At 40.9% G+C, this 69,295-nt stretch overlaps 4 protein-coding genes across 10 annotated transcripts; 1 reads left to right on the forward strand and 3 right to left on the reverse strand.

The window, feature by feature from the left end:
- Positions 1-7,026: 7,026 nt before the first annotated feature.
- On the reverse strand, positions 7,027-14,867 carry stau1 (staufen double-stranded RNA binding protein 1). 5 transcript variants are annotated; one of them, XM_056438144.1, is made up of 15 exons: positions 14,694-14,866; positions 12,654-12,974; positions 12,238-12,359; positions 11,994-12,138; positions 11,698-11,851; positions 11,407-11,578; positions 11,213-11,308; positions 10,854-11,066; positions 10,627-10,770; positions 10,356-10,502; positions 10,177-10,252; positions 9,773-10,092; positions 9,180-9,302; positions 8,349-8,428; positions 7,027-7,825 (listed from the first exon to the last, which is right to left on the reverse strand). In XM_056438144.1, exons 2-15 carry the CDS (start codon positions 12,850-12,852, stop codon positions 7,738-7,740), a joined length of 2,079 nt encoding a protein of 692 aa, XP_056294119.1. In that variant the 5' UTR covers positions 12,853-12,974; positions 14,694-14,866; the 3' UTR covers positions 7,027-7,737. The 5 variants fall into 5 exon arrangements, with proteins under 5 accessions (XP_056294119.1, XP_056294118.1, XP_056294117.1 ...); XM_056438143.1 differs by having other exon boundaries at positions 11,698-11,854; XM_056438142.1 differs by having other exon boundaries at positions 11,982-12,138.
- Positions 14,868-15,029: 162 nt separating this feature from the next.
- On the reverse strand, positions 15,030-29,771 carry pbrm1l (polybromo 1, like). Of its 3 annotated transcripts, none has more exons than XM_056436945.1 (30): positions 29,680-29,771; positions 29,248-29,422; positions 29,035-29,132; positions 28,687-28,834; positions 28,446-28,595; positions 28,136-28,252; positions 27,980-28,048; positions 27,777-27,875; positions 27,611-27,696; positions 27,424-27,515; positions 27,122-27,338; positions 26,818-26,959; positions 26,572-26,657; positions 26,104-26,383; positions 25,876-25,981; positions 24,011-24,650; positions 22,480-22,703; positions 22,180-22,371; positions 21,785-21,942; positions 21,457-21,693; positions 20,824-20,969; positions 20,582-20,739; positions 18,588-18,771; positions 18,288-18,489; positions 17,954-18,152; positions 17,713-17,868; positions 16,711-16,872; positions 16,342-16,406; positions 15,905-16,109; positions 15,030-15,458 (listed from the first exon to the last, which is right to left on the reverse strand). In XM_056436945.1, exons 2-30 carry the CDS (start codon positions 29,386-29,388, stop codon positions 15,295-15,297), a joined length of 4,923 nt encoding a protein of 1,640 aa, XP_056292920.1. In that variant the 5' UTR covers positions 29,389-29,422; positions 29,680-29,771; the 3' UTR covers positions 15,030-15,294. The 3 variants fall into 3 exon arrangements, with proteins under 3 accessions (XP_056292920.1, XP_056292919.1, XP_056292921.1); XM_056436944.1 differs by having other exon boundaries at positions 29,233-29,422; XM_056436946.1 differs by lacking the exons at positions 27,424-27,515; positions 27,611-27,696; positions 27,777-27,875; ... (5 more) ...; positions 29,248-29,422; positions 29,680-29,771 and having other exon boundaries at positions 26,818-26,836; positions 26,943-26,959; positions 27,122-27,146.
- Positions 29,772-33,827: 4,056 nt separating this feature from the next.
- On the forward strand, positions 33,828-51,907 carry camk1a (calcium/calmodulin-dependent protein kinase Ia). Its single transcript, XM_056438193.1, is given in 13 exon segments — positions 33,828-34,138; positions 35,533-35,651; positions 43,946-44,077; positions 44,963-45,037; positions 46,428-46,566; positions 46,680-46,713; positions 46,716-46,805; positions 47,096-47,171; positions 47,243-47,355; positions 47,452-47,530; positions 48,390-48,477; positions 48,613-48,787; positions 49,368-51,907. Coding segments are annotated over 12 exon segments (1,191 nt in total). The 5' UTR covers positions 33,828-34,138; positions 35,533-35,565; the 3' UTR covers positions 49,472-51,907.
- Positions 51,908-60,573: 8,666 nt separating this feature from the next.
- On the reverse strand, positions 60,574-63,799 carry si:dkeyp-67f1.2 (uncharacterized protein LOC556106 homolog). The gene is made up of 8 exons (XM_056436705.1): positions 63,787-63,799; positions 63,614-63,709; positions 63,242-63,362; positions 63,094-63,152; positions 62,701-62,751; positions 62,514-62,598; positions 62,306-62,432; positions 60,574-60,663 (listed from the first exon to the last, which is right to left on the reverse strand). The coding sequence occupies exons 1-8, from the start codon at positions 63,797-63,799 to the stop codon at positions 60,574-60,576; spliced, it is 642 nt and encodes a 213-aa protein (XP_056292680.1).
- Between the last annotated feature and the right edge of the window lie 5,496 nt (positions 63,800-69,295).

The following is a 69,295-nucleotide window of genomic DNA, read 5'->3' on the forward strand; positions in this document are numbered from 1 at the left end:
CTGTAACTCCTCAGGGAAAGGTCCGATGGACCCCAAACTTGGCACACATGTTCTGGGTGGGTAGCTGCGTCGTCAGATATTTTTTGGTAAATTCGATTTACGAAACTTTGAAACGCTGTAACTCCTCAGGGAAAGGTCCGATGGACCCCAAACTTGACACATGTTCTGGGTGGGTAGTTGCGTCGTCAGATATTTTTTGGTAAATTCGATTTACGAAACTTTCAGGAAAAGGTCCGATGGACCCCAAACTTAGCACCTATCTTCTGGGTGGGTAACTGTCAGATCAGATATTTTTTTTTGAGAAACTTTGAAACGCTGTAACTCCTCAGGGAAAGGTCCGATGGACCCCAAACTTGGCACACATGTTCTGGGTGGGTAGGATGTCGTTAGTGACGTCACACTACTCACTCTCAGAGTGTGTAAATATACTTACACACCCTGATGATGTCGCTCTCTGAATCATCATCAGGTTCACAGAGCAGGACAAGAGACGCCCAACGCAGGGACAGAAGAATCACTTCAACTTGGTCGTCAGAACTGTGGCGGCCCAGACACCGGTCAAACTTTTAACTGCCACGATCTTTTTCCCTTTCGTTTCAGTGTTGAGAGCAGGACGAATGACTCTCCTTGCAGAGACCGTACGCGGTCTGCATTTTGTCCCTTTCGTTTCAGGATCTGAGAGAGCATGCATGGACGAGAGACACCCAACGCAGGGACAGAAGATCACTCAACACGAATAAGTAGATCAAGCAAAATGTGTTGTTGTCAAATATATCAAGTTACTACATTTTATAATTTACCTTTGTTAGAAAAATTATGTTTTTAGTTACAGGAAACGTCATTAAACTATTAAATTGAACGTGCACATTATTCAACAGAAAATATGTTAAACTGCTGGAAAATATTTTCTGTTGAATAATGTGCACGTTCAATTTGATAATTGAGAGCTGATGACCTCACTGTGAGACATCAACGATGCGGCTTTGATCCTATCAAACTGCTCACTCCAAAGAGAGCTGACGTCATTAGTGACGTCACACTACTCACTCTCAGAGTGTGTAAATATACTTACACACCCTGATGATGTCGCTCTCTGAACCATCATCAGGTTCACAGAGCAGGACGAGAGACGCCCAACGCAGGGACAGAAGAATCGCTTCAACTTGGACGTCAGAACTGTGGCGGCCCAGGCACCGGTTAAACTTTCAACTGCCACAATCTTTTTCCCTTTCGTTTCAGTGTTGAGAGCAGGACGAATGACTCTCCTTGCAGAGACCATACGCGGTCTGCAATGTATCCCTTTCATTTTAGGTTCTGAGAGAGCATGCATGGATGAGAGACGCCTAACGCAGGGACAGAAGATCACTCAACACGAATAAGTAGATCAAGCAAAATGTTTTTTTGTCAAATATATCAAGTTACTACATTTTATAATATACCTTTGTTAGAAAAATTATATTTTAGTTACAGGAAAAGTCAATGTTAAACTGCTGGAAAATATTTTCTGTTGAATAATGTGCACGTTCAATTTGATAATTGAGAGCTGATGACCTCACTGTGTGACATCAACGATGCGGCTTTGATCCCATCAAACTGCTCACTCCAAAGAGAGCTGACGTCATTAGTGACATCACACTACTCACTCTCAGAGTGTGTAATACTTACACACCCTGATGATGTCGCTCTCTGAACCATCATCAGGTTCACAGAGCAGGACGAGAGACGCCCAACGCAGGGACAGAAGAATGCCTGTGTGGAGGTGAACCAGCGAGGAAACACACCACAGCTTTACTGTGGCAGACTTTCTCTCACACTTTGTCTGAGTCAGCAAATAAAGAACCAAATTAAATTGCGTATCACAAATACAGCTGTCTGAGCAGATCTGAGATATTTTAAATAATTGTGCAAATGCTGAATTCTTCAATGGAAGTTTTGATTCTTGTTTGAGACAGGATTACTGTGCCAGTAAGTTTGCTGCAGTGGGCTTCCACGAGTCTCTGGCACATGCTGAGGAGGTTGAAGGAGTGAAGACTACCTTGTTTGCCCTTACATTGTAGACACAGGCATGTTTGAAGGCTGCAAGATACGGTATGTAAACACAACGTATACATATATATATATATATATATATGCACTACCGTTCAAAAGTTTGGGGTCACCCAGACAATTTTGTGTCTTCCATGAAAACTCACTTTTATTTATCAAATGAATTGAACATTTCATAGAACAGTCAAGACATTGACAAGGTTAGAAATAATGATTAATATTTGAAGTATTAATTTTGTTCTACAAATTTCAAGCTCAAAGGAAGGCCAGTTATAGCTTATATCACCAGAGAAGATAAGATATATACTTTATTAATCCCCAAGGGGAAATTAGTTCTCTGCATTTAACCCATCCTTAGTTATTAAGGAGCAGTGGGCTGCAGTGATGCGCCCAGGAAGCAACTGGGGGTTCAGTGCCTTGCTCAAGGACACTTCGACTTGCTACTAATGGGGAGAGCCGGGATCGAACCGACAACCTTGGGGTTGCAGGACGACCCCCTTACCCCACTGAGCTACAGCCGCCCCAAAACCACCAGCATAACTGTTTTCAGCTGTGCTAGCATAATTGCACAGGTTTTCTAATCAGATATTAGTCTTCTAAGGCGATTAGCAAACACAATGTACCATTAGAACACTGGAGTGATAGTTGATGGAAATGGGCCTCTATACACCTATGGAGATATTTCATTAGAAACCAGACACTTCCACCTTGAATATTAATTTACCACATTAACAATGTATCGTGTGTATTTTTGATTAATTTAATGTTATCTTCATTGAAAAAACAGTGCTTTTCTTTGAAAACTAAAGACATTTCTAAGTGACCCCAAACTTTTGAACGGTAGTGTATGTATATATATATACAGTCGTATGCAAAAGTTTGGGCACCCCTGATAATCTCCATTACTTTTATCTATAAATTGTTGGGCATTTGGATCAGGAACTTATTTGTCATATATATAATACTTCATGGACACAGTGATATTTTAGCAGTGAAATAAGGTTTATTTGATAAACAGAAAATATGCCATATGCATCATAAGAGAATTAGACAGGTGCATAAATTTGGGCACCCCAACAGAAAAATCACATTAATATTTAGTAGAGCCTCCTTTTGCAAAAATAACAGCCTCTAGACACTTCTTATAGCCTCTGATGAGTGTCTGAATTCTGGATGAAGGTATTTTGGACCATTCTTCCTTACAATACATCTCCAGTTCAGTAAGGTTTGATGGGTGCCTAGCGTGGACAGCCCGCTTCAAGTCACCCCATAGATTTTCAATTATATTCAAGTCTGGCGACTGGGATGGCCATTCCAGAACATTGTAGTTGTTCCTCTGCATAAATGCCTTAGTGGATTTGGAGCGATGTTTCAGGTCGTTGTCCTGCTGGAACACACAACTCCGCCGTAACTTCAGCTTTGTTACAGATTCTAGAACATTATTGTCAATAATTTTCTGGTACTGAGTTGAATCCATGCGACCCTCAACTTTAACTAGATTCCCAGTACCTGCACTAGCCACACAGCCCCACAGCATGATGGACCCCCCACCAAATGTTACTGTGGGCAGCAAGTGTTTTTCTAGGAATGCTGTGTTCTTTTGCCTCCATGCGTAAAGCCTCTTGTTGTGACCAAATAGCTCTAGCTTTGTCTCATCAGTCCACAGCACTTTGTTCCAAAATGAGCCTGGCTTGTTCAAATGTCGTTTTGCATACCTCAAGCGAGCCTGTTTGTGGCGTGTGTGCCGAAAAGGCTTCTTCCGCATCACTCTCCCATACAGCTGTTCTCTGTGCAATGTGCGCTGAATGGTGGAGCAATGCACAGTGACACCATCTGCAGCAAGATGACCTTGCAGGTCTTTGGAGGTGGTCTGAGGGTTGTCCTTGACCATTCTGACCATTCTTCGCCTTTGCCTCTCCGATATTTTTCTTGGCCTGCCACTTCTGGCCTTAACAAGAACTGTGCCTGTTGCCTTCCATTTCTTAATAACATTCTTCACAGTTGAAACTGATAGCTGAAACCTCCGGGATAACTTTTTGTAGTGTAGTGTATTTTGCATTACCGCCATTCGTATCGTTATGGGCCCAGAGGCTCGCAAGGTTTCTGTAGTGTGGAGTGAGGTCCTGTGTGAGTGGGGGCTATAAGCCCCCTCGAAACCATTGCCAACAGTTGCGGCCAGCCTATAGTTTCGAACATAAACGCCTCTTCTTTTCTCCTATATAAGCTGTAACAACATGTACAAACGTTGAACTTTCTCATCTGGACCCTGAAAGTTTCCGGTCGTTCTAATAGGCGTCTGTTTTGACTTGTATACTCTTGTAGAATAAACTTTGTATTCTTATCAAGTATTGAGTCGCTCGAAGCTTCTTTTCCATCATCATCTCACCACCACCTGCTGACCAGCAAGAAGACACTACAGTAGCCTTCCCCTAAACCATACTGCTGGACAATCTTTGTTTTTAGATCATTCGATAGCTGTTTTGATGCCCCCATTTTGCCACTGTTCAGAGGAGAATCAAAGAGAAGCACAACTTGCAATTGGCTACCTTAAATACCTTTTCTAATGATTGGATGCACCTTTCTATGGAATTGAAGGCTTAACGAGTTAATCAGACTAATTATGTGTTGCAGTTAATCAGCATTTAGTAGGTACAGGTATTCAAATCAACAAAATGATAAGGGTGCCCAAACTTTTGCACAGCCTATTTTTCACATTTGATTTAATTTCACACAACTAAATACTGCTACACTAAATATCTTTGTCTGGAAAACACCCCAGCACTCAGTGTCAACGAGAAAATGAATATTACACAACTGTGATCTTTTTTTGGTGAAGACAGAGTAAATTATCATGCAGCCTCAGAGGGGTGCCTAAACTTTTGCATACGACTGTATACTGTATATATATATTGTGCCAAATTCAATAACACCCTTTCATTGAATGCTATTTCCTAGAACGTGAATGTGGTGGTTTCAACACAGCTAACATACACGCCACATATCCAACATTTTGTTGTTGTGTTTGCTTTATAAACTCAATTATTCAAGACTTCCTGGCTTGCTTCTGTTCCTCTAGATTTAGGTTTACAATGTATTTTCTTGCAGTAATGGTTCTAACATTATTGAAGTTCATAATGCTAAACTGAATTTGTGTTGACTGCTGTACAGATTGCAGTAGAGGAACAAGGCTAAAAGGACTTGGTATTCTCGTGGTTGTAGCTACTCCTGTTTGGGTTTGCTGTCAAAATGTGAAACACCAACTCATAAATGACTTGCTGCTTGTCCTTTGTTGCCCCCACTAGGGAGGAAGTGGAAATGCTCCTACCTCCTCTGGAGCCCCAGTACTGTGTGGAGCAGGCCATGAACGCCATCCTGATAGACCAACCATTAGTGTGCATCCCCCGCCTCATATACCTGCCTTTCCTCTCCAGAGCGGAAGAGCAGAGCCACTCCTGCATGTCAACCAGAGACCGTCTGCAAGTCTTAGCAGCTGATGTTCAGTATTTTCTGTTCCTTTTCAGATTGTTGCCATGGGAATCTAACGTGGTCACGTACCGTTTCATGGGGTCCGACAAGTGCATGCTCCCTTTCATTGAGAGGAAGAAGAAACACATGGCTAATGGCCCTGTTAAGGTTGTATAGTTATACCCAAGTACAGTTAAGACAACCTTTGGGAGTCAACGCCTCCCAATTCAAATCAAATGTTCTTAACAAATTAAAATGTAAATCTGTCTGCTTGTGTGGACAGCAGTAGGCCAAACTGCCCAGCCAGGAGTCAACATTGAATGATCAGAATTGATGCAGCCGCCAAATGGATGTGATCAGTATCTGCTGGACGACCGCTCAGCCAAGAGGTCGTCAGCATGCGCAGACACATTTCATCAATGTTCAGATGAAGATTAAAATCTCCATTCATCCATTCTAATTGATTCAACAACACAATACTGTACAGTGAGTGACTGAATCCTGGATTAGCCAAAAGGGGAATAGGAGTGACTTTAATATCTGTAATTTAATAATGTACCAGAGTATTGTGCCGTCCTATGTTTACGTCAAATACAATGATTGAAACCACTATTCTAAACACAGTGTGCGATGAGAGCAAGTAGTTTGTGTGCTTGTGTTCTTTTACATTTCACAAGGCTTAACAATAAGCATAAAGAGTAATAACGTTGATGGAGGTAAAAATTTAAGGATGTTAGCAGTAAGTAAGGGGTGTTACAAGTGAGGCTAATATCAAAAGACAGCAAGGAAATGATAACAATTAATGACAGCGCAAAACTATTTTAAAACAAGGAAGCAACTCTGACTAATGATGAAGCATTTCCTTCAGCATGATGCAAGAGCGAACCTTTTAAAATGTCTCATCAGTCATTACATCCCATAATTATATAGGAAAGAATACCATCATAAGAATCAGAACTTGATGTACTTATGTCAGACTGGTGATGTGCCAATGTGTTACTCACTATGGTTTCTCTAATTATTTTGTAACCATTTTTTTGGGTCTGTTTTTGTGGTTCTTTACCCTTCCTTTTATTTCTCCTTTCCCTTTGTATTGAATCATTAAAGTCCTGTCTACTTAATTTGTAAAATAAAACTTATATAGAAAATAGAATAAAATACATACAAAATCACAAGTAAAAAAAAGAAATTATAACAAAGAATCAGAACTTAGATTTGATAGCAAGAATCACCATCACAATGGATCAAACTTAAATGATACACAGGCCTGCATTGCACCCGAGGGCTGAGCTCTAGTTGGCAAATATCTAAGATTTATATATATTAATAATATATTTCACAATATGGCAAATGCATGATAAAAAACATCTTAAATCAAATTGTTGTTCAATGCAATCAATTGTGTTCAACATTCATGCCACAACAAATAAAGGTTGATAAATGAGAATACATTATTCAACGCCTACGAGACAACTTCTCAGTTATTGGCAGATGAAGGAAAAGACAACCAACGTGTTTGCTTTGTGCACGTATGCACGGAAGTTTAATTACCACGGGGAGCAGAGAGAAGGGAGGTTGACATAAGGGAGGGAAGTGGAGTATCGGAAACTAATGCAACAGGGACGCGTCCCCGTTGACACACAGCAGAGACAACTTCACATGACATCATACGCTACATTTAGTCACAAGTGATTCGCAGCCCGACACGGAAATGTCAATAACCCTTCCCTTGTGGTTGTTGTTACAAAGCACTCTAGGAAAATCAACAGAGGTTCATTAGATGCACCGTAGATGAAGAAGAGGTCAGACCTTGACAACAGCTTGTTTAATGAACAGCGGGGGATGACATGTAAAAATACTTAAAAACAAGAATTAGAAGATCATACAGGAGGAAAAACAGTTCGAAGCAAAACAGAACAGAATTCACAGTTAATTGCTTCTTCTTTTCTCCACACGGTAACCCCCCCCCCCCCAACTCATTGACTAGGATGCAGCTACTTCTTCTACAAAGCAACACAAATAAATAATGTGTACAATTAAACAAAATCAAGCTGAGGAAGCTATTTGTTCCTATCAATCTTGTTTAACTGTGACCGTTTGGGAACGATGAATATGAAGAGTGATGGTTTAGAGTCTACACCGCCCGGAGCTTCCTGTAGCCTTCTAAAACTAATAACAGTGTCTGAGTTTTCTCTCGTGCTTTTACAGACCACCAACCGGGATCATCTAAACAGTGCCGTCCAGGGTCTGTGCCAGTGTGCTCGAGTTAGCTTGTTTGAGGCGCAGCTCACCCTCCATTTCCTGTTTGCCACATCTGTAGAAAATAAGACACATGCAGTGTCACTGTTAACAGATAAGCAGTCCCAAAATATTCCCTTCATGGATGTGCACCAGTGTCAATTCCTCTCCATGTATCCAATTTAATTTATAAATTCCAATGCATTTATATGTGTGCTGAAGTAAATGATCTGATAAAACTCTCCTGTTCACACGACAAACAACCAGACAAAGAACAAAGATGCAAAAGAACAACTCCATCCCTCGATCAGGGGCTTTAAACTGTAACTGACTTAAGGGCGGAGCCTTTTCTTTTAATGAGCCGACACTACAACCGGAATTATCCAACAAAGCTTTCGTTTTATATTCAGAAAATGAGTAAATCATCTCCCAAGGTTTCCTGGGAAACATGCAGCACTTGGACAATTAGTAGAGCACGAACAACACCTCCATGTTCTGCTGATTGAAGTGTTTACATGAGGCGATTCCTCATGATGGGGATTAGCAGAAGGAAAGGCTTCTTGTCAACACAGCGAGAGACGGTGCTGGTCACAGCTTACCGAGACACTGGTCCATTTCCTGTCCTCTCACTTGACTGTTGATCCAACTCTGACAGCAGCTTCAATATATTCAATGCGGCCTGACGAGTGAAGAACAGCACAAGTTAGTTACTGCAGTGGCCGGAAGACGGATTACAAGAAACACTTTACTCGAACGGCTGTGACTTTAAACGTTTATTTATGTATTATAAGCTGCTTAGCGCCAGGAAGTTAAACATGTCATAATTTCCTCTCTAGCATCTATTTTATATTGTGAAGACATCGAAATCTTATATACTCAAGTTTGGCTAAAAAACTGATTTTACAAGTTTACATATGAAAACATCTTGATAATATCATTGTTTTACCTTAGCTCTCAATAGTAAATTTAACAGAATAGAAATTTAACGCATCGTAATGCAACTCTGTTTTAGGCCACCAGAACATTAACCCGCTCTACCTCGGCCTCCTTCGACTATTTTTAGCAATCAAGTAATTTAAGTTTCTTGAGGAATTGATTCAGCCCTCGTAGGTTGTGTGTTGTCTTATATGCCAGTGCAAAGAATACATTTCCATTTTTTTTTATCAATTGGATAATAAAGTAGTCTGCACAATGTGTATTTTTGCAGAAAGTGGATCATATGCCACAGTTTTAAATACTTTTGGTTTTCATCAAACAATGCCTGAATCTTCCTGAGGCAACCACGTACTCTCATATTTACAATTGTGTCTATAAAGTCGTCCCCTCTTTGATAGCTAATAGAGTTCCCACACAATATTATTCTTTGCAGGTTGTTAATGTAAAATAGTATTAAACCGGAACAATACATTTGATCGATTTTGTAAACTCACCATATCATGACAGGATTCTACATCTTTCCCGATCCCGTGACTGATGAGCGGTGAATAGGAGGAGCAGTTAATGAGTGATACAAACTCATTTTTATTGTTTTTGGGAAAATCTTTGTATTCCACCTGCAATTAAATACAAAATTGTCAATGAATATTTACCTTTTTTTAGTCTAAATCAATGACATGCATGTGGCAGTGGGGTTAAGCGCAGATGCAGAGTGGATTGAGCAGGAGGGGTTCAGGGAAAAGTGCAGAGACGAGGTCTAATCGGCATCAGCTGATCAATCAATTTAATTACAGCTGGGGCTGATTAATCATCAGTTGATGATCAATCAGCCCCAGCTGTAAATAATCTGTCTGTGTGTTTGTTCCCATCTCTTCCCGATAAAGAGCGGTCGGAAACCAAGACGTGGGAGAGGGAGCTTGAGCGTGAGGTCTCACCCGACCGCCAGGGATATAACACTATGTGAAATAAAAGGTTTTGTTAAAACATAACAATCTGTGTTGCTGCCTCCATATTCAGTCCGTTACTCACGGGATACATGCACAAAAAGGGCCTTATTGAAGTCACCAAAGAACATGCGATCCGTTACCTGCAGGCTTTGCACCGATGCAAGAAAGCCGAGCTGTTCTGAAGGCCTGGTGAGGGGTCCGTGGGGAAGGTGGTTCAGATTATTCTTGTTCTTTAGGATAGTCTCAGCAGTTAGTGACGTCCCTGTGTAGAGCAGCTCGTTGGCAATCATGGCAGTGATTGTGGCATTGCCTGGGTTGGGTACAGCTCGACTGTAGTCCTTCGCCTGGGATGTGTGGAAGGCCCCGAGTGCTTGAGCCACTTCAGGGACCATGGGCAGGATACCTGCAGGCAGCTGCTGGCGACTGATGTAAGGCAGGCGGAAGTCCTCCTCCTTGGAACCTTCAAATAAAAAGCACACTTGTAAAAGGAGCATAAGCACAACAGAAATTGTAATTTGAGTTCAGTAGCTCTACGATCACTTACTCAATGCCACCTCCTCGATAGAGCCAGGCTCAAAAAAGGTCACTTTGCGCCCATCACCAGGTTTTTTCACTGGGGTCTAAATATTACAAAACCGTTATAGAAGGAATGAATCACATATATCAAATATTTCTTGTCGGATATGTTTTACTAGACATGCTTGACGAATGGGGTAGCCGTACCTTTTCATCTGTTTTAAGTGCCGGTTTCGGAGGCTGAGGCTGAGGCACTTTATATCCCAAGAGCTCCAGCATCTTCTCTGCTGCGTTCCTCTTGGCCACTTTCTTACTCGGTCCCATTCCTTCGGCAGTCTGGTCGCACACTGTCACCTGTACCACGGGAAATCGAGCGATCACAGAGGAGAGATCAGAATGGGTGAGAAATCAACAAGGAAAGGCAAAGTCAAACATGAACGGATGTGTTCACGGCCTGCCTTCCTTGCTGCTGAATCACCTGCATGACGAACTCCCTGCGACGAGGTAGACCTCTCTCTGTCACCATGCTGTACTCTGGCTCCTTCTCCTTCTTGGCCTGCTGGATCTGAGCCAGGCGGCTGATGGGATTCATTCCCTGGCCATATTCTGGGCTAGTCTGCAGCTGTTGGTGTAACAAATGAATCATTACTTGATGAAGAGTCTTTAGGTCTGTACTGATTACACTTGTTGCAGCTCACGGGTTACCTTAATGATGGATTTTGTTTTCTTTTTGATGCGTGGCAGTGTCTTTTCCACACTGGGTATATGGGGTAGCCTCCTCAACTCGTCCAGCACTGCAGCTGCTGCTAGCTTCTTGGCAATTTTTTTACTCTTTCCTTCGCCCTCTCCAGGAAACTCCCCAACTGTAACGCGCACTACAAAACTCTTCATATGGGGAGGGCCTTCTTCTTTTAAAACCTGGAAACCAACAGTAACAAATCATGATACAGCGGAGCATTTGGGCCCTATTAATAAACTGGCCTAAGTCATACCATTTTTTACTACATATCACTGAATACGTAAGTATTGCAATAAACATTGACAAAAGTAAATACATAAATCACCTCAAAGTTGACCGGTAAATTGCGTTTCAGTGCAATTTCAAACACTTGACTAATTTCTGATTTGTTGAGGTTCTCCTCCTCGGGCTCTCCGTTCATCTGTCAACGGGAGAACAATATTAAAGAACAAAATGCCTGAATAAAATTACACAATGGCTTTCTAGCATTATTTCATGCCGAGTGTGCACTTTTCTCACCACTGGCAACTGTTGCAATATTGGCTCCTTATGAAGCACTTTTAGGGCCTTGGACGCAGCTTCGTGTTTGGCCAACTGCCGCGTGCGTCCCTTCCCTGTAAACTGCTGGCCTCCGATGGAAAGCTCCATATGGTATATCATTGGCCCCACAGGAGGAAATGGGTAATAGTACCTGGATAATTTTTTACAAAAATCAAATACAACCGTTTCCATTCAAAAATCAAACCGTTACAAAATAATCTATAATCAGAATAGAAATGGAAGAATGTCCTCTTTTCTAAAGAAACTCACTGTTGCATAGAGCGCTGGTAAGGTCCTGGAGCCCGGACGTTGTAATTGAAGTTTGGTGGTCTCATCCCCGGATATGCGTCGATGGGTTTATACATAGGCTTTTTACCAAGCTTCATACATAGTGCATTTAACTCCATGGTGTGTGTCATGCCATCTGCTGTAAGGTCAGCACAAAGAAAACCAACAAACGAAAGACAAAAAACAATACGTGAGAAAACTCTTTTCGGCAAAGTGGTAACTAAAATTAGAAAGAGACTGCAACAGGGCCGGTGGGATGAGCCCACCTGGGTGCTTGCCTGTGTTGCGGGGCGTTCTCACGGTGGGTTTGGGAAGTGTCGTCTCAGTAAGGGCAGAATCAGCTGCAGAATGCTGGGCTTTCTTGATGCTTGTCCCTTCTGCCTCCCAGTGCTGATCTCCCAGTGTGAGCCTAACTGAGAAAATCTGACAGACACAGGAGACAGGAAATACAATAGATTGGCCTTCACTGTGGCAAGAACTTGTGACACAACAGCATTGTTTCTCTGTAAAAATGACTAGTACCTTGGAGTGAGCTGGTCCTTGCTCACACAGCAGCTTATACTCCGGTTGAATCTTGTTGAAACGGGCTAACTCATTCACCAAACACATGGGGGTCTTCTCTTTAGGGTTTGCCATGTTAGATACTGTGACAAAGCCAAAATAAGATCAAAAATACTCACATCTAAGCAAACAGACATGATCATGAATACAAAAATGAAGATTTGCTTGTCGTCCCAAGTCTGACAAATACACAAAGACTCTTAAAAAGATGCACAGAGCTTCATGAACCTTTTGAAAAAAGAAGCATACGATCCTAGATATTTGAAATACAATGACTGTGGCATACTAAGAGCCGTCCAAATGTTAGTGGCTTGACAAAAGTTACTTTACTGTGGCGCCAATGAGGACTGTTCAGCAAACAAATGCATAAAACAAACCTATGGTGGTATTATAGGGAGTGGCTGAGCCTGCAGGGAGAGCCGAGCTCCTGATGGGCTGGCTGGCGCTCTCCGAGGGGAGAGTGCCTGATGAACAGGGGATGCTGTAGCAAGACTGTGGCTGCCCCAGCTGCAGTGGGCCACAGGCAGCAGGCATGGGGCTAGCCGGACACTGAAACTGGAGCTGGAGCTGGGACATCTTCGTTGGTATAGATTAGTCTATCTTAGGCAGAGGTCAAGATGAGAGCTTTGTAGTGCAGCAATGGTGAATGGCGAGGTGGGAGGAACTGTTGACTGAGGACGTCTGGATGTAAGCTCTGCCTGGAAAGTCAAGATATAAGATTAGTAACTGAGATGCGCCTATTTCTACACATGAAAAAAATATCCATCATGTTCTATTCATTTGAAAAAAATGCACTGTCCCAGACACTCAAGCCTCCAGCAAGTTGCCTGACAAACATAAATAACCACATTCACATCTATTGAGAATGTAGTTTCTAAAGTGAACTGAACTTGGATGTGTCTGGATTGTGGGAGAGAATCACCGAGGAGATGGAAACAGCATGCAACATATTCAGAGACAGGCCAGACGGCTTGTTGTTGTGAAGGAACACCGCTAACCAGTTTCTCAGGTAGCTTTTGCACCCTCAAATTGAACATTACACCTTGAAAGATATGTTTTGCACCTTTATTCATTACGATTGTTAATCTGAAAATAGGCCCATATGAATTTTGACATGTGCTAAGAATATGTCTATCATCGAAGAATATGTTACAGTAATCCAGATAGACAACAGTAAACAGCTCAATGCAGTCCAGAACAAGGTGTAGCAGTTCTCTCATCATATGACGAAAAGTAGAAGGAGCCACCCAATGAACATTGAAATGAATGTGTGTTGTGCTCTGGTTTCTGCACTATTGACATTAATCAGAACGTGTCTATCCTTTTAGATTTCTTTAACATATTCAGATATTTCATCGGTGTCAATAGTGAGAGAATATATGATGTATATAATGAGTTCATATTGTGTTCCACTGTGACTTTTGAATAATACTTAGCTTACAAGTTAAAAATAATATAACAGCAGTGCAAGACAATGTGACAGCTAGCTGCCCTTTACGAATGTGTATTGACTTAGTTATTAACAATATGCAGGTCTTATAATACTATACATTCATTCATGCATCATAGGTATGGATCTGTGTGCAGGGTCCCGACACAGGACGATGCCCCTCCAACATTAGAGAGGCGTCTTCATCCATAGCCAACAACAACCAAACGATGTAATAGTGCGACGTGTTGACAACAACACCAACACGCTCACCCCACCACTGTGAGCCTCCGCTGTCTCCACAACATGCTCCACTACGTTCCCCTGTCAACACACACTGTGTGATTGTGTGCTCATCACAGGTGCGCGGTTGGGAGGTGTCTGTCACAGTCTGGGTGTTGTGGGGCCCTAGACTCTTTAGCTCACTGAGATTTAATTAAAATGCCAATTTACTGATTTTAACACGTACCTCGTGCTACGAAATATTCCCATTGTAAAAAAACGTCCATATTAGTTTAAAGTCACCTTCAACATGCCATTGTATTTAAAGATTAACCAGCAAGCTAGCTATCGCTACTACAAAGTGGAGCTTCGTTTTTCTCTCATCTTTGGGCTCGAGTGGTCCTCAATGAGTTGACCGTGTGTGTGAACGAGTCTCTACAGCAGGCTTTAGTGAGGAGCACATCAACACGCGCTAAATGAAAGTATTTCGGCCGACAGAAAGCTTTGCAGGCTTCCCCAGAGGACCACGTTAGCCAACTAGCTCACTGGGTGGACATGATGAGACACCCTCCACACTCAACGTTAGCTACATGGTTGCAGCAATGGTGTCCTCGGGAAGAAGCTCTCGCTCCCCGTTAGCAGCAGCACTTGACACAACTTCATTTAGTCTCGTAATATTTCCCAGTGTCTGGGAAGAGCCGGCGAAATGTCTCGCTAGCTAACGTTAGCCCACCCCGACAAGTCGCTGCCAAAGAGTAAACCTCACCTCGTCGTTCCTTTTGTTCAGCTTTTAAAGTTACTCCATACTACACGTTGGTTCACTATCGTTTGCTTTCGCTAACCTTCAGTTTGAAGAGTCAGTCTGTGTGATTTATATATCGAAACGCGGGCGGTGAGGAGGTGGACATTGGGAGAGCAGGGCAAACACTAAAGAGAATGGCTGTCTTGGGTCTCTCTTCGGGAAGTGACATCAACAGAGAGGAAGTACTTCCAAAATAATGCCGGATTAACTGGTGAAGAGATATACCGGTTTTCATATGATTACAAGTGCACACACACACACACACACACACACACACACACAGTGGGAACAAACAGTATCAACAGGGTATTGAGAATTTTATTTTGATAGTTTCAATAAGCGAAACACAACACAGGTTTTGCAGCACAATTAAACCTGTGGTGTAAAAAAGAAAAGAAAATGCACGCACAAAAAACTATGAAGCTCATTATAATAGCTAATAAATATAAAATTGATTCATGATTCACTATAAAATATTGCTTCTATTGCCTATCATCCTTTCTAAACTCCATAGCTTGAGGATAAGAGCAGTGGGTGAGCTGGCTCTAGTGGTTACTCCTACAAGTTACAGGTTGTATCCCTGACAGATGTTCAGAGAGTCTCTCAGCATCAGGTCACGCAGGCGCCACAGTGCATCTGCCATGGTGGTGTGGGCTCCTTTGCTCTTCAGCCAGTGTGCTGGAAGCCGACTCTCCTGCTCTTTGGTCAGGTGAGCGTCACGTCTTTGAGCTGCAATGGAAACACTGGGTTTAAAGCACTTCTTTAACGAGCACATTATGCTTATTCAGGGGAGAAGGAGGATGTTTCTCTTTTTGTTGAAGCACACAAAATCCAGAGGCGGAAGAGCTGATTAGGCTAAGTTAAAAGAAAAATGCATTACTTTCCAGATTTATCTTTTAACAAACCTGCTTTCATCATGTAATCTTCCTGATTTACATGTAAACAATAATCATATTTCCATTAATAGCAAATATTTTTACATCAACATACTTGTCTCGACTGTCTTTCATATGGTGACTTTAGCATCTTAGTAATTAAGACCGTACACAGTAGTAGATCATTAAAACATTCATCATGTGGTATAACAGGAAGTGTCAGTGCTGTCAATATTGTGTCCACATTAAAGCTTACACCCACACACCCACTAGATGAAAAGAAGAATTAAGGAACACCACCTCTGAGCGTTTGGTCCCACTTGCTGATGGTGTTAGAATCTGAATTCAAGCCCTCAATGTACTTCAGGTAGGCCTCTGAGTGGAGCACCCTCTGGGTCTTTGGTGGTGGAGCCACAAACATGGGAGAGGTGGGCTGCAGGTGTGAAGACGTGCCTTGTCCTGGATATGGTGGGGGAGCATGCGGTCCTGGGCTGAACATCCCAGGCTAAAATCAAACAAGGAAAAGGTTATTTTTTTAAGATTCAATATTCCACAATATGTGGACTTTTAAATCTTACAATAATTTGCTCTATACAACAAATGTGTGTTACACAGCCATCAACAAGGCTTTTTGTAATTTACACATCTTGTGTCCATCTTGTAACATTCATCAGTGAAAATGTAGCATCCTTGATTTGAGAAAAGTATAACTCGGACTTGTCAGGACTGGAGCTCACCTGTTGCATAAAGTTTCCTGGTGTCGGACTTCCTGCCATACCATTCATACCAGCGCCCATCATACCTGTTAAATGACAATATTTAGGTTCTATGTATTGACCACAATGTTTTACAATGACTTTTTGTATATCTGTTGAATATTAGTAGCGTGGTTTGTTTTCACAGGCCTTATGTCTGTAAATGGGGATCCTGTATATTATAGGTGTGGCATACAAGGACACTTTGAGAGAGGTTGTCGGTGACCGGAGTGCTTCGCCTGCTCAGTGAGTAGCTCAGGCAGTGCAGCCTGTGGACCAGGTAAACCCCTCCAGCAGGAGAGACACGACTGGATGTGACCGAGCAGGTGTGACTCGGACAGCGAACCTTACCCTGGTGAGGCATGCCAGGGTACCCAGGCATACCATGCTGGAGATGATGATGAGGCAGGGGGGGCCCCCCTGCAGGGTGAGGTAGCATTGTGGCCACACTCAACAAGCCCTCATGGGGGCCCTGCATGGACATGTAAGGTGGGCCGTAAGCTCCCATCATGCCTTTGGGAAGAGGGCAAGGAGAGGACAACAACATATCCATGCATAAGTGACATGCAGCTGACTCTATAATAACATGCACTACGACTGCACACTGTGGCCCCTTTTACACATGCACTGTAAGCTACACATGCTCTTGTAATTTGGAGTGGTTAGACATTGAGAAATGTGCAAGTACAACTGTCATGGAAAAAGAAGCAGCAATATCCCAGTCCAACGTTGCAAGATGTTGCAATTTTCTCATTATCGTTTTACATAGCCACCAAAACTTCTTTTATATTTGATTTAACTGTGATATGATTTTTGACATGATTGAAATAAATCCTCTGGGTAGACTGAACATTCAGAACGGTAACTTCTGTGATCTACTTCTCGTTTGTGTTCCAGCTGTGCTGACCAGATAAAGGATCCTTCTTATCCAGGGCAGCCATGCAATGTCAGAGGTGACTTCACACTGACTTTTGCTGGATTAGAGACCAACGTCTGGATTACAAAAACCACTGGATCAACCAAACTGGAACTGATGGTGTTAAGGTTCAGTGTGTGTAATGGACAGATAATATAAACAGGTCTGAGAATGTTAGCAGGCAAAACAAGCATTTAAGTTAAATGAAATGTTGAAAAGTTATTCATGGATATAAATAAATCATGCAGTCAAATGATGTCATGCATATGAAGCAAGTTATAGTTAGAAACAAAAATAAAACAATGTGAAACAGCAGCATAATAATAATACTGTTGCTTTATGACTGTAGTTTAAATAAATTTTAAATGTTAGGAAATTAAGAGGATTACAGTCCAGTCTCATTTCCCTGCTGCCTTGCTGCCGCTGAGAGGGGTTACCTGACACAGGTGTCATGGTCTGGTTTATCATTCCCATAGCGCTAGGTGAAGGTACCACCCCCATCAGTGACCCTACGGGGGTACCTGCTCTTGGGGACGCTTGCTTCTGAGGTGGTCTGTCACGCTCTTGTTGATCCACTATTTTGGCTGCACGTTCTGAAACAAACAAATAATTGCTGTCTTGACTTCAGTTCACATCAGCACAACTTCACACACACACACACACATTGCTTCTTCTCACCTTCATACTCGGCTTTCTTGGTAGCCTCGAGGTTCCTCCACTCGGTGCCCACGAGTCGACTCAGCTCCCCAAAGGAGAAGTCTGGGTTTCGCGCTTTGATGACCGCTCGCATTTCACTGCTGAACAATATATAGCCGCTCATGTTGATCTTCCTCTTGGCCCCTTCTTTCTTTGATAAGCCCTTTACCTTCGGAGTGGACTTCATGAAAAACAAAGATGCAAGTTAAAAAGCAAACAGTTTGTCATCATTTAAATATTTAGGACATGAGGTTTCAAGCCTTTGGGCACAAGATGTGCGCGGCTTGGGTTACGGTTGCTGGAGGTGTACGGGTACCTGCGGAGTGTATGGTATGGTATCCGTATCGCTTGCAAGAGGAGTTTGCATCTGAGGCAGAGACGGCGTCCGTGGAGCCTCGTCATCATCGTCCATATCTTCCATATCATCATCTATATCTACATCTGCCAGTTTAACCTCAAGCTCATTGATCTTCTTGTCCAAAACAGGTGATGCTTCCTTCTGTGGCACAATCACTTTCCTACACAGGATTACCAGCCCAAGAGAAAACAAACACAAATTCAGCCCGGGCACGAAACTGCTTTGAATCAGAAACAGTGCTCTGCTTGCCTGACCAACCTGAAATAGTAGATCTCATCTTCCACCACTTTGGAAGAGAATGAGAAGCGTTTCAGACCCTTGAACTTTTTTATCTGCTTTTCTGTGTCAATATAGCGACTCTCGCACAGCAGGATATCCTCTTCTGAAATCTCGGTAGGTCTGCATGACAGGTAGTCCTTAAATGAGGACACCATACATTTGCCTGGAGAGCAGAGGGTTAGGGTAATACGTGTTAGTTAATAAAAGCACATTTGAGAGAAAAAATGGCGGTACAAAATGGCCGATTATGAAAAATAGCGAGTCATTTTAGATGATATGCTTACACGCTGTCTGGTGTAGCGTAGTGTTGGTGACTGGCTGCTGCCTTATATTTAACGGACAACTACGAGTAGGGATGGGCATCGAGAACCGGTTCTGTTTTAGAACCGGTTCCCAGTGAACCGATTGTTTGGGATCGTTAGCCAAATTCTTTAACGGTTCTGCTAACGGTCCTCTGTGGCGTTGCGCATGCGCGAACTTTTTTAGTTTCCTCAGACTGCAGCAAACATGGCAACTAGGCAGAAGCGCTCTAAAGTTTGGCTCTATTTCACAAGACAAAATGACAACTACGCCACTTGTAACGTGTGTCAAAAATCTATTTCGTCGAAGGGAGGAAATACAACTAATATGAAGAAGCATTTGAACATGCACGGAATTAAATGACAGGAATGTCATGTGTTCGATGCAGCAGCTCAGCTAACGTCGGCGCTTCATCTCTTTCTGTCCAAGGTAAACTCCTCAAAAGTGATCACAACCACTCACTGTGTGAAGCAATTTGCCTTTATTGTGTGGAGTCGATCAAGTTATCTTCTGTCCCTTCGTTTGAAGCACACATTTGAGCTCCGGCATTGGTCTCCCATTATCGATCACTTCACGTTTGGATTTAAAGTCCAGTTTTGAGAAATGTTTGATCGTAACGGTATTAATTATTGGAGGGCGTGTGTTATCAGCAAACGTTCGCGTTATCGTGTTAACCCATTATTAAACTGAGTATATCGATTTTTAATCCATTATTAAACTTAGCATATAGCTACGCTAGCTTAGCTACAGAATCTTCCATTGTCACCCTACATTGAGGCGAGGTAGTGTTTGCCTCCCCTCTTAATGTGGCTTTATGTCAGCTCAGCAAATTCAGCGATTTTGTTCGTGCCATTTGTTTCATTGTGTAAACCAGCTTTCACTATATAAATAATCTCCATTGCCATCCCATTTAGCTGATGAGGTTCAGAGTCAGACCGGTTCAGAGGCTGGTCGTCTGTCTGGGTCACAGGCTACAGCGAGCACGTCTTGTACACCTCCTCATATCTTTGTGTTCAGGCATCCTCCACCCCATCTGAGAGAGTGTTCTCCACGGCTGGAGACACAATAAGTCCTGAGAGATCGCGTATCCTCCCAGAGAAAGCAGACATGCTTATTTTTCTGCACAAGAATTGTTGATGATCCATACAATTGATGGTTGCACACTTGGTATTTGCCACTGCTCGTTTCATTTTTGGCAGCTCAGTTCATATACCCTTTAAAAAAAAGGAAGGAGCACTGTAATTTCTAGGAACATGTTTAAATTAAACAGAATACATTTTATTTAAGTTATGTACGTTTTATTTTAAGTTCAAGAGTAATATCGTATAAATGTTTTTGGTGATTTAAAAAAAGTAAATGTGTATGTATACATCCTGTGTGTGTGCAGCATTATATAAAAGAAAATTAATGTGAATAAACCCGTTTGTGCTCTTTTTTTCACCCATTGCCCAAAATAATCGATAAGAGAATCGATAAGGAATCGAATCGATAAGCAGGAATCGATAAGTTATCGGAATCGTTAAAATCTTATCAATTCTCATCCCTAACTACGAGTGATACCAATGTTCATATTTAACTCGCTGCCAGATATCTTAACTTGTTTCCCCCAATGTTGAACTCTTCCCGTAAGTGCATTAACCGTGATGTGTGAACATAAGTTATCAAAGCCGGACCTGTGACGCAGGTGATGGGCAAGGTCTCCTCCAGCTGGCTCAGAAACACTTCTCTCTTGTAGAACATCTTCGTGGGCTCGTGCTCCGTTTCCTCAGGGTGAATAAAGATGGGCCCAAAGAAGAAAGTAGTTCCATTCTGCACCCACAGCTTCTCTATCCTGCAGCCCAGTGAAGAGAGCGATGTTACCAATAGTTAAGAACTGAATAATAAATATAATAAGAAGAGGCCCTCTTTCACCCACCTAGCAACCCGGGGCTTTGACAGACCATGTGACTGGATGTAAACACAGTCTCCCACTTTAAACCACACATTGTTGTAGGGTAACTGTTCATAGTGCTGACAGCCGGGGTCAGCTCCACTCATCTCAATGGGGACATCCTCTCTCTCCTGAACAAAGAAACATGCACACAGGTTTTTTTAGATTGTGACAAATAAACTTTTTACTTTGAAATAACTACTCATCTGCTACCATGTGTCTTGTCGACACATGCCTGCCACCACTCTGAGATAATGAATCCCCTGTAGCGAGCTGCCAATATTCTTGCTTGGCAACAATATATTGTTGATTTGATGTTATTTTTCATTTAGACCTGGCCTTGTCCTTAACACTGAAGCCGACTAGAGGACTAATGTTCTTATTTTGGGGTCCTTTTGGGATTAGGCCAAAGGTAGCTCAATACTAAAGTCTTTTATCTGTACTTATAATGCTATTTGTTTCTACAATAACCCACTTTACATCAAATTGTAATCAGAAGGACTCATACACAATCATAAGTAACTCAGAGGAAGATACGGCCTTATTTAGTGCAATCTCTTTTCCCTTTAGGTTATTTTTTAACTAAACAACAAATGATATATTGCCATGTCAACTCACCTTGTCAATAAAGCTTCCGCTGCCTGCATATGCAACCGTCTGTTTGTCATGCTTGGCAAACATGGAAGCAACACGGAAAACAGGCAACGGCACCTCCCGGGCGACAAGTTTCACAGAGCTCGCGGTCACGGCCCATATCTTAATCTTCTTGAAGGACTTGTTCCTGCCGGCGTAGCGGGATTCACAGATGTACACATCCTCTGCTCTGTAGCCCTCTGCTTGCATTTTGAAATAATCCTACAGATACCAGAAAAAAACATGGTAAGTTGAACAGAGTCAAAACCAGAAATATTTCTGTGTGTGATTCAGGTTCTGTAGGACGTCTCACCTTCACAAACAGGACCACACATTTGCCCAGAATTTTACTGATGGACACTTTGTTATAGTAGTCGCTCTTGAAGACCTCTTTTTCCAGAAACTTGCGTGTTGTCAAGTGGAAGGTTTCACTTGGCCTGTAAAACCAGCAGCCATGGAGCCACTTCCCACCTAAGACATGAACAAATAAACAAAACAAGACAGATAAAATTAGCAAATAGTATTTATTGATAAAATAAGAAGCATATAAAATGTAATCTTAGTTAAAAAAAAAAAAACTCTCACAAAAAGGTACAAACTGAGCTGTTTATGACTGCATGTTTATGATACAGTTTGCATAATTATATCTAAATTTTGGCCAACTAATAATGACTTTTTTGCCAAAAAATGGATGTATGTTACGGTTACCTGCTTCATCCTCCCACAGGCGTTCAATACAGACAATGTGTGGTTTCAGGTTCGGCTCTGACGGCTCCACATAGACAAAGTCCCCCACGTGGTAGGTGATGTTCTCAAAGCTGCAGACCTGAGTGTAAACACGCTCTGACTCAGACTCTGACTTCCATGACTCTCCTGGCAGGTCTTTGGCTTTCTCCCTCTCTTTAAATGAGAAATACATAAAGATTTCAAATGAATACCACATAAACAATTTAATGCACTCGTCATACCTGTTTAATAAACCACATGTGTTCATTCACACTCACTCACCTTTGTTTTTCTCCTTCTCCTCTTCCTCAGTCTTTAGCTTGTCCTCCTCAATCTCTTTGGGGATTTTCTCCCTCTTTTCCTGCTCCACGTCGCTGTGCAGGTGTTTTGACGTGTAGTTGAGTGAAGTTGACTGCAGAATCTCTCCATTCTTGCAGAGCTCATCCCTGATCTTAATGAAAAACTGTTGTAGCTCCACTGCATCCTCAAATATCTCAGAATCAGTCCTGCAAATCCAAAAAAGGACAAAACATAATCACTTTTAAACACAGTTACGCTGTTTAATAGTGATTATTACACGGGTTTAGTTAAAGTATGTGGGAAAAGAATAAAATGTGTGTTTAATCCTGAACAGTACAACTTCAATACTTGGAATCTTGGAAAATCTGTTAAATGTTGACTTCAAAATCTTGACCCAACTGGACGTGATTAGACGTAATATGTTATCCAAGTTATAGTAATTACATTACCAGTAAAACTCAAGAAAATCTGACAAAAACATGTGCTTTTGAAGTTATAAGTACCGTATTTGTTGCACTATAGGGCGCACTAGATTATAAGGCGCACTGTCAATGAATGGTCTATTTTCGATCTTTTTTCATATATAAAGCGCACCGGACTATAAGGCGCATTAAGCGGAAAAAAACAACTTTTCTTCGTAATCTTTTGGCAGTTGCTGCGAGACGGTAGTTCGTGTGCGGATAGAGATTACGTCTTTTCATAAAACGAAAGCACCAAGAAGGACCGCCTCGAAAGTCATTGATATTCATGTCCGGTGCTAACGCTGTTGCCTTCAGTCGAATAGAGACTGTATTACTCCGCGACGCTCCTGGCTACGGTAGCCGTAATGCTGCAAGCGGTGCGGCTTTGTAGTTTACCAAAGTCGTACTAAAACATTTTGACTTAGCGCCGTGAGCTCCTTGTACCACACAAGATCGCTTAGAGGTCAGTAAGCAAAACCAGAATTAATCCATATATACGGCGCTTCGGATTATAAGGCGCACTGTCGTTTTTTGAGAAAATTATAGGCTTTTAAGTGCGCCCTATAGTGCAAAAAATACGGTAAGCATATTGCACTGTACAGATATTGCAGGAATATAAACAGGTGGGGCTGTCAGCGGATGGCGCATGGTTTTCATTAAATTGTATTAATCGAAAACTTTGTAATACAGATTGTAATCATTCTGGTGTCAGTTTTAAAGGAATCTTACAAAAGGACTATTTTTACTTTAAAGTTAGAGCGCTCTTTGTTTCGTTTAAAAAACATTGAAAAGAGGATATTTCCCCATTCAATAATGTATGTTTAGTTTTCATTTGTGGACCAGCATGAGTCTCTTAAAGAGATAAAAACAAAATTTTGGATACTGGTCCAAATTTACAGTGTAAACGCTTGATGGCCCAATGATGTGAACAAAATTTTGATATTTGTTTTTTAAAATGCAAGATTATCGTTTTTTTGTGCCTAGATTAAAACAAAACACTTTTTTTTACTGATACGCAGAAAGACTTTTCTTTTAAAAAGAAGTTGCTATACCTGTGTAGTCTCCTTGCTTTCTCCATCACTTCAAACATGTGTTCCTGGAAGACATCCAGTCTTCTGTAATGACCACGGTCCACATTCACTCTGATGACATCAAAGTTTTGCGGCGTTTTTTCAGGTGCGGCTGGATCGACAGCAGGGATCTCAGCCAAAGAGTCGCTGTAGCATCGGCCCTCTTCGTCCTGGTGGCCCAGCACGGAAACAAACAGGTTCCTGATCAGCTCTCGCACCAGATGTCCCACATTTGGAGGTCCGGAGTCTTCGCCTCCCTCCTGCTGCTTGCGTGTCTCCAGCAGCACCCGGTGCAACACTAGAGCATCCCGATAGATGAGAGACTCTGGCTCATTGTAAATGCAGGCATTGTTGAACATGAGAGAGAAATCCTCCACCAGTGATTCAACGTCTTGGTAACGCCCGCCCGCCATATGGCTTCGGAGGCGCTCCATATCGATGGGTCTCTTGATAGTGGCATAGTAGTCAGGCAACTCGGCACGAGACGGCAGACGAAGAAAGATTGTGCTAAGACGCCGACCTCGGCGGTCAGTGAAGTTTCGCACAGCATCGTAGAGCTCATTTAACCTCTGCTGAAGAGGAGTGATGTATTTGGACTTCTTTGGAGAGACACCAATCTTCCCTAGATACAAAAATACACTCATGATTAGACAGAATTGTAAAACTGAAATTTAAATCCAATAAACAGTTGCACCAGCAGCAACACCAGGGCACTCAATTAACTGCAGACCTCTGTTAGACACAATAGTTTGGCCGTTATTTTCACAGTTGCCGTTGTGCCAAGTGGATGACAAATTGGGAAAGAAGTGTGTGTACTATAATTAGGGCTGTCAATCGATCAAAAAAATTTAACTAATTAATCGCACATTTTGAAATTAATTAATCGCAATTAAAAGTTAAAAGTTCATTCTTTTTAAAGACCAAACTTCACACAGAGCTGTGTTTTCAAAGAGGCTCCTACCTATAAAGTGCCAGCGAGGTATTTAATATTGTGGATGATAAATTGTTTCTTCAGTGAAACATCAGATTAGTAAAAAAAAAGAAGTATATTGAGACCCCATTGGTCCTGTCATCCTTAACACTGAACAACAGCAGAACCAGTGGCCTTGGTAAACTGACTGACATTCAAATTTAAATGCACCTTTTAAAGGCGTTTGCATATGACACATACCCACGTGTGTTATACATTAAACATTCCAGAACAATCTCAGCTCTATTCTATTCAATCTCTGACTGACAGGCTGCTATAGAGCCGCTCCTGTGAGGTCCTTTGTGATTTACTGAGTGTTCATTGGTTGTTTTTTCCCCAAAATGTTGACAGACAAACGGATTGACCAATCACGGTGAAGGTTTCGTGTGACGAGTTCTTTCCGCGCCGCGTCACCCGACACGTCGCCCCTCGGTTCCTCTGTGTATCAGAGGGGGAGACGGGAGGAAGGAGGAGCAGGAGGAAACCTGACTGATTCATCCACGAGTTTAAACTGATTTCTGCTCCTTATTTTCGCGGAGAAATAATTGTTTTAAAAAAGGAAACAGTGTTAAACCGTACTGCCGCGGCTTGACACTCGGTTTGAGTGTAAAAACTTCAACGAATACCGGAAGTAAACAAAGTTGCGTTAATTGCGTTAAAATATTTTAGTGCGTTAACGCGGCCAAATTAATCGCATAGATTAACGCGTTAACGCTGACAACCCTAACTATAATAGATTAGCAAGCACTTAGTTGTTTCAAACCTCTGCAATATATACTTTAATAAAATGACTGAAATCATTGGTTAGGAAATTACTATATTTTGGGGTGCAGCTGATTTTGAATGGGCTTGAAAATACTAATATGATCAAACTTACTTAGTTTCAGTTTGGGAGATCCCAGATCTTCTTCTTCAGCCAAAGTTCCCAACTCCTTACAATTGTCCTTCAGTATCTTCTCAAGAACATCAGCATCATTATACACCTACATTGATGAACCCCCCCCCAAAAAATGTTTGTTTAGTTAGATGGAAAAATGTATCTTATGCCAAGATTGTTTGGAGAAAAAAAAGCAAATATTAACATTGCCTTTTTTAAACTGTATACCTGAGATCCCTCTTCATTGTAATGCCGGGCATTTCGGAACATCAGCTTCATGTCTTCCATCAAAGCATCCTCGGTCGCGTAGCGTTCAATGCGGATGTTGTGCTCAATGGTCTTCAGGTCCATCGGTTCAAGGATGACTTTATAGTAGTCCGGGTAGTCCTTCTTGGATGGTTTGACCATAAACAGATCACAAAGGCGGCGATTGGTGCCTGACTCCCGAGACTCAATCACTGCGGTGTATATGTTCTTCATTCTGTTCTTTTTGACATTTTTCTTGTGGCTTAAAAAAAAAAAAAAGAGTACAATAAGCATGAGCTTGGCTGGCAACACAGACACAAAACAAGGCTTCAGGTGTGCTTTATTTTTATTTGTTGTTCGTAAGTCAACAACAGATTCTTCATTGTTAAGAGAAATAGCAATGGATCTACAAGTCATTAAAAATCTGAAGGGAGAGAAAAACCGGCATACCTTTTCCTCTTGATGCTCCCTGTATCAGACGACAGAATGCTGTCTCCATCCTCATCGTCCCTCCTCACAAGTTCCCTCTTTTTTGCCTATAACCAACAGACAGGTGGATATGTCAGTTTACAAATACACACATTTCTTCAAGTTGCTTCATAATTTGTTTCAAATTAAGTCTCATTTATTTAATTCTTTGCCTAATTAGTTAAAGCATCTTCCGCTACAAGTTTACAAAACAGTAAGAGTCCTTACCTGCAAGATCTGCTGAAGCCTAAAGGCCCGTTTGTAAATGCTTGAGTTAGGCATGTTGTAGCGCTTTGCATTCTCAAACATCTGAGTCAGGTCAGCATCCATCTGCTCCACATTTTCATACTCACAGTTCTTCATTTTTGCCCTTAAAAATAAACAAAGAGGTATTAAAGATTTGCTGGCAACGGTTACATTTACCAAACCACACGGATCAATGGAAAATGTCAACAAATAAAACCCATTAAAACTTTTTAAACAATCTGTCATTCTGCCTCAGCATGATATCTACAGAGTCCTCACTCCTTACCGGATCTGGTGCAGGGCGAGAGGTTGTTTGATCTGCTGATAGTAGTCAGGATATTCCCTGCGAGAGGGAAGGTGCTGGAAAGGTTCAGAGAAGACCTGGCCCTGGTTGTTCCTGGCCCCTCTCACAGCTTCATACAGCTGGAATATCGGGTTACTCATCTCCATGCTAGAACTCTGACTCTCAGCCTCTGACTCTCCCTCGTCGTAGCAGACGGAGCCTGTAAACATTTACATGGTGAACTCTCATTTTTCCAAAACAAACACAAGGTACATTTCTCTGCCGCCTGAAGTGCTGGTAATTACCAGAGAGCACCGGGTCATCCTCACTCTCTGAACCATAGTGGAGAGCGACACTGACGCCAGAAAGTTGATCGCCCTGGCCAGACCTGCGATTTCTGAAAAGTAACAGTCAATAAATGTAAACCATGTAGATGTTGTTTTCTGTTTGATAAAAATTTGTTGATGTGTGTGTCTGATTGTCAGAAAATACCTGATGCGAAGACTAGATTTAGTGGGTTCAGCATGTTCAAGGTCAGTCTTTCGCTGGATGAAGACTTTCTTTATGGTATTAGCATCCTATATCATAACAAGAGAACAATAGTTAATATCTGGGATGTGACATTGTGTAAAAAAGAAAATCAAGAAAAAGAGTGTACCTTAAAAACCTGAGATCCTGGTTCATTGTACGTTTTGGCATTTTTGGCCATCAGGTCCACATCCTTGGCCATCGCATTGACACTTTTATAGTATCCAATCTATGCAAATTATATAAATTAGTGCTGGCTGTAAAAACAAACCGGAATAAATTCTGAAATATGTGATTTTTAAGCTGAATGATGCATGACAAACCAGTCACTACCTGTATTCTTTGAGCGATTGTTCTCAGATCTATTGGCTCCTTAATAATGGCATAGTAGTCTGGGTAATGCTAGGAAAGACAAGATATGCCTGTAAATGTCAAGAATGATCTATTTCAGGGCATAACTGGAAAGCTAAAGACTCTTCAAAGACATACCACTTTGGAGGGCAATTTCTGGAACAGTTCACTGATCAGACGCCCTGAGGGATCAGCGTGTGACACTAAAGCCTCCAAGAGTTGCTCAAACAATTCTTTCAAATTGCCAGTTGAGGTCTAAAAAATAGATTTGCATAAATTGCTTCTTTAGAAATGGTTATTTGTTACAACAAACATTATTTTCCATGAAAAGCATTAATCTAATCAATAAAAACATGTTTTGTGATGTGATACACTTAAGTTGAACTAATAAGTGACGGTTATACAAGCAGGCAACACAACCACGCATTGAAAGAGGAAAAGAACTGACCTCATCTTCAGTTGACATTCCTGGATTATCCATCATATCATCACCATCTTCATCATCTTCATCTCCATCTCCAGGTTGCACAAACTCATTCCGTGTTTTCAAATATACCTCCCACAGCTTGCATGCAGATCGATACTCCTCTGTGTCGCTCTGAGTTGTAGAACAGGAAAGGAATTACGTAAATTAATATGTGTTCTATTAAACTATATTACAGTGACAGACATACTTTAACAGTACTTACCTTGTAGAATGACTTGGCATTGTTGAACATAAGATGGAAATCTGCAGTAAGCTGCTCCACATCATTATAATCTTCTGACTTCAGTTTATACTGAATTTTTGTCATATCAATTGGCTGGGACACCGTTTCATAATAATCAGGCTGATTCCTAAAAAAGAACAAGAGAGATCAGGCTTCACTGTAATCTCTGAGACCCACACAACAGTCAGACTGTAAAATGTCATAAAGTAGAGTGTATGATAGTTGGTTGACAGATTGACTGCAAGGGATATATTGGACAGGTCCACACACCCATAATAAAAAATCAAAACAACGTTAAGCTCTACGCTGTCCTTTGTGTTACTATACCTTCTCTTTGGTACCCTTTGGAAAACATCACTAAACTGTCTCCCTTGGTCGTCCTTGTGGTCTCTGACAGCATTGAACAGCTCGTGGCAGACAGCAATCTTAAGGGAAGAGGTTTGAACATTACAAGTGTTTGATTATTCACACATATTAAATAAGAAGCTACTTAATTTTTATATGAGCGTTTGAGTAATAGTATACATCAAGTGAATTTACTGTATCGACAGGAGGAACATTTGAGATTCTTCTTCTTTTTCTGCCACTTCCCGGTGTAGAGGAGGCATCGTCCAGGTCCCCTCCTCCACTGACACTGCTGGAGGGAGAAGTGGCCCTTCTCCTCTTCGAGCTCGCGGACATCGCTGGCTTGTTGAACAACAGACTAGCCCGCTTGCTGCAAACAGAGGTCACAGTTATTGTGGATTTTAGTCCGATTGACACGCGGTTCATTCTCGTTAAAGGATAAACCGGGAACGGAAGCTAACTCCGCCGGCTAACGTTAGCACCGCTTGGATGTATGAAACAAAGCGGCTGTTAGCGATCCGTGTATCGTGTCTCGCTTGCCGCTTTCCTCTCAACGCAGCCAAGTTAAATATTACAACGTTACCAGAAAACACGTGCAGGTTGGGGTAATTAAACATACAAACTGACTTTTGAAACAACGCTGACCCCAAAACTGAGCAAAGTGTGCCGTAGTTCCCTGAGCAAAAATGTGTAACGGCTAGCTAGCTAGCTAGTGTTGTTTGAAAACTTCTGCTGCCCGGAAGTTGAGGTTGTTTTGCGTTTGTGTGGAGGGTATGAAAGTATCACAGGAAATAGTGCTGCCCCATCAGTGCAGGAGTAGTACTACACCTAATGTTGTACAATAAAGAAACACTATAAACTAGAATGGGCACTCGGTAGAGCGCATACCTTCGCATATCACAAGATTGGGCATTAAATTATGAACATTTTGGCATTAGTTGCATGCCAATTGGACAAAAATGTATCGTGCTATGGTAAAAAAAGAGTTTGACCTTTCCATGACCTTAACCTTGACCTTTGACCCGATTGATCCCAAAATCTAATCAAATGGTCCCCGGATAATAACCAATCATCCCACCAAATGTCATGCGATTCAAGAACATTTTGACCTGTTCATGACCTTTGACCTTGACCTTTGACCCGATCGATCCCAAAATCTAATCAACTGGTCCCCGGATAATAAACAATCATCCCACCAAATTTCATGCGATTCGGTTCAATACTTTTTGAGTTCTGCGAAAGATTTTGACCTGTTCATGACCTTTGACCTTTGACCCGACCGATCCCACAATCTCATCAACTGGTCCCCGGATAATAAACAATCATCTCACCAAATTTCATGCGATTCGGTTCAATACTTTTTGAGTTTTGCGAATAACACGCATACAAATAAATAAATAAATAAATACACGGCGATCAAAACATAACCTTCCGGCATTTTCAATGAGAAGGTAACTAGAACGGGCACTCGGTAGAGCGCATACCTTCGCATATCACAAGATTGGTCATTGAATTATGAACATTTTGGTATTAGTTGCATGCCAATTGGATACAAATTGACCGTGCTATGGTAAAAAGAAGATTGTGACCTTTTCATGACCTTGACATTGACCTTTGACCCGATCGATTCCAAAATCGAATGAAATGGTCCCCGGATAATAACCAATCATCCCACCAAATTGTATGCGATTCGGTTTAATACTTTTTGAGTTCTGCGAGTAACACGCATACAAATAAATAAATACATAAATAAACTAGAATGGGCACTCGGTAGAGCGCATACCTTTGCATATCACAAGATTGGGCATTGAATTATGAACATTTTGGCATTAGTTGCATGCCAATTGAATAAAAATTGGCCGTGCTATGGTAAAAAGAAGATTTTGACCTTTCCATGACCTTGACCTTTGACCCGATTGATCCCAAAATCTAATCAAATGGTCCCCAGATAATAACCAATCATCCCACCAAATTTCATGCGATTCGGTTTAAAACTTTTTTTGTTATGCGAGGAACACGCATACAAATAAATATATAAACTAGAATGGGCACTCGGTAGAGCGCATACCTTCGCATATCACAAGATTGGGCATTGAATTATGAACATTTTGGCATTAGCTGCATGCCAATTGGATAAAAATTTACCGTGCTATGGTAAAAAGAAGATTTTGACCTTTTCATGACCTTGACCTTTGACCCAATTGATCCCAAAATCTAATCAAATGGTCCCCGGATAATAACCAATCATCCCACCAAATGGCATGTGTTTCAAGAAGATCTGGACCTTTTCTTGACCTTGACCTTTGACCCGATCGATCCCAAAATCTAATCAAATGGTCCCCGGATAATAACCAATCATGCCACCAAATTTCATGCGATTCGGTTTAATGCTTTTTGTGTTATGCGAGTAACACGCATACAAATAAATAAATAAATACACGGCGATCAAACCATAACCTTCCGCATTTTCAATGCGAAGGTAATAAATACATGGCGATCAAAACATAACCTTCCGCATTTTCAATGCGAAGGTAACAAAATCAAATAAATGTTTTGGTGTCTATAAAGTTACTAATCTAACACAAATAACTGTGTACAGTCTATACTGTGGTTCATGATTAGCACAATGAAGCAAAGAGCATTGTGTTTAATACATACATGTTATATAAATACATTTCTGGTCAATTTGTTCAGAAAAAATGCATTCCAGATATACAAATAGATCAACACAATGGTAAACATAATATGTGATACATGTGTAGTTTACAGTAGAAAATTAAACAATATCTTCCTGAGAACCGAGGGAAAATAGGGTCTTCCAACTTTTTATTTTTTGTGATTTCCTAACTATTTTGAGTTAAATAAACATCTTACAATTTAAACATTTTGAAAATTATTTTGATTTTAAATTGTACAGCATGTCCACTGGAGTAGACCTCAGGACAATTTTCGTGTGAAAAGACAAAAAAATATAAAAGATAAACTAACACATTGGCTGTAGAGTGATAGGGTTAGGGTGATAATAATACATTCAACTTGACTATTAAACTAAATCATTCCTCCATCTGGATTGTTTTGTTTGTTTGTTGAAGGATGATATAATTTTTTTATTAAAACTGACAATTTTATGTCCAGAACTAACTTAGGACCGATATATTTATTTGTATTACCTAAACTAGTCTTTTGTTCCCTAATTATTTGGTGTTCTTCATTTATTATTTTGTGTGTTTTATTTGTAGCTGATATTCCTGGAAATGTAGAGGAATATCATGCATTTGGTTCACCTCATACAATGTTGAGTCATTAAATACATAAATGTTGTCCCGGTGTTCACTATAATGGACATTCATAAAAGGACTATTAATTTAATAAACAAATAGCTGAAATGCTTTCAGAACTAAATATATAATTCCTGACATGTTAATAAACAAGAAAATATCTGAATACAATGGTAAAAAAGACAATAATTAAGCAATATTTGACTTACCAAAAAATGTGCTGCCTGATCTTGTGTCAAAAGTTCCAGGATGTTGTCATCATCCCACCCCTACACAGGTGGTATCATTGGATAGCCAATGATGTCCTCCTGAGAGTACAACAGGACTTGATAGGAGAACTGAAATGAGTCAAAGAAGAGATGCAAAACCAAAATGTCCACTACAGAGGACAGAAATTAATGGGCTGGGTCTCAGGAGGATATAATAAAACTATTGGTAATGTATAGCAAAGTCAATTTGTAAAAAAAGCTTTAAAACAGCATGTCAAATTATTTAAAAGTGATATTTTCCATGAATCATTGAAGTTTGACTTGAACATGTGGTTGATTGTGCAGGATGACTGCAGCTGGGAGAGTCTTGCTAAAAACCTTTTTTAATCTTTGACACATTTTCATCTTTGTGTGCAAATGGGGTCAGAGCTCAGATGCTGTGCCTCACCTCATATATGCATGCTGATTGTGGCTTAAACTGATGTGGAGCACATTTGAATACCGTTTGTGTACAGTCCATTATTATAGTTTGTATATGTTTTATGTACACATTGCCAACAAATATACCTGTTAAAGGTGAGTGATTAAAATCAAAATATGATTATTCACTGCGTTTGATTATCAGCTTAGAAAGTGGGATGAGGGATTACATTTTTTGGTGATGGAGTTGGCTTGGAGCTGTGTTCACAGCATGATGTCAGACCATCCTTCAACACATATACGTCAAGTAATATGAGGATAACAGATAAACACAAGTAACACAATGTTCTCCATCAATGTCCTCTGTTTGAAAAAAGCATGTGGACAAGAGGCTGGAACAATTACAAAGAACACATTAATGTGTTGCAAAAAATAATTAGCTCAGCAAAGAAAAACAAACATACGTTGAACATGTTTAAGAGACATGGTGAGAATATACATTTTTTGATTAGTTTTGTGCTAAATACAGTTTTATTCCGTCTTTTTTCCATACTCTGCTCCCAACATTTAGGCTGGCACGCCTTTGCTGGGCCCCGTGTCCATGTGACGGCCAACATCCAGGTGGTCTTGGGGAGTGAAGAGAGAGAACGAAGCTGGGCGTTGCCTCCAAATGAGGGTGAAACCCGAGGTTTACTTCTCTGCAAGTGTACAGTACACTGCCTATTTGTTTAAATCACCCTGATATTTCTAGTGGCCTATAAATGCCGCTTGGCTTGTGTGTGCTTGGTGAATGCTGTATGATGATAGGCTCACAGGCTACATTATTCACAGTGACATGTTCTGCCTGTTTCTTCAAGCCTCTACAATTGTCTGCACGCGCTGCTACAGCAGGAGCGCGAATGACTGCAGCGCGACAAGCTTTCTGAAAACTACAAGCGGAAAAAGAAGAAGAAGCAACAACAACAAAAAGAGAAAACTGTCCACAAATGACTCTCATAAGGTGAAGATCGCGTTGTTAAGAGCGGTGAGTGTTTTTCCCCCTCCCTGCTGCACTACGTCCACAGACGCTTTTCTTGACGTCAGGAGAAGTCTGAGCGGACCAGCGCTGCGCACACATACAGCAACCAGAACGCTCCCAGAGGGAAGGAGAGCACATCACAGCCACAGATCGCAATTTAGGTACGTCTTTTTTGTTTTTTTTACAGTCATATATTTCCCAAAATACATCATCGATCGTGCAATTTTTCTGTCAGCAGTCAAACTTGTAAAGCGTTATGTGCGCGCCTCCATTGTCGCATGCCTGCAGCCTCCTGATTTAACCCAACGATGCTTCCTTTGACTGCCATACCCTTGAGCGCTGCAGTGGGCTACGCTTCGCACACCCACACCGCATTTTGTCTCTAACATGATCACCAACACGAAAGTGGGACTCATTTTTTTTATTGCAGACTTATCCAACAGGCAAAACGTTTTAATTCCCATTCAACCCCCTGCTTGCAATTCACGCCCTGCAGACCTGATGCAGAGCAGGTTACTACATGTGTCTTAGTGGAATACAGCTTCCATTTCATCAGAGCTCTTATTTGGTTTCGCTTCTTCTTTAGAGACCACCTCATTGTTTAAAGCTTCAGATGTTAAATATAGCTCAAGTCCCCCAGCTGGTATCTGCCTCTATGACCATGTTTGCGTTTGTTTTTGCGGCGGTGCATAGTCCATTCCTGCTGCACTGTTTGCCCTACTTTTTGTTATTTGTTGCTATTTATTGGTGTCTAGTCGACTATCGGCAAAGTAAGCTGTAGTTGTTGTGGGTTGTGGCTTTTTGGGCGGCAGCAATCATATTCTCTTTTCAGTGTGCAGGTTTATTTTTGTCGTTTCTATTCGTTTTTGTTTTTCTTAATTCATTATTATCATGCATGCCATCTTCCGCAGCCTTACACACGTTTACTCAGATGTGTCCTGTCTTATGCTTCTAAAACATAAGAGAATGCATTAACAGGGTGTACAGCTTCAGTGCTTTTCTTTTACTTTGATTTTACACGTTTAGCTTATTATCAGTCATCATGCATATACGAAAAAAACAGCTCAATAACAAGACCACTTAATCAGGGAAATCAATGGTTCCTTCATGACTTAAGTTGAATATTCAGTCAGCCAAACCGTAATGGGTTTATTCAAATGATACTGAAGCACAATAAATCATGCAGCCTAAATACTCATAATTAAGTACCTGATATGGTGCAAGAGTTGAGTGCCCATTGATTGGATATGTCATATTTAAAATTGCGTCTATTATTTCACCACCATGGGCTGGAATGATGTTTGTGATAGGGACAGCATCATAGGGTGGTTACAATGTACTAAAGCATGATACAACCATGTTGCTATTGGTGGATTTAGCTGTTTATAACACTTAATTCGTTAAAAGTCACTGTTCCAAATAGGGAATTATTGGTTTGATTTAGCACAAATTCTCCTGATCAGAGATTTAACTTCATTTGATTACACGTTACACTTAATCTTGCATTCTCTGAGTATACTAATTTTGTTTTCATTCTGCTCTTTTTGCCCCATAGCTGTAGTGTGGTGAATCTGATCAGCATATTAGGATGCCTCTTGGAGAGGATGGAAATGGATGGAAAAAGAAGACATCAGACATCAAAGAACATTATGACTTCAAAGAAGTACTGGGAACGTAAGTTGCACTCGTAGTTTAGTGCTGTTGTCAGGTCAAGGCTGGCACAAGACCCTTGATAGTCCCAAACACCTCAGCTGTGTCAGTTGACTTGCAAGTAGCAGAGTATATTTACAATTCAAAGAGAGTTTAAAAAACCAAGAAGGTCAAAGGAAGCACCACTCATTCGTTCCCCCATCTGTGCACGCTGTCAGGGCTGCAGTGTTTGAGTCTGGACTCTGGCGTCTCTAGAAATTGTATTGACATTTTGAACGGCCCTGTCACTTCTGCCTATTTTGACTCAGGCTTGTCTTGTTCTTGGCCGCTGTTGGATGCTGACTCAAATATTTCCCACTCAACTGGAAGTATTCAAATACACATTTATTTCCCTTGGCCAGTTTGACTTTCTTCTGAACTGTGCAGAAACATTTAACATTGATTAAACTGTTTATGGATTGTCTGTTCAAAGGCAATGCAAAGTAAACAGCAGAGTATATAATAGCACAAGCAATAACAACTTAACTTAAGTTAGTTTTGGAAGCAGTTTATATATTTCCACGTTGTTGGTCTTAATTTCCAGACATAACTGAGTAGATCCTGAGTTTAAAATGACAGCGCTCGGGCTAGAGCTGCAGTTACATGTGTTACTTATTAATGAGCATTATGTCAGTTTAGTTATTCTTCCTACTTTGGACATTCCGATTGTATAAGTAAATATGAGTATTTCAAATGTAACACTTGTTTATGTTTCAGAATACAATATGACAAAGATATTTATTTTAGCGACTTACCACAAATGATCTATAATGTATTGCAGCTAGTGTAGATACTGTGTAATGTGCATAATGTGTAGTGCACATGATATTTAGGCAGTTATGGCTGGAGACAGAAGTCCTGAATGGATGCATGGCAGTGGTCATTGACAAACTAGTGAAAGCCCTTGTTTCATCCTGCCACTTATTTCATTGGTTCTTTATCAACACATACAAGTTATAAGCTTTTGAATACTGTTAAACTTAATGAAACCTGCAATATATATATAACCTGTCTGTATCTGAATGTAAGTCTGCTGCACCTTCCTCTGCCCATTTGATGATTGACTGGAAGGCAACACACGTTAACTATTTATCTTAATTTCTTAAAGGATAAAGAACATATGTTTGCTCAAAGCAAAAAAATAGATCCCCAAAACACGTTTTTGCAGGTGCTGCGTAAGATTTCTCTGAAAGACGTTTCAAAAGTTCAACTCACCTACGTAATGTTTATGATGTGGCCTGGTGGCAACTTCTTTCTGTTGCTTGAGGTCTGAAATCTAAAATAGATCACATTTACATACAACTTTAAAATAAATACACCTTCCTTTTTGCTAAAGATGTTGTTATACATTGCTAAATGAATCCCCAACCAGCAGGGAAAAGGTTGCCTTGTAATAGTGAGGGCTGGACTTAAACAGACCTGGGACTGCACTTCCCAGAGGGATACGACTTAGCGCAGATGGTCAGTGGGCACATTCAGATGGTCAGGCCGCCCCCCCCCCCAGACTAAGTAGAAGTGACCTAGTACATGTCCACCTGTGATGACACCAGTGTGCCATATGGGCTGGGTTTGTTTTCTATCTTCTTGCAACCACACCTGCTTCCCCAGAAAAGTTGCACACAATCAGATTTTAATGATTGTGCAACTCTAGTTCACATCCCAAAAAAGTGAAATAGCAGTGGGTGGACGATGAGGCTCTCTGGTTATGTCGAGCGCTGTAGGAGGACATCAAATAAGACTCCATTGGTCTCATATGTCTCGAGTCTCAGAGTCTCAGAGCTGGGAATGCTAGATGCAATGCACTTTGACTGCTGCTAAACGCTGGTAACTTCGGTTATGAATCCACTTAGACTCACAGGAACTTAAATCTATGATTGTAATTTGGAGTATAATATGAACAGTTATATAACAAGGATTGAAATAGTGAATTGCCAGGATAGCCAGTCTTAGATTTATTTAAATAGATGGGGGGAAAGCTGGAGTAATATTCTTTCCCTTCTGTCCCCATAGCTGGCAGAGGGCAGAATGAATGTGTTGACAGAAAAGCTCCTTATGCTCCAAGAGAAGATTACAGAGGAGCTTTATCCAGGAATTTAGTGCATGAAGTTAATTGATTTATGTTGAAATATTATATTCAGATCCAGCTAATCCTCACTCTTCTACCTCTGTTTATATTCCACCTCAGGACAAGCTGTTCTAGGTTTAGCAGATTGAAACAATTCCCCCACGCTACAGATGTCAACAGATGTCTGTCAACCTTCGGTCACACATGTTTTTTGTTATTCTAACTATCAATTTTCTTCTGTCATTTATCTATGATATAAACAACGAGACATGCGAAGTGTATAGCTCTGATACAACTCTCTATAACTATTCTTCTGATCCCTCTTGGAGTTGTGATGTTGATAATTCAAAGTCAATATGGAGCCATACATCTGCATCAAGTGATTGCAGAACACACTTTATAAGATTCTAGCTAGCGTGAACGAAACGCTCCATAAAATTATTTTATGCGTTTCCAGAATGTAGGAAAATGAGTTCAGCGTATGATTCCTTCGGGCTGAAGATGGCAGCATGTCGGACAAAAATGAAGAGCATGGGGCCAGTTAATTCAACAATGTCAGAACACAAAACAGCAGTTTTTAAGGTGTAAGGTGCTGCATATGAGATTGGGAGCATTTAGATTGCCTCTCAACTACTCTCAACCGATGTCTCGCAGCTACTGGTTCTCACAACGCTAACAGTGCACACTATGTTAAACGTGCTGACAGGGCTAACGCATCTCTTACATGCTGTAGCTCGGCTTACAAGAGTGACTTTATACTCTGCTCAGAGAGACATTACTCTGCTACATCTTTAAATAGTAAATAGTTGCTGCTACAAAAATGCTCTGAATCCAGAATATTGCACCTTTAAACATCCACAGCAGAATACTTGTTATGTAAGAATATGGTCGGCCTTTGTGAACTTGTCTACCAACTCAAAATTAATGAGATCAAAACAACTAAACCTGCATAAAGCTGCAGCATTTGGTTGGAGCAGTAGTTCCTGTGCCCCCTTCTTAAAAGGCTATTGTATTGAATCGTAAAATACCCATTGTTAAATAGAGTTTTGCATTTAATTGGAAATGTAATGACAGATATTAGGCATATGATGAATAGTTGAATTTTGTTCTGAAAATCAAAGTATTAGAATGGTGCCTTAAAAAAGAAACCGAGATATAAGAAGATGCATGAGGTGAGTTTTAAGAACTACTTGTGCAGTGCCGGTGGGTAATGTGTAGGAGCATAAACCCACGAGTACTTAACACGGTTGGAAAGCTCTCATGATGGCTGTTTATAGAGAAATTAAGAGGTTTGACCTACACATGACTTTAGTAGAGTAGATGGAAAAGTGAATGATCCAGTTCCAGGTATTGTTGATATGTTGTTGTTATTTTTCATACTCACGGCGATGTAATAATGAATGTGGAGATTGTTTGGAATGGGATACTACTGTATGTCCATAGCTATCCACTCTTCTCTTTGTCTGTTTCTCCTAAACCCCCACATACACACACACACACACACAAATACGCACACAATCCAATATGGATTAGGCTAAAAAGAGAAAGCTTTTTCGGGACTTGAAGGCCGTACTTGCATCAGGTGAGATCGATAAGCTTCCGGATGCTCAAAGCCGTCTGCAACAGGTCCAAGGGTGCTGACCAACCTGATTGATAGTGTATCTTTAGAACAAAAAAAAGAACATTAGGAACAACATTTGACGTAGCACCATACATCCATCCTTTTCAGCACAAATGGGATTTAATTACATCACGCTCTCTTGTCAGGCGCAGCCTTTAAGACATGAAAGAGTGCAAGAAGAGCACACTTGTCACAGTGAAACGCACAGAGAGACATTGACAGCAGTATGAGAATGTGTGAATCAATATTTTCCCATATGGACAGCTGGGATTAAAGCGTCTTCAACAATTTGTGTGTGATATGTGTGATTGTGTATTTGTGTGTCAGACAGTCATCTGGTGTTCATCTATCTATCCATCTATCTATATATATACAGGACTGTCTCAGAAAATTAGAATATTGTGATAAAGTTCTTTATTTTCTGTAATGCAATTAAAAAAACAAAAATGTCATGCATTCTGGATTCATTACAAATCAACTGAAATATTGCAAGCCTTTTATTCTTTTAATATTGCTGATTATGGTTTACAGCTTAAGAAAACTCTAAAATCCTATCTCATAAAATTTGAATATTTCCTCAGACCAAGTAAAAAAAAAGATTTATAACAGCAAAACAAAATCAAACATTTGAAAATGTGTTTCCAGGTGTTTCGAGTTAATTAGACGATTCAAGTGATTTGTTTAATACCCTACTAGTATACTTTTTCATGATATTCTAATATTTAGAGATAGGATATTTGAGTTTTCTTAAGCTGTAAGCCATAATCAGCAATATTAAAAGAATAAAAGGCTTGCAATATTTCAGTTGATTTGTAATGAATCCAGAATGCATGACATTTTAGTTTTTTAAATTGCATTACAGAAAATAAAGAACTTTATCACAATATTCTAATTTTCTGAGACAGTCCTGTATATCCATCTATCTATCTATATATATATCTATCTATCTATCTAATAGATAGATAGATACTATCTATCTAAACTCAAAATGTCTAAAAATATGTGTTGACAGTCTCATTGGTGAACACAAAAACAGCAGAGCCTCAGCTATGTGTCTTGAGGCCAATGAGTCATATGAAATTTATTTATTTTAATTTGTTAACAGCAAGTTAATGTGAGCGCCAGGACTATTTATTTGCATACAAATAGATAGAAAGATATTTCGAGAGTCTCTTGTTGCTGATTGCTGGTGGAAAAAAGAAACTGTGTTCTAATCTGAGACTGCAAAAAAAAGAAGTCTTTAATTCTGGACTATAATCATTTCACTCCTGCCTAATGTTAAGACTTACACATTAGCTGTTAACTAAATCTCATCCGTTGTGAATAACACCAGTCTCTTCCTTTTGTCCTCTGACTGCCGTTTCACTTCCTGAACCCCCTGAGAGCCCACCCCTATTACATCTAGAAATTAGCTGGATGCTTACAGTAATTTCAATCTGTCTCACGGCAACAGGAGAGACAGCTTTTGAGGAGTAGCATAGATAAAGCACAGATCTGTTCACCTACAGCAGGGGTGGCCAACCCGCGGCTCGCGAGCAGCATGCGGCTCTTTGCCTGGTGTCATGCGGCTCTTACGTTCATATCTAAGTTTGTGTTTTTTGTATGTTGTGTCGCTTGAGTTCAATACGGTATTTTTCGTCAAACGCGCATGCGTGAGATGAAAAAAACGCAAAGTTTCCCAGGCACGGGGGGGTCTCAAACTCTGGGCCAAACGCGGAAAAAGACATCCCATGTCGAGAGAGCCGCGTTCTACGGTGGTTACGCGAAAGTGTCCGTCGAAAATCAAACAGTAAGAGCAGCGTTGCGGAGAACCGCATCCGAATATCGAACCTCTTCTAAAGTGGTTTATTGGTGGGCGTTTGATTACTCCAGCCCCATAATGCGGCATTCATGGCGCAAGTGCCCGTTCGATTTTCGGACACCTGTTCTGATTGACACCATGTGAAGGAATTGCTTCAGTGGCAAAACGGAGATTAATTGAGATTTTTGGAGAGGATGTAAGGCAAGGAATCCTATAAGTCCCACATGCATGCAAAAAAAACCATGTGAAGGAATTGCTTCGAGGGCAAACAACGAATGTCAGATTGAAAGAGATTGGATCAGCAAGGGCAATCATAAGTCCCACACTTCAAAGCAAGAAAACGCTTGTGTGTGTGTGTGTGTGTGAGAGACAGTGTACACAATGTTCATTGTTGAACATGACAGACCTTGTGTCTTAGTAGTACTGTCCATTTTTCTCATTCATGTTGGTGTGTGTGTGTGTTTTTACAACAATCTGGGATCAGAGGAGGTGTGTGGTGTGCGCATATATGTGTATGAATGTGGCTCTTGACAGTGACACAGTAAAAAAATGGCTAGTCTCTGCTCTGACTGGTTGGCCACCCCTGACCTACAGTATGAACTCGAGTAAAATATGTAATCAGATATTTAATGGAGTACAGTTCTGATTAATTTTATAATAACAGTTAAAGTAATGGTATATTGTTACAACACTGATACTGTAAACTGAATTCAAACTAATTGTTGAATATGAATGTAAAATATGATATAGTTAATAACTTCGCAATTGTGAGATGTTGCTGCTTTTCTCTGTTTTCCATCATTGTCAGGTCTTTGTGACGGGGTGAGGCTCAGGCGCAGAGAGACAGGCTGGATGCAATATAAATAACAAAAAAAAGCACTCTTTAATGAGGCAAAACAGTTTACAAAAAAAAAAAGGTCCAAAAGGGGCAGGCAGAGGATCGTCAGTCAGGGCAGGCAGGCAGGCAGGCAGGGTCGAAGCAGGCAGGATCAGATACGACAGACAGGACGACGGGAAAAAGACACGGAACTAGAGACGACAATCCGACAGCAGACAAGGGAAAGACTGACACAGGTGTACGACATCAGACAGTAACTAGACAAGAGTGGCTGAGGGCAGGTGCAGGGAATTAAACAATTAAGACAGAGAAGACACAGAGGAGACATAGGAGACACGGAACGCAGGAGAAACAGAACAGGGTGTTACAATCATTGTAAACTGAATATTTTTAGGTTTTGATCTTCTGGTATGACATAATAAGACATTTGAAGACACCGGCATTGGTTCTTCATCACCCTGACTTGCATTTTTCACTAGAAAAAACATTATAATAATCAAAGCCTTTCTCCAAGCATATCTAGAAATAGAAACATTGTGTTCAGTTCCCACTATAACTACTCAGTCACCACCTTTTGGGCCACTATATGTCTGCCTCCCTGTCCCGGCCAATTGACCCTTCTATTTTAAAGTAAACAGTCAATAAGACTAAATATATTATGACACACCAATAATAGAGTTTTATCGCTCCTGATCCTCTGAGGAATCCCTCGCTCTAAATGCTGCAGACTTAAACACATTAAAATGCTTTTATGGGTCGATGAGAATTGAAGCTTTATGTGATTTTGCTTTGAGATTATTTTCAGGACTGTTTAAAAAATGAAACCAGAGATGAAAGAATCATCTCTCCTTATGTGCATCAGCTCCACTATGCAAACGATTCTGCTCCGCTGGTTCGTTGAGCACAAGATGGCCACGGTACAAAACCATCTCAAGGATTACCACAGATCCGCACTGGGTATTTATTATGACATGGGGATGGGAGGAGGTGCACCAAGAGACGGTCAGGGTTGCACAATGACTCTAGTGCTCTATAATTAACGGTTAATAACCATTAAAAGCAGAATAAACAGAATGTCAGAGAGGGTTGTTGTTGGCAACAGTCCTGTGATGTCTGCATCCTTTCATTTTAGGTTGCACTTGAGTGAACTTCATATTGCGAAACCCTTAAGGTGCTCCACAGTGTGAAGGATGGAAGAGAAGAAGGGATATTTGCTCAAACCTGAACATTGAACTCCCATTGTGTATTGCATGACGGTGCTGTTTCACACACATGTAAAGGATCCCTGTGGTTGCTAACAATGTTTGTGTGTTCAGGCCTCCTCCTGAGCTCCCTCCCACGCTCCTTTGGGGAGACTGTGTAAATACACACTATTCTGCCTCTCACCATCACCGTAATACATAATGCAGGCGAGTCTCCCTCAGAAACAGCTACACCACATTTACTGTATTTATTATTGAGGAGATTAAAAATAGTCTTTTTTGTTGTTGTTGAAACAAGTGTATACATATATATATATATATATATATATATATATACTATATATACATGTCTGTATGCATCGGTTGCTGTACCTCCTGAGCATTTTCTTAGCCCTACAAAAATCTTAGTGTCACCATTTTTATTTATTCGTTCAACACACATAGATGACTGGTATTTGGAGATATTTTTTAAAACCTTGTGGATGGTTGAGAGGCAGTTTTACTACTCAGTAATCTTTATCTTGTGTCGGAATCAAACAAAAACACCCCTTTGCACTTCTTAAAATTAATCAAATTTAAATCCATCATGGCCCGTATAGCCTAAGAACAATACTCTCCCATCTTGTCTATTTCACTCCGCACCCCAACACATATTCCTCTTACTTGTTCTAACATTTGCATATGTGTGTGTGTGTCCCTGTGTTTGTGTGTGTGTGTGTGTGTGTGTGTGTGTTTCCACTGCCTGTGTTTAGGGGAGCTTTCTCAGAAGTCGTACTAGCAGAGGAGAAGAGGACTCAGAGGCTGGTGGCCATCAAGTGCATCCCCAAGAAAGCATTGGAAGGCAAAGAGAACAACATCGAAAATGAGATTGCTGTACTACACCGGTGAGGACACCGAGGTTCCTTGCAATGCGTCAGCTGGTGTTTTGTGTCCAACGGGACAAATTAGTCAGTGCAGTCTCTTCCAGCAATGCATGCACAGATGCATAATATATGCAAGGGGTCAATTGAATAGGTGACTAAATGCATGGTGTCAATAGAAACAGTAGGATTGTGCTCTGGAAATGTCAGGAGTAAAGAAGATAGACCTATTTTTAGTGTCCCTGTTGCCAGGGCAACAGCACACAGAGGCGGAGATGGTGTGGAGTTCCCCACAGCAGTGTACTGAAAAAAAAGAATGACACAGAGAGGATGGGGAAGTGGTGAGGGGGGTAGGGTATGATAGAAGCAGAGAGATATGGCAGAATGTGAGGAGTGAAATTTGGTGAAATACTCAGTCACTATTAAATAAATGAGAGTCATGAGAGCGAGAGACTTGAAGGAAGTTAATCTGAAAAAAATGTAGCAGAAAAATCCCATGTCAGCTGCCGATGTGTTACAGCGATGCTGTGTCAACTTGACTTAAGAGCCAAGAGAGATGCTCGACTGTCTGTCGGCTGCTTCGTAACAATAAACAAACCAGTTGGTGAGATTTGTATTTATGATGGATATTCTGTCAAGCCCTACAATGACAATATCCCAAAGTGTTCTTTGCTACTGGTTCCAGCTGGTCATTGCTGTTCTTAGAGGCTGTGTATCAAGAGCTCTCTGTCGGTGATCTGAGAGCCTTTTCCAACTTATATTGTGGGGCAAACACAACGTTTTGATCCCAATTAACTACATGGTCTTTCAAACTGTTTTAATGTATGTAACGCAGCAAGAATGCCATCTGGTGACCGATTCAAAGCATGAGAGATTTCTTACCATTTCTGTCCATTTAATCTTTTTCAGAATCAAGCACCCCAACATCATTACGCTGGAGGACATCTTTGAAAGTACTTCGCACCTCTATCTTGTCATGCAGCTGTAAGTACTAATTGTGCGTTCTCTTACACAACTGATGATTATATGATAGAAGGGGCTCATTTAGCATGTATTTTCACTGCAAAGATTGTATTCAACAATTTACTGAAAATTGATTGGCAAAATGTTTTCAATATAAAATGTCTAGTTCAAAGTTGGCTGATTTTTGATATTTGGAAATGGTATATTTTGGGCGTGGGGTCTTTTTGTCAGACAAAACAAAACCTTTAAAAATGTTTCTAGTGGATCTGAAAACTTGTGAAGGCCATTCTATTAATATTGAGTTAACATGCTGTGACAGGCGTGTAGCCGTCACCAGTAGGTTTCCCCCCCCCTAAGCACCAATAAGGACTGAGCAGCCAGAGGGATAGTTGGTAATCACTTTTATTGCGACCCCAGACTGTGTCTCTGTTCTCTACGCTGACTCCCGCTCTTCTGTCCGTCCAGCTCCTTTATGGAGACAGCCTCAGATACACAAACACATATCATCAGCTGGACTGATGACCAATCTGATTAGCAATCAGTCCAGCTGATGACAATCAGACACCGTTCCCTGAACCACACCCCCGCTCCACCCACTCAGCAGCCGAGCATAAACACCCCCCGCTGCCACACATGCATTATATATTCATATAGATCCCATGTGCATCATATATCTATTTCAATAGTACTCAAAGTCAAAGCCATTATACATTTTCTTTACTGCACTAACTATTCGAGATGTCTTGTGTATCATTTTACTCTCTGTAAAATGATATTTGGCAACATATACACTACCGTTCAAAAGTTTGGGGTCACCCAGACAATTTCGTGTCTTCCATGAAAACTCACACTTTTATTTATCAAATGAATTGAACATTTCATAGAACATATAGTCAAGACATTAACAAGGTTAGAAATAATGATTAATATTTGAAGTATTAATTTTGTTCTACAAACTTCAAGCTCAAAGGAAGTCCAGTTATAGCTTATCACCAGCATAACTGTTTTCAGCTGTGCTAGCATAATTGCACGGGTTTTCTAATCAGATATTAGTCTTCTAAGGCGATTAGCAAACACAATGTACCATTAGAACACTGGAGTGATCGTTGCTGTAAATGGGCCTCTATACACCTATGGAGATATTTCATTAGAAACCAGACACTTCCACCTTGAATATTAATTTACCACATTAACAATGTATAGAGTGTATTTTTGATTAATTTAATGTTATCTTTATTGAATAAACAGTGCTTTTCTTTGAAAAATAAAGACATTTCTAAGTAACCCCAAACTTTTGAACGGTAGTGTATATCTAGAATTAAAACAAAATTGAATCATATTTGGCTGCACAGCATAATTGCTTCTTATAGCCCACATTCAATACAAAACCGACATGACTTTCACCTGGCAGGGTATCTGGAGGCGAGTTGTTTGACAGGATTGTGGAGAAAGGTTTCTACACAGAGAGAGATGCCAGCCAACTCATCCACCAGATCTTGGATGCAGTCAAATATCTCCACGATATGGGAATCGTTCACAGAGACTTGAAGGTATCGTTGCTCAGGGAAGGCAGAAATTAAACAGCTCGATCTGGCTTGCAGTTGATGCTTTTCTTCCCGTTTCTCTTACCCTCCTTTTTGATAATTCGTCTTGTCGTCTGCAGCCAGAGAATCTGCTGTATTACAGTATGGACGAAGACTCAAAATCATGATCAGTGACTTTGGACTGTCAAAGATTGAGGGAGCAGGCAGTGTCATGTCCACAGCCTGCGGAACTCCTGGATATGTGGGTAAGGCCTTTATTTCACTGGTCTGCCGGACTCTCCTCACCGCCCCCGATCTCTTTCCTGGGAACTTAGTGCTTGATGTTCAACTGATATACCCTCTGTAGTCATTGCGCTGCGATAAGCTCTTTCATCCACTACTGAGGCAATTGCAAGTGTTTCACAAGTGCTCTCCACCTGTTTAATGTGACCTAGATCACATGCTATTACAAAGAGGTCAAGATTACTTGAATTCAGCACCCCTTCAGCTCTATTTTCCACTTTTCCTGACTGTGGGTTGTGCGTGTGTTTCACAGCTCCTGAGGTGCTCGCTCAGAAGCCGTACAGCAAAGCAGTGGACTGCTGGTCCATAGGAGTTATTTCTTATATTCTGTAAGTATGAGCTCATACCTCAATGTCAAGTCAGGACTAGTATTTCATATGTTCCAATATCGCTCCCTCAGGTTATGTGGATACCCTCCGTTCTACGATGAAAACGACTCCAAGTTATTCGAGCAGATTCTGAAAGCAGAGTATGAATTTGACTCTCCGTATTGGGATGACATCTCAGACTCAGGTACTACCGATTACACAAAACATGTACAGCAGATCCAACAGTGAGAACTAACATGTCAGAGTTGACTTACACCATGAACATTATTTTTGTTTGTAGCCAAAGATTTCATCTGTCACCTCATGGAGAAAGAGTCAATGAAGAGATATACATGTGACCAGGCCCTCCTGCACCCATGGTAAGAAAGTCAAAATACTTCTATCTATCTATATCTATCTATTTGGCAATTAGTTAATTGACGGAACTGACCAATTTAACCATTTTAATGTATCAAGCATTCTTTCGCTTTAAGATGCTTTCTATGATTGTAAATTGATACTCTTTGAGATTTGGACTGCTGGTCGAAACACCAAAACAAGCATCATAAATACGTCACGTTGGGTTCTTGAAAATGATAATGGCAAGTTTCCACTATTTTAACAGTCAAAATGAATAACTAAAAAAGAGAGAGACATTAATCAATACATTCAAAAAAGAATCAATAGTAGGGCTGTATTTTCTTCATTATTGAATCATCTGTTCATTATTTTCTCGATCAATTGATTAATCTCTTTGTCTATTTTCCAGAGACAGAAGTGACACATTCAAATATCATGTGTTTATCCAACCAACAGTGATATTCAGTTTACTATGTCAGTGGTTCAAGTGTGTGCTAGGGAGCCCCAGCAAAAGGGGAATAATTCATTGTCCCTATAATTCCACCATAACACAATAGCAGACAGAATATAAGACAATGTAGGTCATGGGTTTCATAGACTCTGTATTAACACATCTAAAAGAGTGTCTAATTTGTGTTAGTTTGAGAACCATCATATACTGTATCCGTGACAAAGAAAAGTATAACATCTTTAGAGATGCTGGGACGAGCTAAAGTTTGGCATTTTGCTTAAAAGAAATACTGGAACAATTAATCAATTTTCAAAATATTTGCTGATTAATTTTCTGTCAATCTACTAATTGACAAATAATAAAGCGAATACGTTTCAGCCCGGTGCCACTCCTCCCTTTATATTCGGTAATTCTTGTTGACTTTTCAGGATCTGCGGAGACACAGCTCTGGACAAGAATATCCACGAATCTGTCAGCGCTCAAATCAAGAAGAACTTTGCCAAAAGTAAATGGAAGGTCAGTGTCGTGGAGGAATCCTCATGCAGCCTACTCAACGAGCAGTATTGAGACTAGCAGATGCACATTTTGTTTCTCACTCAGTCGCTGTCAGTCACAGGCCGGTTTTTCCTTCCTCTCTCTCTGCCTGTGTAGCAAGCATTTAATGCCACAGCAGTGGTGCGCCACATGCGGAAGTTGCAGCTGGGTACTAGTCTCGAGGGACCGAGTCAGATTACTCCCACCAGTCCCTGCCATGGACATCTGCTCCCAGAGGAGGAGGAGGAGGAGGAGGAGGAAGACGATCTGGGGAATGGGGAGGAGGAGAGCTGTAAGATATCAGTGAAAGAACAAACACTCTCAGTCTATTTCAGATGTCTGGCTCTCTATAAATACATCATGACACACTATGTAGTTAAAGGGTTCACGATGTCATGGATATTGTGATACATTGTATATTTACAGTATTTTAACCATCTTGCGGTCAACTTTGCAATTATATAATTATCTTGAACAAGTACCTTTCTCATCTCTACCAACTATCCCATATGACGCAAATGCAGAATTAGGAAAAGGAGGATGTAGGTTTCGCTGGTCGAAGACAAATGTAGAGCGTAAAGGAAGACATCTTCCTCAGGCATCTGACATCCAACTTTAAACCTTAGATAGGAGAGAAGTGGAAAAAATGACTTCTGTCAAATTAGAGTTTATTTTGAAAAGCTTTAGGTGGCTCCTGCTGCTCGGTCAGATCGTTTTCCAGGTGTCAAATTTCTCGACAAAGGAGGTGGTGAGTGCAAAGTTATGATGATTCATATTCAGAATGCCCATTATTGTGAGAATAGGACTCTATTGAAGAATACCGGAACATCCCTTTTACTTCACATGATCCCTTGTTTTGCTCTAATCACCAGTGTCCCACTACGAGGACGGCCGCCGCGGAAGCACCGAGGGCAGCACTGACCGGGACAGCCTGAGAAGCTGCACCTACTGCTGCCGGCCCGCTAGTCGCGTTTGAGCCCCTCCCGTTGTCACGGTGACATTGTCTCCCTGGAGCACCCAGAGCCCGCCTGCCCAGTCTAGACAGGAATGCAGAGTAGTTATCAGGGTACATCCTTAGCGAGCAGGTCACTGTCACAGTGTGGAGAAACATACTGTGAGCCCCCCCCCCCCCCCCCCATAAAGAAAAAACACATCCTGACTCAAGACCCACAAGATTTTACTTTTTTCTTTTGCAGGACTGAATGCAACGCTGCGCCGAGTGGACGGTGATTTAAAGAAAGGGCTGCCTGATTAGCAACCTAACATGTAGTTGTACCTTTGTGCAGTGTTAGCAGACAGGGGGCATTTGACAGCTTGTACATTACAAAATGTGGCTCTGGATGTTAGCTACCAGAAAGGTCTGAATCAAAGACGAGGCAGTGGCTTCTCCATTATTTTTGTTCTTGCATGATCTGTCAAATCTACCTCGCATCACAATTACCATTCGTCTGCATCAATCTGGCTTTCACACTCTAAATTACTGGCAGGGCACAAAGGAAAGGGGGAACACTTTCTTGAGGGAACTACTGAAAGCAGCTCCTGCATGTCTTTATACTTCTTACCCATTAATGTGACTCGGTCTAGTCACTGGCCAAGTAGCTGTTTAGTTAAAAAGAGTTCATCTCAAGGCATGACTTCACTGCCGATGCCACCTGCTCAGTTGTTCTGTTTTGATCACTCTGTCTTTTTTTTCTCACATTAAGTGTTTCTGTCCTTTTTTTGAAAAGTTGAGCGTGTTTCTGGAGGTTCTCGACTCTATATTCTGGCTCAGACTGGGTTTGTGAAGAGTGGTTCTGACCTGGAGTGTCTGCATGCTTCTGTTTGGAAAATCGGAAATCAATATGTATGAATATCAAAAGGAGACTTTTATTTCTTTGTTTTATATCTGTTCTGTTATCAGAGGCTCAAACTGAGATCGCCGTAAGTCTGTAAATCACAGGAATCTGACTTTCCTCCGTGGGCTCACATTATTTCTGGAGGAGTTATTTTGAAGATGCGATTAAGTCGAGAATCTACTGTGCGTGGGAAGAAAACGATCATATTTATATCACGTTCATCCTCCCTGTTCTGTTTCTGACAAGCGTCTAAATATCTGCCGTCAGTCTCTTATGCTGAGTCGCTGGGATCTCAGTTTGTGCTCTCCGCCTCCTCTGTGCTGTGCACCTCTCGTGGAAGAAGTTTTGGTCTACTGTTTGCATGACCTCGTTAAATATGTTTACATGAATAATGATCAATTAGTATAAACACACATGATTATTATTACTATGTTGTATTGAAAAATGATGTTATACTGTAACTTTGAGCTATATAATGTGAAGTGAGTAACACCAGAAGTAATGTTGTTGACAAAGTTCAACACAGCACAGTGGACTTATCATTTCCATTGACTGTGATGGTTAAGTTTCTACCTGAGTTACATTTCAACTGTACTTTGTTTATTTACAACTAAAATAATTATTTTTTCAGCCTATTTTCTTGCCGTTGCTTATATAGAATCTATTCATCCCTCTCCGATACTCAGACACATGCAGAAGAAATACACATATCGTACGCAGGTGCCAGCCACAGTAGAAAACATGGAACAATTCTATATTATATAACTGTATATCACCTGTCTGCCATGGGAGCAGCCTGTGCAAGCTCGACATTTATCGCCCTGGGTAGATAAACTACAATACTTAAGCCATAAAGGGAAGTATATATATTTTACTGGGGATTCAGATATGTTGTCATCTTAAAATTATATAACTCAGATGAAGGATGGCGATGTTTTGGCACAATATTTAACATATACAAAAATTCTCCCTGAAAATACTTTAATCTTGATATTAGTCATCCCATGCCAATATCATTTTAAGGTATGTCAAGACACTATGCCATATTATTAGTTAACTGTAGAGTTCACAAACCAATCCATGATAACTTTTGATGCCCACATAAAACCAGTTCCCTCGATCTGCCATTGATACTTACAGGTCCATAGAACATTAAATGAAGGCAATCACTCTGGATTTACATGACTGTAATTGTGGAAAATATGCAAACTGTGTGAAGGGCTCCATGTTAACTGTAAGATAGCCAACGTTGATGACTTTGATAACCTGACTATTATTCTTTTGGTAATGACCTTATATTGAACCTTACCTGAGATTTGTTTCCACTTGGCTGTGTTTTTTTAAAGCTTATTTTACCCATTACAAACACATCTAAATGCATAAAGAAACACATGTATATTATATATATATAAATATAAGTATATATTGTATATCCTTTTTTGTAAAAGCTGTTTTGAGCTACAAATGTATGGATGCAATGCATCATGGGTTATTGAACAAGTTGTAAGAAAATACAATGATTTGTACCCACAGAGATTTGATCGCAGGAAATTAAAATAAACTTCCTTGTCTATGCATTATGTGTTTGGTTATTACGCAATAACTTTACTTCAGGATGTGATAACATGTAAACTGTGATGATCATACATTACAAACAGATCACTGAATTCAAAGTTGTCTTTACTTGTTTTACACCTTTACATATTCCTCATATTGTCATATTACATTTCAAAGATACAATGGAAGCAATGAACACGTGCAAAATGAAATGCAACCCAAATAATACTTATGTAAAGTACAGCCTCGAAAATTACTACAATTATTTTGGGTAAAATTGGGTAAAATTATGCTAATTCTTGTATTCATGATATAATTTATACTGATAAAGAGACGCTACAGATTAATGTCGATCTCCAGGACCCGGTCATCGAAGAATACATCGTGGAGTTGCTGCAGGCCAAGACCGCCACGCAGTCTGCAGCCTTCCTGAGGAGGATCAGAAGGAAGTGGTACATGATGATGGTCGTGGTCCCGATGATAGCTGTGTCGACATTAGAAATCATCCTCTGAAGCAGCACAACAAGTGTCTGCAGCCTTCGTGAAGAGGAAGTACACCAACAATTGGTTCTGGATGGCGGGCGTGCCCCCGATGCCATAGCCTTAGAACTTAACCTGCAGTCCCCGCCGGTTCCCGCTGCCCGCTCCCGCTGCCCGCCTCCTGCTGGTTCCCACTGCCGGTTCCCGCTGCTGATCCCTGCTCCCTGTGTCCCAACCCCGACATCAAGCTACATTATTGTAGCAAATTTGAACATATGGTCAGTGCTATCATTCTGTACTTGCATGATCACAAACAAAATGTAATTCTAAGTCTCTTTACAAGTGTCATTTGGCTCCAGACCCCGCATTAAGATAGGTGCCAGAGGCAGGCCCCAGAGGTGGGCAGGAGGTGGCAGCAGGGGGTGGTAGCGTCATTGAGGTGGCGGGGGGCGGGAGGCGCCTTCGAAGACACCAACGGGAGGCGCCAACGGGAGGCACTAGCAGGAGGCGCCGAAGGGGGGCGGGAGGCGCCAGAGGGGGGTGGGAGGCTCCAACGGGAGGCGCCACCAGGAGGCGGCAGAGGGGGGTGGGAGGCGCCAACAGGCGGTGCCACCAGGAGGTGCCAGAGGGGGGCGGGAGGCACCATCGGTAGGCGCCAGCGGTAGGCTGGGCTCCAGCGCCAGCGGGAGGCGCCAACGGGAGACGGGAGGCGCCAGCGGGAGACGGAGGCGCCAGTGGGAGGCGCCAGCGGGCGGTGGCGGGAAGCGGCTGCAGTGGGCGGGAGGCGCCAGTGGGAGACGGGAAGCAACAGTGGGGCGGTAGGCGGCGGCGTGAGGCGGCAGCGGGCGGCGGTGTCATCAGAAAATATTGCAAACATTTATTGTTGAATACATATTAATGATGTAATTGTTATTGAAGGGCACACAAAGGATACAATAATGTCTTAATAGCCAGTGTTCAGTTACCTTGCCGGACAAATACCTGGTTTTATTTGCTACAATACTGAAGATCTTACACCAGCATTGTAAAACCGTCTCAACATATGGATGTATAATACAAAGACATGTAGGGAATGGTCAATACCAGATCAACACATTGTAAAAAGTGTGCAATAACACAATATCTCTCCTTATTATACTGAACACATAGAAACATGTGTATCTATGGAAATAGTGGAAAAACACATCATGACAAACACAGATTAGATGTAAATTCAGTTTTCATTGCGGGGAAAAAGATAAATGATACATCTATAGGGCTGCAGCATATATGACACATTGCCCTGTCATCATGGTACAGCTGTCTAACTCAGCTATGTAGACTTCATGATGTTACTCAAGCTGAATCACAATTGTTTATACATCTATGCTGTTCTCAACACAGTACTTTATTGGCAACGGCTTGTTGTGCTCAATACAAAACATGAACATACAATCACAACTCATAACTGTCACACTTCTTTTCCTCCAACACTGCAGTTCTTCTCAGGCTCTCTTTGACTCGGAGGAACTCTGGCCCCTCTCGTTGGGGTTTGTTGTCTCTCTCTAGCTGTAGAGGAACGGACATATACCAACACCATTGGGACTCACATATGCAGCCGCAGTAAACAAGCAACACGATGTTTTATTAATGTCAAGGTTTAGAGCTAATTCTCTAAATGCAAAGGTCTTGAAGGTCCACACAATCCATCGTTTTTAAACATGGGCACATTTTTGTAAATGGTTTGAGAATTTTAGACAGCATTCATGCAAACAGTGTCTAACATATGATGTTTTTTTTTTTTTTTCGGAGCCTAGACTATCTACACTGCCCTCTAGGGGCTGACTGCAGAACAACATGATGCTCCTCATAGACCACCAATATCAATCATTTGAGGAAATGTTGCATTTTTAAACATTTTACAGTCAATAGATCATTTTATTTAATGTTAACCAATATGATGAATTGTAAGTCGGATGTAATGGCATTCTTTATGAAAATTGAGGAAAAAGAATCTAGCATTTAAACCTTTTCTAGCCTCTGGTGTCTTTTCAACAGTTCCTGATGAAGTGGTGGTGATCTGTTCTTCTTTGCCTCTTCCCGATCTCTGCTAACCTTCATCCTTTGTTCCCATCTCCTATAACACCTTCTGGAGTTCAGTCTTTCCTTCTTGAGAGACTCTCCTGACAGGCATATGGAAGGATTTTATGATTCATACAAACAATGAAAGAGAAATGTGAGTGTTTACGAGTGTTTGTGTGTGTTTTCAACATCTTGTGGGTCACCTGCAGTTCTCTGTGAAGATCCTGGTGGCTCTTGGAGGCCGTTAAAAGATTGGGAGGTTGTTGTGGTCCGATGAGATTACTGCTGTCCTACTCACTCGGTTGTTGAGACGAAGGGTCATGCTGTACACGTTAGTGTTTTTAAGGTTTAAGGTTTAAGGTTTTTTATTTGCCATCTGTGCCTAGACCAGCAGTCCAGACACATCGGAATTATTTTTGCAGGGTTCTCCGAGTCAAGAGGTACAAAACAACACACTATAATAACAGTAACAGTAACAATAATAGAAATATGAAACATATCTCAAAAAACACCGTACAAAAATGTGTATGTATGCAATATTTACAGTGTAAACAGTAATAAGTATGTAAGTAGGCTAGTGCTGTACCTGGCTTGTAAAAGGAAAGAAGGAGGGGGAGGAGGGGGAGGGGACAGTGATATGGGGATATTGCACATGTTCAGATGTTGGGGGAAGGTTGTGTGGGGCTATTGCACTGATTGTAGTGTTGCACATTTTTCACAGTTTCAAGGAGTGCCTCTTTCTCAGTAGCTGTGTTGTGCCATCAGTCTGACTGTGGCAGGGAAGAAGCGTGTCCTATGGGTGACGATGCTGTCCGCTCTGCTGTGTCTCAGGTTGTATGTGCAGTGTTTGTGTCTGAGCAGAGAGTGAGCTGGATGAAGTGAGTCTCCAATGATTCTTTTCCGACAGCGCTGCACATACATAGAGTCCATGGACGGAAGTTGTGTCCCTGTGATCCTCTCCATGTCCTTATGACTCTTTGCAGAGCCTTCCTCTCTGCCTGGGTGGTGTTTCCATACCACACAGTGATGCCTGCGGTGAGGATGCTCTCTATCAGTCCTCTATAGGCCTGGGTGAGAGGGCGATGGTTCAGACCAGCTTTCCTGAGCATCCTGATGAAATAAAGCCTTTTCTGGGCCTTTTTCACCGTGGCTGTGGTGTGAAGAGTCCAGCTCAGGTCAGATGTCACCTGCATTCCCAGGAATCTGTACCCGTCAGCCCTCTCCACCTCAGTCCCTTTGATGATGAGAGGCTGTAGAGGGGGAGGGTTCTTCCTGAAGTCCAGTATTATTTCCTTGGTCTTGTTTGTGTTGAGGATGAGGTCGTTCTCCTCTCCATAGACCAGGATGTTGTTCACCAGGGTCCTGTAGCCCGACTCATCCCCGCTCCCCTTGATGAGCCCCAGGACGGTGGTGTCATCGGCGTATTTGATGAGGATGGTGTTGTCCTGGGTGGAGGTGCAGTCATGGGTGTACAGGGTGAATAGTTTGGGGCTCAGGCAGCAGCCCTGTGGGGATCCTGTGCTGACTGTGAGCTCGGTGGACACCCGTCCTCCCATTCTCACCACCTGGGGTCTTTCTATCAGAAAGTCCAGAATCCAGTTGCAGGTTGGAGTTGGGACGCCGAGGTCTGTCAGCTTCTTGATTAGTTTTCCCGGGCGGATGGTATTAAAGGCAGAACTATAGTCCAGGAAAAGCATCCTGGCATACGTTCTGCGTCTTTCCAGGTGTTGCAGAGTGTGGTGTAGAGCTATTGCTACCGCGTCATCCACTGATCGGTTGGGGCGGTATGCAAACTGGAGGGGGTCGACATTGTCCGGGACCGTGTGGTTGATGTGGGCGAGGACCAGTTTTTCTAGGCACTTCATGGCGACTGGTGTGAGTGCCACTGGCCTGAAGTCATTTAAGGTGGGTGTGTCTGGTTTTTTGGGGACTGGTATGATGATGGAGGATTTAAAGATACGGGGAACTACAGCCTGAGATAGTGACAGGTTAAAGATGTCAGCATACACTCCGGCTAGTTGTTCCCCACAGACCTTTAGGACTTTGGGGGGAACTCCATCAGGCCCCACAGCCTTGTAGGGGTTTACCCTCTTCAGGGCCTTCAGGACCTGTGTGTGAGTCACCTGAAAGGCAAAGTCCATGGGGTCACAGGGGGCTTTTGAGGGTGTGTCCGTATTCAGCCTGTCGAACCTGGCATAAAAGTAGTTGAGGCTGTCTGGAAGGGTGGGATCACGGGGGTCTGTGGTTGTTGTGGTTTTCTTGTAGTTAGTGACAGACTGGATCCCCTGCCACATCCTGCGCGTGTTGTGGTTGAGATAGTAGCCTTCAGTGTGTCTGCATTACTAGAAAAAACATTAGAAAAAAAACATACAGTACATATTTTCAAAATCTAAATTTTTGATGCAACGTTTTTATTGTGATTCACCACTTCAGCTGGTTATGTTTTAATATTAAAAACGCATACTGAAGCAACTTTTAGTAAGTGCAGGATGATAAAGGGATATACTTCATGTAAACAGAGACAGAGGTTACGACAACACCAAACACCCCGATCGTATCTTAAACTCTGTACTCACGTAACTTAACTATCGCCCTGTCTAAAAAAACTAACTCCCTCAGATACAGCAATGTATCAAAAAAGCTATTTATAAGGATAATTCAAACTATTTTGGAGCACACTTGTTTGATAGTATCTGAAAACAAGCTATATCTGTATTAACAAAGGGAGGAAACAGCTGTCTTCTATGCAGGTAGTTATAATACTCTCTTATATTAAGACCTCTGGAAGCAAATAGATAACCTAACTTTTGCACAGAAACTGATATCACAAACTACAGCAACCACATCAAATACAGTTGAAATGACCTGAAAACATTGTTATTACACAATATGGAGAATCTAAAGTAACATCTCCAGTGACCCTGGTGAAAATAACACCATGGGAGTTATTTTTGAAGACTGGACCAAGTAACTTGGGTTGATTCCTAATGAGACTTTGTATTACAAGTCTTGCAAGGCCCATTTGGTACGGAGCAGGTACCAGTTCACATCACAGTTCAGCACTGTCAAGTTGCCGTTGAGCAAGGCATTAAAGACCTAACTGATTGGGGCCTCGTGGCGCTCCATCTATCTGACCACAATAATGAAGGCATGTACATAGGTCCTGTGCCTGTGTGTGCACTCTGGGCCTGTGTGTGTAAAAAAATAAGAAAATCAATGTTCCCACATGGGGATTAATAAAGTACTTATGCTTCTTCTTATATAAATATTAAACCTTTGTAACCTTTGCTGAATGTGAAATAGTGAAAACACAGGCTAACAGCACAAGCAGAGAAGGGTCAGAATGGCATACATGTCAGTTACACAGCAACAGCCACCAAAAGAGGCTGTAGCAACACAACCTCTGATTGTATTGCAATGAGCTAGTGTGTCTTGTTGCTAACATATTTGTTCACACAGAGCCACAAACAAGCTCTATCAGGATTACCTCTGCACAGCTTCACAGAAACAGAAAAAGGTCAAACGTTTATTTGTGATAATAGATTTCTCAGCAGACCCATTCAAGTGTGTCTCTGGTGAATGTTGGAGATCTCTCTGTCAACGGAAAAAATAATGTACAAGTCAAATATAATATAATATGTATCATAGTTGTAATATTTGTTTTCAAAATACAAGTGTGGAGATAGAGTGAGACACGTGAGTGAATCATAAATCTCTCACTCCTGTCGCCAATGCGAGCAACACAAAGCCGTATTATGATGCTGACAGACAAAGCTCTGGTTCCACATGTCCAGTGGAGCGAGAGCCCTCACTGGTGAGAAGGAGGCGGCCACTTCATTAATGACAAGGATCAAACAAAACACAGTTTGATTACCACTGAGATTCTCATTTGCTAGTGTTTGAGCAGAATTAATAGTCGAGACAAGAGTTATTCCCCCTGTGAGACTGCGGGGAAAAAAGGTGATTATTTCTATTTTTGTTGTTTGATTAAATATATATGAACATTTAAATTAAGAATAAATATGTAAAAATATGGTGTTTGCTCTGAGCACAATCTAATTTAGCTATAGGTAAATTAGCAATCTATGTACATGATACATGATGTTTGCTGAGGCTTTGGCATTAGTTGCAATGCAGCGGCACCATGTTTGGGCATCTGGTACCATTGCTGAATGTGTGCATTCAAATAAAGTCATTTTAAAACAAAATGACAGTGGATTGTCAAAAAAAAGTGCAAACTAGATCAATCTCGATATTTGAATGACAACTCTGCTGCTGGCTGCTGTTTGATGGATGAAGACAGAGCCATGCTGTTTGGCTAAAGCTCAGACAGTGGACATTGTGTCGAGAAGAATGAATACGTCATGACAGGCAAATACTCTCCAAGGCCAACTCTGGTGTTGGCAAGGCTTCTTCTTTTATTGTGTTTGGTTCAAGCACTTGCTGTCTTTGGGAAATAAACTGTGGAGATAACAATGACCGAGACATCTACCACGGGAGCATGGTTAAGTTCTGCCAATCAAAATGTGACCAAGAATGCATGATAATAACATATTTGTCGTGTGTGATGACACAGAGCATAGTGGAGCAGTTGGTTTATCATTTGTTCACAATGCTTTAATCTCAAACACATAATGCATTCCAAGAAAGTATCTTTGCCACATGGATGCATTTGCTGGATCATCACAGAGAAAGACAAATGTAAATAAGGAATACAAATAGACAAACCTTCTTTCCATGGGTGACTCCAATATTTGCAGAGTTGCAGTAATATTTTGAGGTCTCTCTCGCTCCCTCTAAAGGGAGTGACGAAGGAAGGAAGGAAGGAAGAAAGAAAGGAAACTGTTCTGTGTTTGTGTCAATGATAATTCCCCAAGTGGAAGACAAACCCAGGTGAACAGTTCAAAAGTGCAGGAAGAATATTTAGTGTATAGGAGTGATGGGAGGTGACCAAGTATATGTTGCCACAAAAGTATTGCAAATAAAGTACGCTGCATTGTGAGAAATTAAACCAGTGGTTCACCACCTTTTTGGTTTGTGAGCCCTAGAAAGAAAAAAACCTAAATGTTGGTTAGAAGTCCAACAAAGTTAATCTGTGTATCGAAATTATATTTCCTCTCACCCATTAATCATCTCAAGACCCCTTACATGTATCATTTGATCCTCTGGAGAAGTCCGGACCAGTAAAGTGAACTACATGGACTTGCTACAACATGCTGATTACATTTCTTGGTTAAAACACTCGTCTTAAATGACATTCAAATGATAAATGATCCCAGAGGGTCATGCTGTCAGTATACCATTGATGTCATTGTTTCGTAATAAACAGTAGCCAGTCACCTGTGTCGGTGTCAAACGTTTCCATTTCTTTCTATTATTTGAACATTTCTTTTGCATGTTTTATTATTATTAACAACAGCACGAGTGAATTTCAGTACATTATATTGATAAAGTTTTGAATCCCAAATGACAGACTTGCCTCAGACATCTTTACAATATGTATAAAATCCTTTGAACCATGATTCAAGATGAGGAACAACTTCAGGAAACTCCAGGAAGAGCGACACAGGTGGGTCTTACATACTGATTGTCGTTAAACACATAGCAGACAGAGGCAGTGGTAGTAAAACTACAACGTAGAGAAACACAATTCAATAAATACAGTACATATCATTTTCAGTAAATATATAAGGTAGGTTCTGGGTTCAATTATTCACACTCTGAGAGAGACATTATTTGTTACATGGAAGTCTGAAATATAAGTCATATTCTCCTTTTCATCACAAAGGTTCCTTAACCCTTGTGTTGCCTTAGGGTCATTTTGACCCGAATCAATATTACACCCTCCCCCCGCCTTTAGGTCATTTTGACCCGATTCAATGTTTCACCCTCCTGTTACCTTTATATTTACTAACATATTTTACCCTTTGGGTTCAATTTGACGCCAGCAATTAAAACCTCCAGAAAATTATTAGAATTAATATTGTTTTCCAAGTTTAAGTGTGAGGCACTCTATGTTTGTTTGTTGACTACCGAAAGAACACCGACATTAAACATTGAATGGGGTCAAATGAATCCTAAGGCGGGGGGAGGGTGTAATATTGATTCGGGTCAAAATGACCCTAAGGCAACACAAGGGTTAAGGTCAGTTAGGGTCCTTGGGGATACAGCCGGCCATCTCCACTCTCTCCGGCCATCCTTCGTAAACGTTGGTTTTCTCATCATTAACAGCTTGCTGACGGGGGAACAGAGGAGACAGGGCTCCAGACTGCGACCAAATGGTCGCATTTTGCGCCTAAAATTAGACACAGTGCGAGTAAATTTTTCATCAACTCGCGCATGCGCGACCAGTAAATTAGCAGATTTTTATTTTTTTAAATTAAATATTTTTGTTGCTGACAAACTTGTTCTAGACTTTAGCCCACTATAGTTAGCGGTAATGCCTGAATGACTGGTTTGCTAACCGACATTAACTCCAGAAGAAGAAGAAAGGAGACGAAAACCGAAGAATAAGGCTGGCCTGTGTGAGAGCGGGGGGGGGGGGCTAATGTGTGAAAAGAGGCGCACCGCAGCGGAGGGCCGCAGAGTGAGAGGTCAGAGGGGATCTTCACCACCGAGCAGCGTCCCCGTCCCCCGAGTTGAATCACTGGGTCAACTCAGCCGACTCTCACATGTCTGCCCCTACAGACTGATGTTCACGGTAAACGCATTCGATCAGGAGCGCGCGAGGGTTTTGATAAAGTTAGCGGAAGGATTTAAGTGACAACATCCGGTTTTGCAAAGTTAGCGGAAAGAACCACGTGAAACAACATCCGTTTTTCAAAATAAGATATCGACAAATCATACACGAACATATAAAAGTAAACAATGAACTGATTTTGTATCTTTATAGATCGTTTCTGAGATTTAGCTGTAAAAGTCCTAAATGTTTAAAGAAATCGGTAATTTATTTAATGTTTGAGGTGCTTTATATATGTATTTCCTCATAGTCCTCATAGCAATAATGCTACACAATAAATAGAATGCTTCAATCAACACCGTGATCGGTGATCGGTATTATCGGATCGGCAGATACTGATTTCAGTGATCGGTGATCGGCACCAAAAACCTGATCGGTGCAGCTCTAGAAACCAATAAATGTTTTGATTGGCCACATCGAAGTGCAACATGCACATGCTCAAGGTATGTTTTCTCTTAAAATATGTTTAAACTCAATACAGTAACTTCTGAAGAGTTCTGTTGTGAATTTTTTGCAGTTCATGAAGGCAAACAGGCATAAGATTGTATATTGTCAAATTATTTATCAGTAATACAGTAAAAATGATGGGAAAACTTTGCAAGTCGATTCATAGTGTGCGCAGGGTTTTTCCTGCATAGAGGAAATGTGGGTGCGCGCCTAAGCCGTTTTCCCGAGCGCCTATGACAAATTCCGAGCGCCTAAGGCAAAAAAAAGTCTGCGTTGAAAAAACAAAAAACAACTGTGTTCATCAGGTTCATGTCAGCGAATATGTTCTCAATAGTATGTTTCAAGGAGGTGTGCTCACCTGTGTGCGCGTATCACGGCAGAGCGGCCAGCTGCTGATCACGCACTCAATAGCTCGACTGCATGAATAGAAGGTGCGCGCATAGCGCGCAAAAAAAAAATTTGGGAGCACCCAAGACCCATTTTGACCCAGGAAAAAGTGCGCCCCTAAATTTTCTGCTTGCGCCCCTAACATTTTAAGTTAGGAGCGACTGTGCTCCTAGTTAAAAAAGTTAGTCTGGAGCCCTGGGAGAGGACATTTATTTTATCATACATTATGTTGCTTTTTGATTTATTTTCTGTTTTCTGTTTTTAAAACTAGATGGACTTCTCTGACACAAACAGGCTCACTAACCTTCTCAAAGACGCTTCTGTTTTCTGTCCCTGCTTGCCCGGCAAACACCCAACTATCTCTGGGTTTTACGGACTTGATCAAAGTGCTTCCCATTCCGACAAACACCTCCCTCATGTCGTCTGTCATTCTGCCAAAAAGCAAGAGGATAGGGTCGAGCTGTGTGCTATGAAATCAATTTAGCCGTTGAATCCTTGAGATGTGGACTCACTTCGGTGTCACATCATCAAACGAGGCCACCAAGACAATCATTCCAGGTTGGATCTCCTTCAGGTACGCCAGGATGTATTCTGCATCTTTTGTTCAAATAAATTTAAAGAAAAAGATAATTTTAAGGTTTTAATAAACTTTCAAATTTAAAATAAGATTAAAATAACAAAAAAAGACACACAACTTACTTCCAAAATCCATATTAAGGTAGCCAAATTTTTCCACTTGTCCATTTTTACCTGAGATGGAACCCCCCCACCAAAAAAACACACCATTTAGTTGTCAACAGCTGCACCTGTTTTAATGGAAGTGAAGCGATTAAATGATCTGTTTCATGATCACTATCAGGACTTTCCTCTCTTTAATCTCTTGATGAAGATTCTGTTATATAATCGAAACGTCCAGAGTGGAGAGACTATGAGACCTTTGGGTGAGATGGTTTTATCAACTGCTGGTTTTAATGTCAAAACATCAAAAGCCCAAAACTATTACACATGTGAATGTTTGAATTGTTTTAGAAACTATACATTATTTACAGTACAGAACTTTACAATAATCTGTCAGAGTATATTCTTACTCACCGTTTACCACCACAATGTTCAGTCCTGGTCCCACATTATTCATCACATTACTCATAATGCTGTTGAGATACAGATACAGTTGAATTTCACTCAGTCACACACATTTCCATCCTTAGTTATGTCCAGTAATACCGTATCAAACACGCACATTTTACCATCGAAGCAGATCTTTGGTCCAACAACATTAGCTGCTCCGCTGATGATTTGTAAAGCAAAATGGTCCGACGGACAGACTCTGGTGAGGCTGCACTTCGTCCCATTTAGTGTAGCTGAATATGTTAAGAGAAAAGTACTTCTGATCAAGACGAAAACCACACATACAGTTCATGTGGAAGTCATTTTATGTAAAAAAAAAAGTACCTTCATAATTAAATTTACCTCTTTGGAATTTTACTTTGATTTGGTCTTTGTCATTAAACCCTAAAATAAAAGAATGGATGCAGTGTTATTAAAATGAGGCAAATAAAACCAAATAAAAATAGGTAAATCAGGATTTATGATGTAATAGAAATGAGCTCACCAAGAATATATCCTGCTTCCTCCAGATGATCAAATGAATTGATGGAAAGTCCCCAGGTTAGAAGGACAACAATTACAGCAGCAAGAAGCAAAACAACTGTCAACCACAAAAAGATGAGGATTGGCAGAGATACAAACAAAAAGACCAGCTTTTGAAATAAAGTGAAATCTCACCTTGATTTCTCATATCGGCAATAGCTCAGATAGCTTCCAGTTCCTAAAGGCAAGTGCTGAGACCTTTAAAAATGCCCTTGAAGTAGTTCCTGTTAACAAGTGATATTGTAGAGACAGCAACGCTTTGGTGTCCTCTCATCTGTGAACATGCACTCTGGTAATTCCTCCAATCATGCCTGAGAAGGTTGTTTGGATATGACTAAAGAAAAGAAAGCAGCCCCTCCTTGAACAACATAAAAACAGGATGTGGCACTCGGCATGCACAGCCACTGTGAATTAAAAAATCAAATGTCTCTCTGTGTCAAATACGGGAGCAGGAACAGATACAACTTGTCGTGAACCATGCGTTTTGAAAACAGCAGATTGTGCTCAGCGGACGGGCAAACAATCTGGAACCGGGAGAGGGAATGACTCAAAGAGGAGAAAAAAAGATCACAAGCTTCATATTTTAAATTGGATGTGTAAACGAAAAATAAAAACATGTTCCAAAAATTGTTTTTCATTTATTGGGAGTTTTCTAGTTGTTTGTACATTATTCACAAAACCCATGTGATGTGTGAGGTTATCTGTTTATTACAAAAGTGATGATAGAATAGAAGGCCAAACTCTCACTAAAAGCAAATAAATATACGTGGAATAGGAACACACAACATCTGAAAAGAAACTAACACATGATAACTGAATTTAGAAAAAAAACATTGTATCCCGTGTGTTACAGGTCAATGCCACTGATATTAAAGCTTGCTTTTCAAAGGAAACCTGGCTAAAGAATGACTTGTTTCAATAAACACTAAATAAATATGCCAATGGTGGACAATTTAAATCCATACTTGTGATGGATGGACAACACTGTTTGCACAAGAGTTAGTCATAACTGAAGAGCATGTTCAAAGACCCACTTGAAAAGGAAATGGTACATGGGGTTATTCCTAATAAACATTTCCCACATATAAATCCCAGAGGCCAAGCCCTCGTGCCACTACACTTCTGCTCTGCTGGTCCTTGAGCAGGAGCTCAGTCTGAGCTTTCACCTGCCTTAAGGGGTCACAACTGAAATAGCATTTCCTTCAGGTAGTAATCAACTGATTTTAGGATTGTTAATAAAGTTACAGTGGCCGGATCATAATACGCTCATAATAATAACCAAGATACAGTTGAGTAGCTGATTAGGGAATTAAAGCCTCTGCGTGGTCATATTGTGACAAATGAACCACACACATAAAGATAGATGACAAATACAGGAAACAAACCACACAGAACGTATGAACTACAATAGATTCAGCTGCACCACACAAGCATGAAACAAACTGAAATAGTAAAGAATTAAACACTTTACAGGAAGTAAGTTTGAGCAGTAACATTAGATACTGCTCAGATACAATGAATGCTGTGACATATGTTTGACCTGTTATCCTCCAACCATCTAAAACGAGTTAAATTAGGTGTTACTTAGTGCTACTTATGAGGGTATTTGCATTATAACAGCGTATGTGTACAGCAGTCTTCATATTCCTAACATGGTGTAATACTAAAGAGAACCAGCAGAGGGTCTATGTGTTCCACACATTACTGATAAGAAGGAACATTATGCATTCAGAGACATTTGACTGGATAGCATTAGAGAACATATCCATGTCGTTTCCTTCTTTCATTTAAGCAAAAATAAAACAGTAGAGATGTTCTTCAGAAAAGGGATAGAAATAGTGAACTACGGCAGATGACGAATACAATCAACCATAACACAGGATGAATAGATACCATGTGTACAATAACATATAAATATACATTCAGTGGCCATTACTGACATCATTCACACTATCATCAGTAACAATAGAGTAAAATCTGCAATAATACATGAACTTTAACCTCATAGCGATGACAACAGAATGATTCTATTGCTTAATGTCTTGATCATACAAACACACATTCAAAGAGAAACCATTGTGAAATGAATTTTTGATCAATGATTTATCAGTGTGAACTGACACCAGTGTCCTGTGACGCTGACGTTATCCCAACAATGTTCACTTGTGACTTTCTAGCAGGTGGAGTTGCAGTTTTTTGTTGTTGTGGGAAATAGAGCCGTCTAAAAATATCATGCAACATCACTCAGCCTAAAGTTCATTAAAGAGTCGGTGGACTCTGAACGCCACAGCAAAAATATTTTAAGTGGGTTCACGTTAGCATGAAAATGGGAAATATATTTCAAAACAAACAACTGTTAGTGTGACTACGTATATCGGGGAGTTTGAAACATCTGCAATGTCAAAGCTCCATGTGATGCTATGTAGCAGTCATATATTTCACAACTACTGGATAATGATACTGAAGGATTGCAACATTTGCCAATAATTTGCACGTATTACATTGCCAGTGAATTAAAGCTATATTTAACCACATTTAAGCAAAGTTGTATGTTGTCGCTGAGGCACTATTCCATAGAAACCTGCAGCGGTTACAGCTGATAAAGCCATTGGTGGTTGCCGCAGCATAACCACTGTTAGCTCTGTCAGCACTATTGGTTAGTACTGTTTAGTTAATACTGTTAGCTGCAAGCCGCCGGTTCAGCCTAAGCCACGATGAGAGGTTAAGAGGTAGGAGAAATACTCCACATCTTGTATTTTTAGCACCGTTGAATCAAATATTTTACTGCGGATTGAGGTTGTTTAATTGTGGGGCAGTGGCTTTGGAGGGAGGCCTGAAGGATGGTCAGAGTTGCCGACTTCCTGACTTTCTTCAGAGATTTAGCAACTTTAGGCGCAAGTCCTGCCAACACTTTAAGAGTTGGGAAAACTGGGCTGGTTTTTTTTGGTTAGCCATTTAAAAAGACAAATCTGTCTTTATCTTGCTGTTTTTTCCAAATGTGACCTACTCAAACTTAAACGTTTACATTACATTGCTTGTAATGTAATGCTTTTATAAAAAGTGACTTACAATCATACACTGTAGACACAGCTACGGGGAGCAATTCAGGGTTAAGTGACTTTCTCAAGGACACAACGACTAGGGCGGGCCCGTGAGCGGGGATCGAAACACCGATCCTCTGATTTCTGATTAAAAGATGGACCTGCTAACCACTGACCGTCGTCCGTTTAGTGTTCACAAAAAAAAAGCTAAACATTAGCTGGTTCCAGCTTCTACAATGTGAGAATTTGTTGTTTTTTCTTGTCTTAAAATATATTAAATTGAAAATGTTTTGGACAAAGCAACACATTTGATGATGTCATCGTGGGTTGTAGGAAAATGTGAGTGTTTTCTGAAGTTATTTTCTGAAGTCGTGTGGAGCATATTATATTTCCATTATGAAATAGAAAGAATCATTAGCTGGAGCCCTAAAGCACACAATCCATCTACAACAAACCATTTTTCAGTCAGATCATTTGCATCCGCATCTGAGATTTATTCCAGAAGATCCTGTAAGGAGGGAAAAAAATGAATTTACAAAATGTCATGTGAAGCGATAAAGAAAAGTTACAGCTGTGTCGGCTTGTACAGAGAAAGGCACGAAGAACAGAGAAAGCTGCAATCAGGGATGATTCACTGACCTCGTCTGACTCCTCTCCGACTGTGCAGGGCCCCCTGTCGCCTTCAGCCTCTGTCACTGCTGAACCCTGGTCCTCCATCCACCTCAGCTGTGAGTATCTGTATCCTGCCTCACTGAAATAAAGATATGAGACATAAAGGGGTGATGTGTTGTTATTGTAATATGATTTTTGAATAATAGTGTTAAGGATCATTAATAAAGGCTACTTACTTGACTGGGAAGCAGTATCTTCGGGTGATCAATAGTGCAGCAAATATTGCCGCCACAGAGACGAAGATCACCGATGCAATAACCCCGGGGTGAAGCCTTAACCCAGCCTAAAAAGACAAATGAATCCATTGAGATAAAACAGTGGGGTAGTTAAAGAGCCCATAATCGTAACAGTGCAGTCCATGATGTGTGGCTCAGATACAAAAGGAAATACGGGTAGGAGAGATGACAGCTGCACAGCGTGTGTGTTATGGATCATGCTGATGTATGACCCAAGAGCTCAACAGCAGGGGTGTGAATCACAGGCCATACAGCAACGATTTTGACAATAAATGATCACTCACTTCAGAACTACGATCACAAGCCAAACTCTCAAATATCAGAGCTATGCATAATATCATATGTTCGGAGAAGAGTGGGAGAACTTCTATCTCTGTAGTGATGAATGGGATTCATACAATCTAAAGGATACACTTAATCACACACGGGAGGAGGAGTCAGATACTAAAGATGAGATAAGATATTAACTCACTTGTAACGTATCCACATTATTTTCTAACATTAATACATTTTCGGCATTCCGTTGATCCTTATGTAACGTCTTTTTAAATGCACTTGGAAGGCATCTTTTAATGCCAGATAAAGACAGATTTGTAGCTTCCTATAGTTTAATTAATAAATTAATGAATATGTTATTTCTCATCACATTACGGCAGGTGGATTTGGCAACTAAAGTACTTCCGGATGGATAGATAGTGAACATTGTGCAATAAAGGATTTTGTCTCTCTTGAAGTGTATCCATTTTAATAACCATATTATAAGTTTAATTCTTCAAAGAACTAAACATCAATATATACTGTATACGTCAATTGTAAACAGTTTAAAGTTGAACTTAACATCTAGAGTTTAAATATTGTGGGCCTCTGCAAACTTAATGAAAAAAACCGTGTTGACCACGATGATAAGAATGACTTGTCGTATTTTTGCATGGCCGTATTTTAACGGATACAGTTGCTGTATTGCTTCTCATAATTACCTGTTGCGCTGACATCGTTGCGAATTTAGAGCCTGGTTAACCTACTTTCATTGTGAAACACTAACGCTCAGTATATAACCTATTTAATTATAATAAAGACCCAAAAGGAAGAGGACAATTTCAACTCCTCAACATGTTTTTTGTCTGACTGTTAGCAAAAGGTCAAACGCCGGGTTGTTTACTTCCTGGTTGCTCTCACCTGTTGAAGAGCAATATGTCCACGCCCACTTCCAGGAAACGTCATGTTTGTGTCACGTGGCTCTCCAACGAGGCACAAATTCAAAACTGTTTTAGTTTTCAGAGAATTAAGCATATTTTAGTTTGTGATCTCCTTGAAGACATTTCTGGCCAAAAATCTATATTTTGCATCAAAAAATCAAACTATGAAAACATATATTATTAGTCATCCTGAAGGCTAGAAAACTTAAAGGAAACAGTTTTTGTTGGAACTAAAGTATATTCAAATGGTTTAACAAAAAAATATGAACAGACTTCCTTGACAATGAATATAATGCAATAATGGTGAACACTTTGCATACATCAGTATTTGGCAAAAAGAGTAGGCCTATCCTGATCTGGGCCCAGTACGCTGGCTGGGGCAACTGAATGCTCAGCCATCAATCTAGTTTGGTTATTGTTTGATTAAAACTACAGGGCATCACAATTTGATAAATGAATGTGGGTTTCAAAATGAATGTGTGATCAGTGTTTTGACAGG

The sequence above is a fragment of the Pseudoliparis swirei genome, chromosome 18, assembly GCF_029220125.1.
Source record: "Pseudoliparis swirei isolate HS2019 ecotype Mariana Trench chromosome 18, NWPU_hadal_v1, whole genome shotgun sequence".
NCBI lineage: Eukaryota > Metazoa > Chordata > Actinopteri > Perciformes > Liparidae > Pseudoliparis > Pseudoliparis swirei.

Excerpts from the sequence above, each read along its gene's own strand:
- stau1 (XM_056438140.1), bottom strand. The coding sequence starts at position 12,852 with ATGTCCCAGCTCCAGCTCCAGTTTCAGTGTCCGGCTAGCCCCATGCCT. Across the intron at positions 11,309-11,406 it reads TATTGCAACAGTTGCCAGTG|ATGAACGGAGAGCCCGAGGA; the intron begins GTGAGAAAAGTG and ends TCCCGTTGACAG. Across the intron at positions 8,429-9,179 it reads TAGAATCCTGTCATGATATG|GCCGCATTGAATATATTGAA; the intron begins GTGAGTTTACAA and ends TTCACTCGTCAG.
- pbrm1l (XM_056436944.1), bottom strand. The coding sequence starts at position 29,388 with ATGTCCGCGAGCTCGAAGAGGAGAAGGGCCACTTCTCCCTCCAGCAGT. Across the intron at positions 21,943-22,179 it reads CCTGTGGGAGGATGAAGCAG|GTGGGAAGTGGCTCCATGGC; the intron begins GTAACCGTAACA and ends TTCATGTCTTAG. Across the intron at positions 16,873-17,712 it reads GACCATGACACCTGTGTCAG|GCATGATGGGAGCTTACGGC; the intron begins GTAACCCCTCTC and ends CTCTTCCCAAAG.
- si:dkeyp-67f1.2 (XM_056436705.1), bottom strand. Across the intron at positions 63,363-63,613 it reads GGAAGCAGGATATATTCTTG|CTACACTAAATGGGACGAAG; the intron begins GTGAGCTCATTT and ends TAACATATTCAG. Across the intron at positions 62,433-62,513 it reads TTTGATGATGTGACACCGAA|AATGACAGACGACATGAGGG; the intron begins GTGAGTCCACAT and ends GCTTTTTGGCAG.